This window comes from Akebia trifoliata, chromosome 4 (assembly GCF_017979445.1).
Source record: "Akebia trifoliata isolate Shusen 1 chromosome 4, ASM1797944v1, whole genome shotgun sequence".
NCBI lineage: Eukaryota > Viridiplantae > Streptophyta > Magnoliopsida > Ranunculales > Lardizabalaceae > Akebia > Akebia trifoliata.
Genome location: NC_141378.1, coordinates 18059004 through 18131092, shown reverse-complemented (window position 1 = coordinate 18131092; position 72089 = coordinate 18059004). Strand labels below are relative to the sequence as shown.

General features: G+C 33.0%; 2 protein-coding genes and 1 pseudogene across 2 annotated transcripts; 2 read left to right on the top strand and 1 right to left on the bottom strand.

Annotated features, from left to right (window-relative positions):
• Window positions 1–23860: 23860 nt before the first annotated feature.
• Window positions 23861–26949, bottom strand: LOC147404276 (MATE efflux family protein). The gene is made up of 3 exons (XM_086440144.1): window positions 26596–26949; window positions 25606–26478; window positions 23861–24551 (listed from the first exon to the last, which is right to left on the bottom strand). Exons 1-3 carry the CDS (start codon window positions 26653–26655, stop codon window positions 23988–23990), a joined length of 1497 nt encoding a protein of 498 aa, XP_086296270.1. The 5' UTR covers window positions 26656–26949; the 3' UTR covers window positions 23861–23987.
• A 32314-nt stretch (window positions 26950–59263) lies between these two features.
• On the top strand, window positions 59264–64458 carry LOC147404275 (glyoxylase I 4-like). Its single transcript, XM_086440143.1, has 3 exons — window positions 59264–59506; window positions 62713–63050; window positions 64155–64458. Exons 1-3 carry the CDS (start codon window positions 59310–59312, stop codon window positions 64244–64246), a joined length of 627 nt encoding a protein of 208 aa, XP_086296269.1. The 5' UTR covers window positions 59264–59309; the 3' UTR covers window positions 64247–64458.
• Window positions 64459–68704: 4246 nt separating this feature from the next.
• On the top strand, window positions 68705–71453 carry LOC147404274 (G-type lectin S-receptor-like serine/threonine-protein kinase At1g34300 pseudogene; annotated as a pseudogene).
• Window positions 71454–72089: the final 636 nt, after the last annotated feature.

Below are 72089 nucleotides of genomic sequence, written 5' to 3'. Positions count from 1 at the left end.
CAAACTCGCATTAAACTTGACCCTAAGGCCGTAAAATGTATTTTTTGGGGGTTATTCCTCCACCTAGAAAGGATATCATTGTTATCATCCTCCCCCTCGAAGGCGTTTCATTTCTCAGGATGTCTCTTTCTTTGAGCATACCTCATACTATATTGAGTCAATTGATATTCAATTTGAGTGGTTTCCTCTAGATTACCTTGATGATCACATATCTCCCTTGTTATTTCCTCTTCCCATGCATGTTCCTCATTTTACATCTCCTGTTAGTTCGTTACCTCCTTGATTGCAGGTTTACTCTCGATGGCCACGCAATACTACTATCACTTCTATGCTAGACCAGTTCACTTCCTAGCCTCCAACTTTGCATCCCACTGTCCCTTGTGATAATCATCTTATCGCCACTCACAAGGGTAAGCGCACTTGTACTTATCACATTTCTAATTATATATCTGATTCTGTTCTCTCACCCTCCTATCGGAGTTTTCTTACTTTTATTTTCGTTATTTCTCATCCTAATACTGTTGTAGAGGCTATTGTCTATCCTGAGTGGCGAGCAGCTATGACTGATCAATTGAATGCTCTTAAAAAAACTCAGACTTGGGAGGTAGTTCATCTTCTACCTAAGAAGAAAATAGTGGGATGTTGTTAAGTGATCACTATTAAGCATTGTCCTAATGGTTCTATTGCTCGTTATAAGGCCTGTCTGGTAGGTAAAGGTTATGCTCAGACTTATGGAATTGATTACCAAAAGACATTTGCTCCCGTTGCCAAGATAACTACCATTCGAGTTCTTTTTTTTATTGCTAATAACAGAGGGTGGCCCCTCTTTCAATTAGATGTCAAGAATGCATTTCTTAATGATGATCTTCAGGAATAAGTCTATATGGTCCAACCTCCTGATTTTCTTACAGCTTCTTCCTCTGAACATGTCTATCGTCTTCATCGTTCTCTCTATGGATTGAAACAATCTCCTCACGCATGGTCTAAGTACTTTACTAAAACAGTGCATCAGTTAGTTTCCATCAGAGTTCTATTGATCGTACAATTTTCCTACGTCACTCCCGTGGGCAAAACTGTCACTCTGATTGTTTGTGGATGATCCACTTTTGGGTACTGTACTAAAGTTTGTGGCAACTTGGCGTAGTAAGAAGCAGGATGTGATTTCTCGATCTAGTGCTGAGTCAGAGTACAGAGCTATGGCACTTGGAGTGTGTGAGTTGTGGCTCAAGACCTTACTAGTTGATTTGTGTCTTCCTGTGACAATCTCATTTTCACTATATTGTGATAATAAATCACCTATTAACATAGAAGCAAATCCGGTTCAACATTACAGAACAAGCATATCGAAATTGATTGACATTTTATTAAAAAGAAGATTGTTTCTGGGCATAATTATACTCCATTTGTTCCTACATCTCAACAACTTGCCGATATTCTTACTAAAGGTTTTAGCAAAACCACATTTGAAGGTGTCTTGTCCAAGTTGGGCGTTGCCTATATCCACGCACCAACTTGAGAGGGAGTGTTGAATAACTTTATTTATTAGTGTTTTTATTTTTGTTGTCCTTTTTAGTCTTTTCCACTAATGAGAATATGTAATCACCTTTAAAGCCTAATTAGGACTTAGTAATAAAATTATTATTGAGTTCTCTCAATTCAACTGTTGGCCATTTATTTTCCAACAAAATCCATTCCATGTTGTCTAAAAGAAGCCAAATATTACAATTGAAGCCATACTTCAATAATAAGGTGGAGTTTAGTTGAAAGGATGTTAGGATGGGGCTGAAAAAGATGCATAAACTATCTTTTCTTTAAGCTTTCTGTCTATCATATTTTCAGGTATGGTAAACCAAAATCGATCTTCTGTTTCTCAATAAGAATCCAATATCCTTGATGCCAAACACGATCGAACAGTTAGCTATATTATAGGCTCCCAAAGTAATTTTTTCTAACACACTTTTCCTATACACTCTATTTCATATGATTAAAAGAGATACAATTATCCTTCTCTCACAAGAATATCCAATATCCCTGCATCTAGACACCCTATAATTATGGGTTATAATGGAAGTCTAAAACGCACAAATAAGTCTTTTTCATCAACCAAACAAACCTTCATGATTAAAGGAAACATACTTGTTTTTCTTGGAAATAAGAATCTAATACTCCTACCACCATACACTAAAGAATTATGGGTTGTAAGGCCTGATAGTATAATTACATTGGAGAGAATTGTTGTTATATCCGAACATAGTCTCGAGGTTTAAACCAGACTCGGACCCACCATTTAATGTAACCATCAGTCCATAGAGTACTTCTCTAAAGATAAGAACTTACGGGAATCTATAGGAATGCCACTCTATCTCAGTCTTCCATTTGTTGATTTGCCCCAAACATTGTTTGAACCTGTCATTCTCCAATTATGATATTCACGGAAACAATATACAAGACTATAATAGATGTTTTAGACTCTACATCACATGAATGGCAAAAATTAGAGAATATTCCTAGGGCCTCGAAGAAAATGGATTCTCTGACACATCTACCGATCCCTAAAATATATATATATATATATATATATATATATATATATTAATAACCAGGTATTCCTGTAGACAGTGGATTGGAACCGTATCTGGGCTTTGCCCAATTCATAGACCATGGTCTTGTCCAAGGACTAGTTTTGGGGCACGTGCAATTCCCGCACATCACACGCACCAAGTAAGTGAGGGTGCGCCCTCGTGGGTGGCCCCTGAGGAATTAATGGTCATACTAGGTATCAAACTCACAACCTATAGGCAATAACCACTTATCGGTCCAAAATTGCCATTGAGCCAACCCCTCAGAGATCCCTAGAAAATATTAAATTCTTAGAAAAGTCCATATTTAAGTTGGCAATTTTGGGAAGAACTTTTATAACCTCAAATGAAGATGGGGGCTCTCTATTCAACATATGACTGCAAAGTGAGGGAAATAATAAATTTCCAAACATTAATACTATTTTCCTAGGAATCAGTATAATTTTCCTATAGTTTTATTTTATTCTTGAGAATCCCTAGGGCCATACTCCCATAACAAATTCCTAGAGACTAATACTATTTTCCTAGATTTTTTGTCCTTTAAAAATATGTAATTTGCGTCAAACGTAGTTGTCCGCTTATAATTTATGATTAATCCTTGCAAATAAGGAGTAATGTTGTCATTTAAAAATAAATAACTTTGTGAATGGAGAGTTTCTAAAAATTGAAAAAACAAGGTTTGGAGGAAATTGTTTTGATTTTAGGAAGGTATATGAAAATAGTATTAGGTTTGAGATCTACCCAGTAAAAGACTATTTATGGTTAAGTTTAATCAGCTTTCATTGTTATTGTCCATAACTTTTATTAATATTCCTAAAATTTGTTGGATGTAGTGTTGGATGCCCAATTGAAAGCACCCCAACCGGCCAAATGTTATCAGTTTTGGGATTTAGATTAGGAGTCGCTAACTAGTTTTAAGTCTAGGAACTAAAAAATTGATACCGAATATAAATTCGGATTGGTTTGCGACAAAAATAGTAGGTAAGGGTTTTGTTACGGATTCAGAAGGAGTTAGGCACCGGTCCCACCCAACTTAAAAATCAATATCTACTATGATCCATTGATTAAACTAAGGTTAACTTGGATGGTTCAGAATAAAAATTGCCATGTCTAAGGGTCAAGAATCTAGTCAATTTCTCACAATAGATCATGGAGTTGACTCAACGATCAACAACAATATAAAACTTGACAATTAATGAGTAGACTCGACAACCAATCAAATAACGATGTAATTTTTGTAAACTTTAGGTCAACTCAAATCTGAGTTTTCCCTCACAAAAGTTGGGTTTTTTTACTTAAAATCACACCCACACCTAATTATAACTTGTCGATTCAGAATATTAGCGAAAACAAATTCAGATTAGTAGAATCCACATAGAAAATTCAGATAAAAAATCAATCTCACTGAGATTTGAAATCACATGGTAGCAAATCAATGATTCAACTCATACGAGAAATCAAGGATCAAAATCAGTGATAGAGAAAATTACGTGCTATCAACTCAATGATCCAACTCTGTAAAAAAATTTGTAAAAGGATATACCTGCGACCAGCCTGGTTTTTGCAAAATCGTAAACCTGATTCCTTATGGAGATAAAACGTCGCTTTCCTTAGGATCGTTGACCTTCCTCTGTTTTATAGGTCTCTCTCTCTCTCTCTCTTTTTGTTTATATTTAGGTTTGAGAGTGCGTTCTTTGTATCTCTCTCTATTTGTTTATTCAGGTTTGAGATGTAGACGTGCCACATGGATGTAGACGAAAAAATTCTATCAATTTTTATTTTTCTAAAAAAAAAACTTTAAAATGATTATTTGTTACTGTAAAATTTTAATTTTAAAGTTGGGAATTCGGTGTGAGTCCACAGCTGTCAATTTTCAAAACCTTCAATCAAGCCCAAAAAGCTATTTTTTTTTTTTTAATCTAATTTTCTTTTTTCATAAAATGTAGAGGACAGTAATGTTGGATTGCCAATTTGGCAATCCATCTGATCTAAACTATCCTTAGTAAGGAAAGTGATTCTCTTGGCATATCTAGTTCTAATAGATTTCTTGAGAAAAATTGTGGGTCAAATGTATGCGGTATGTACACGATTGACATGGCAAATACATAGAACTATAAATCTTTTCTTTGGGATACACAAGGACAAAGATCTACTATTATGTGCACTTGTCACATCAATCAAGTACATTTTAGCGCATCAAGTTATCATTAATCTTCGTTTATTTGGTCTTGTTAACCTTTTGTTAAGGGACACAGTAAGGTGCATTAAATATACACTTTGGAAATAAACATTTGAGGGTATTTTGATAATAAAAAAATTTTGAATGCATTTTTGGTAGGAAATCCAAATCCCAAGGCATATTTAATGCACCTTAGGAGCAGACGTTTATGTGCATTAACCTTGAAAATAAGCATTTGAGTGTATTTTGGCAATAAATAAATCATAGAGTGTATTTTTAGTAGGAAATCCAAATCCCAATGTATATTTAATGAATCTTAAAGGCACACATTAAGGTGCATTAAATACACCTTGAAAAAAAGCGTTTGAAGGTATTTTGGTAATAAAAAATCTTTGAGTGCCTTTTTGGTAGGAAATCCAAATCCCATGGTATGTTTAATGCACCTTAAGGGCACACGTTAAAGTCCATTAAATACACCTTGAAAATAAACATTTGAGAGTATTTTGATAATAAATAAAAAAAATCATAGAATGTATTTTTAGTAGGAAATCCAAATCCCAATGTATAATTAATGAATCTTAAAGGCACACGTTAAGGTGCATTAAATACACCTCGGAAATAAGCATTTGAAGATATTTTGATAATAAAAAATCTTTGAGTGCATTTTTGGTAGGAAATCCAAATCCCAAGGCATATTTAATGTACCTTAAGGACACGCGTTAAGGTGCATTAAAATCACCTTGGAAATAAGCATTTGAGGGTATTTTGATAATAAAAAATCTTAGAGTGTATTTTTAGTAGGAAATCCAAATCCCAATGTATATTTAATGAATCTTAAGGGCACACATTAAGCTACATTAAATACACCTTGGAAATAAGCATTTAAGTGTATTTTGGTAATAAAAAATCTTTTGAGTGCATTTTTTTTTTTGTAGGAAATCCAAGTTCAAGGTATATTTAATGCACCTTAAGGGCATATGTTAAGGTGTATTAAATACACCTTAGAAATAAGCATTCGAGGGTATTTTGGTAATAGAAAAAATTCTTAAAGTGTATTTTTGGTAAGAAATCCAAATCCTAGTGTATATTTAATGAACCTTAAGGGCACACATTAAGGTGCATCAAACACACCCTGGAAATAAGCATTTGAGAGTATCTTGGTAATAAAAATTCTTTGAGTGCATTTTTGGTAGGAAATCCAAATCCCAAGGTATATTTAATGCACCATAAGGGCACACATTAACAAATCCCTTATATATTTATGTTTCCAACGGTTCTAAAGTGACTTCTTACTACAGTGACTCAACTATTTCACATGGTAGTGTGGAGATAATAATAGATTTTTTAACTAGAGATACAAGAAAGAAAATCTATGGTTATGTGCACACTGAGACATTGTTGTAGGAAATTATTTTATGATTTTTCGGGTTTTTTTTTAGGTATTTTATTTGAATTTTCAAGATGATATTTAGTGGGGGGCAACTTGGTCTAGTTCAAACCGAGAACCAAATCAAACTGGTAACGTAGGGGTGGTTTGATTCAATTTAGAACAAGTTGCGGTTCGATTATGGGTTACGAAAAAAAGAACAAATCAATTTGGTTTTCGATTCTCGGATCAAGCTTGTACAAAATCAAACCAAACCATTATATATATATATATATAAGGTCCTGTTCGGCACCCTACGCTTTACCCTACGCTTTACCCTACGTTTTACCCTATGTGTTTTGTCTTATATGGGTTAGAAGTTTTGGAATAGGCTGATTTTTGGTGAGGATGGCAAAAAATCAGCTTATTCCTAAACTTCTAACCTCATCAAAAATGACTTACAAAAAATGGATGGTCCACGATTTTTCAACTTGTAAACATGGGACTAGAAATTTCAGAATGGGCTGATTTTTGGTGAGGATGATCTCTACACTGAGGAGATCATCCTCACCAAAAATCAGCCCATTTCAAAACTTCTAACCCATGTAGGACAAAACACTAGGGTAAAGTGTAGGGTAAAGCGTAGGGTGCCGAACATTTCCCATATATATATAAAATAATTATTATGAATTATTTTAGGAGTTAGGACATAGATTAATGATCTTTTAGACATAAACTAATGACTTTTTATGGATAGATTAATGATTTATTATATGTTTGTTTTTTTTATTAGAAAATGTTATAATTTATAGAATATTAGCAACTCATAGAACCAAACCGAATCATACCAACTTTAATTCGGTTTGGGTTGGTTTGGTTCCAATGGAATTTGGTTCGGTTTTAATTCTTATTTAGTAGAACCGACCTATGTCGGTTCGGTTCCAATTCAACCTCAAACCGAACCAAGTTGCACCCCTAATTTTTACGGGTCTTATTTATAAAATTTGATGGGTCCCACTCAAAGATTGGCAAACAAATGTTTGGGATGCCCCCATGATTATGTTTTATTTTTTATTTAATTTATTATTCTTTACTTGTTTATTTCTTTGTGATCTTTATTTAATTTTTTATTTGTTAATAAAATTGCCTAGCTTTGTTATTTGTTTGTCATAATTGTTTATTTACTTATCAAATATGTTAATGTTTTTATCTGTTTAAAGATTTTTTTTTAATTTTTTAAAAAACCCCAACTACATTCCAATCAAACAAAAATATTAATAACCGTAAAAAAATGTTAAAGATAAACAATAATAAAAAATCAAAAAAATCAAAACACTTTTAAAAATAAAAATAAAAATCTTTAGTTGAGCTTGGGTAAGAATAATTCACCCCAACATTAAAATGGATTGAGCTCAGGTTAAGGGTTCAAGATACCCAATTAAACCCAAACCCAAGACTATATACTATTTTTTTTATTAATTATATATTTTTTAATTATTTATTGTTTAAGATATAAAATTTTCTTTTATATCAATTGTATTTCGTATCTAAGATATAATTTTTTTCTTTGCTAATCAAAACAACATTAGATGTGTTCAAAGAGTCAAACCCATGCAAAACTACCTAACTCAAGCTAACCTGAGCACAATCCAAGTTTATAAGCTCAAACCTAAGTTGAGCTTGAGTTAATTAGGAGCTCGGACTCAATGCTCAGTTTGAGTTGAGCTCGAGTCGAGGGCTCTACCACTTGAGTGGAGTCTAGGTCTTCCCTCCAACCTACCCAGGTAGGAGTTGTAATTTAAACAACCTCGTAATGAATTCTTTATACTTTTATTCCTTTTTCCTACCTAATCGAAATCATGTCAAATTGAATCAAAAATTTCAAGAGAATATGGCAAGTATCAATTGCCATAGCTTTTTTTTTTTTTTGATAGACAGGTATCCTTGTAGGCAACGAACCGAGCCCATATCTGGGCTTTGCTTAGTCCATAGACCATGGTTTTGTCCAAGGACTAGTCATAGAGCACGTGCAACACCCACACATCACACGCACTAGGTAAGTGCACGCCTTCACGGGTGGCCCCTGAGGAATTAATGCTCATACTGGGTATCAAAGTCACGACCTATGGGCATGGATTAACTGTTTATCAGTCAAATATTACCATTGTGCCAACCCCTTGGGGTTGTCATAGCTTCTTAAGAACAATTGATCATCCATCCTATGATTGCTTTAAAAATCACCTCCACTCCCAACTTAAATTGAAATCCATATCGAGTTCAAAAAATTTGTGTTGCCAAAATGATATCACTGCACAATTTTGTCGACTAACCAAACCTCATTGACTTTTGAACCACCCTACCAAAGCATAGTTGGTGTAATACATAAATGTAAAAATACAAAACAAAGTTGTGCACACGTCAATGCCAAGTGCATTTTACAGTATGTCTATGTGGCCCAAGGGGTTAGCCTAGTGAAAAGCCGAGCCTTGATAAGCTCCTCACAAAGGGTAGGTGAAGTGCTCAAAACCCCACGAAGCTATAAATTCCTTGGGGTCACCCTCTAGGTTCTGGTTGACTCTCGACTCAACCAATTGCATGTAGGACTTTCTAAGTGGGTGGTGCGTGTGACTGAGGGATTAGTCTTACCTGAAGGGTGGGGATACCTATGGTAAGCAACAACAAAAATATGTGGCCCTTTGATTTTCTTTTCGTCTTAGTTGGATACACCTAACTCAAACAACATCTCATGAATTGGTTAATGGGTGTTATATGTAATCAAATAATTTTTTTTTGGTTAAATTATGTAACTAGATATGGTTGTGGAATATTTATCTTCAAAACTAAATTTTACTTTTAGTATAAAAATTTTTGTGGTAATTTACCATTAGGTGCTTTTGATTTTTCAAAAAACAAAATGTAACTGATATTTTAAAATAAAAAAAGGTATAAGCTAAATTCACTTCAAAAGTTTTTATAGACATGGTAAAATGTATCTTGGTATGTAAATATTTCAAAATAATATCTAATTGTGCAATTTGACAAAAAGAATATTTGTTTTTCTATTTTCACCCAAGTTTGATTGTGAATCTAGGCTTAATATCCAAGTTCAATAATTTATTAGGAAACTACTCAATTTTTAACTTCATTAAAGCATGAAAGAAGAATAAAAAAGAAAAGAGAGTTTGAGAAACCTACACCCTTCACACTTTTATCATCAATGACTCATGGAAAAATGCTTCAAAAAAATACTCTAAAATTCCTCTCTCAAACCAAAAAAATGAGGTTGCTTCGACATCCAAACTTACAATGTACACCTCCTTGTCTTTTTCTACAAATGATATTGCAATATCATTTTTTCCATAATTTGAATTTATTTAATGATAATATGTACAAATTTTCATTGATATAATTTTTTATATGCCCATAACTTTTACAAATATATCTAAAGTGCTCTAAACATATTATAGAAGACCTAGTGTTAGTATAATGCACTTGTGCAGGAAATTAACGTACTCTCATGTAATATCAAAATATTGCTCGGATAAAATTTGACAACTCAGGAAGCGTTAATGCATTCTTATCATATCTTTTTACTTGTCGTATTTTGTGATTATTTCCATATAAGAAATGAAAAAAATTAATGTTAGTCCAAGTACGAAGCTTTTCAATTTCTCGAAAAATAAAATAAAAGGGCAAGCATTGGCCACCATCACAAATACTTTCTCTTACTTGTTTTCTGTCTCCTCATCATTTTGAAATATTTTCATGGAGTTTTCTTATACCAATGAAGAAACTACAGGCAAATCTATAGTGAGAAATGATCCTCACTATAAATGTAAATATTGTGAGAAGGCATTCAAGAGTCATCAAGCTCTTGGGGGACATATAAAAATCCACAAAAAGAACAAGCAAGGTCACCAAACAGTGCGCAGCCATTCGCAACTTGTCCCGAGGAGCATTAGCAATAATATTGGTCCAGCGTTAAACATGTCGTCTTCCTTCTTAGCCCTAGATCCATCCCAACCTCTATCCACAACTCCTTCATTCCTCACAGAATTGAATGAAGGGAGGAGCGTGTTTATGGCACCTCAGACGGACCATAGTCCGTTTTTAGGATCCACAAGTTTTATTGTACCTAGCTTTCACTGCCCCTCTGACAATACTCAAGCAATGCCAAAACAACAAGTAACAAATCTGGAGCTTTCGCGTTTCAAATCTACAACACCAATCATTGGAGATGATGAGCAAGACATTGATCTTTCTCTCCATCTCTAGATCAAGTTTTATGTTTTTAAATAAATGCAACAACACATATTTGTTGATGCATTTTGAAGGATTCATTTGAATTCTTTCATGATTTTATGTCGAATTCTAAAAATTGATAAGTGCGTGCTTATGTCTATTTTCATCCATGTTGACTTGTAAGGAGTCCTTTTACTGTTTTATGTGAAGAATCTAATAAACAATTATTATATGTGGGTGATTGTAATTCATGATATATGACTTGTTTGATTTTACAGTGTTTCTTTTAATATACTTAATTAAAGATTCTGAAAGATAAAAGAGATGATTCATTACTTAAGAGTCAGATTTCTAAACATGTGCATTATTTAGTTGATCAATACATACTTTGCTTATTTAGCTATAAAAAAGAAAGAAAAAAAGAGATGGTTCATTAAGGTTGATTGAGAATTTGAGATTCATAATTGTGTTTTATGTTGTAAAGAATTATTGACCATTTATTTTCCAACAAAAAGCATCCCATACTTTGCTAAATGAAGCCAAATCTTTCCATTTTCTCCGTACTTCAATAATAGGATGGAGTTTGGTGGTGAGGTTGTGTCATGATTTCCTTGAACAAGGGATTAGAAATATTTGATATTAGGATTTGGCCAAAATAGGTGCCGAAAGTATCTTTCCTTTGAATATTTTTGTCTATCATTTTCTAGTGTATGACAAATAAAAATATATCGCCATTCTCTTTTGCAATAAGAATCTAATATCCTTGTAGCCAAACATGATTATCTGATTGGTTGTATTAGACTCCCAAAGCATATTTACGAACACACGTTTTCCATCCACTCTTCATTTTGTATGATTAGAAGATATATGGTTGTTCTTTTGTTTAAATGGTATCAGGGGCGGCAAAGCTAGTAAGGAGCTTGTGGGGGCAATTGCCCCCATAAAACTTTGAGACAGTCCTGTATTTCAAAATAAATGCATGCCTCATTTGCCCCCACTCCCCATCTCCCTCCTTATTTGCCCCCACTCCATCACCTCCCTCCAATTTTTTTCTCGAGCCCCTTACAGTTTTTGAAGAAGACATTGTCTTTTGATTGGGCCTTCTCTCATAGATTAGTTAGAAAATACCTAAGTAACCTTTTCTTCAACTTCCAACAAAAAATCTTTGAATTTCTCCCCAAAACTATTCATATTTAAACTTTTCAACTGTATCATTAATTATAGTTTGCCCCCACTACGATAAAATTCTGGCTCTGCCCCTGACTACGGCCCTCAAAGATTCTTTGAAAAAATCAGATCCATATAAAAATTCAAAGTCTTTTTCTTTTGAACTTGATCCAAGGTTATAAAAATTGACAACTATGGAACTTCCACATAACTCTCAAACTTAAAATTGAAATTCAATGGCGGAAAATAATTTTTTTTTTATTTTTCTTTTTCAAAGTTCATAGAATTTTGTCCTCTACAATCTTGAAACACCATATAACATTTTTTGGATGTGACAAGGTGAGCCCAAAGACCCTTAGTGAGGGTGAAATCCTTACTAACTTAGTAAGACTAGCATGCCACATAATCCTCTACTTCTAGTTGTCGTATCCAATGTTCTCATTTCCTATCAGCGGATACAACCTTGAAGCGGCCAACCTTCTTCAAAATTTTGGAAGAACCCTCTTATAATGACACGTGCCATCCTATATTTCAAGGAATAATTGAAATTCTTCTTATGTTTTCAATTTTCAAATTTGCAACATACCCCTTGACCATGGTCTTCTCTTATAGGCTAATAAAAATGACATTAAAACATTTGATTTTTTTTCCAAAACTAATGATGATATGATTGCGGAGTAGATGTCAATTATATGAAGATGAAGGAGAGATGATAATAATGTTGATGGTGGTGATGATGAAGATGAAGATGAAGGTATTCAGGTCAATTTTTTTCATTAGTCCATAAGAGAAGACCGAGGCCAATTCAAAGACGGACTCACTTTTAGTAGATAAGAAAAAGAAAAGGCCGATTTAGACATAGACCCTCCATTTATTGGTGAATATTTGAGCTACCCCAACTTTTCAAATGACAACCAACTTATATTTCTCATAAGAGCTAGGCAACTTGCACCCACCATTTAGTCTCTTCACTTCCACTTACTCTTTTCACCTATATGAAATCCCTCCAGTTTCAGCATACCCACATTTTTTTACATTTACTTTTTGCGCCCACCACCACAAAATCTAACCTTCTTTCATTTGTTCTTCTTCTTCTTCCCTCTCTCTCACCCACAATTCTTTCTTTTTTTCTTCTTCTTCATATCTAAGAGGGTTTCAATTGGCTTTCACGATACAAAATGCAATATCCTTATAAGTTGCGAAGCAAGTCAGAAATGACCAAGGAAACCTCAAATTCTAGTCTAGGGATTAGGAAATCTCAACAATAAAAAATTCAAATAAAGCTTTATTCGGTAGTTTAGTATTGAAATTACCACAAGAGATTCAGTAGGATCCTATTGAATCTACGTCAAAGGACTCAGTAGGTTCCTGGCAATGTTCTAATCAATAGGTTCCTATTGAATCCCTTAAGATAGATTTGGTAGGATCCTACCTAGTTACAATGAAATTTTTTGGTAATTTCCTACCAAGAAAAAAAATTAGCTTGTGTTTTAGGTGGGTGTTGAAAGTTTTTTGTCATGATCAATTTGGTCATTTCACCTTTTTTTAATTGTAGAATTTAATCTTACCCCGTTATAAAATTAGTGAAATTAATAATACACAACCCCCCCCCCCCATCTGCGAAATGTAAGATGAGGTCTGCCCCCCCCCCCCCCCCCCGACTTTCGTGGACTTGGTCAAACCATTACTGACGTTGTTTAATTGACAATCTAAAGTTTGAATACCAAAATTACCCTTATAGTGTTTAAATTATTAAAATTCCCTTCACTTACTTGACAAATCTTTATATTCAAATATAATCTACACCGTTCGATTGAAGGGTTTTTCTTCATCTTCTTTAAGAAAATGAAGATGAAGTTTGAGTTTTTTCCATTATCGCATCTATTGAAGTTAGAGTTATTGTTGGATTATTGTCGTGATTGTTATTATTTTATTCGTTAGAGTCATGGCTTCGAAAACCTACCATTACAGCTTTGATTTCTATATTGGGTTTGATCGAGCTAAAGAGTTTTTTTTTTTTTTTTTTAAACTATTTTGACATTAAAGCCCTGCTTGGTACAAAGCAAATCATTTGCAAATGCAAATGATTGTTGGAATCTAATTTACAGATGCTTGGTTATATTATAAAAATTTTATGCATTGCCAATTACTTGCATAGACCTCTTAAGCCCTTTACAAATTTCAGTAAATAGTTTGCAATTAAAAAAGTGTTGCAAATCAATATTCATATTTATAAGAAGGGGGGATTTTCTTCATTGTTTCATCTTTTTCTCTCAATTTTTTTTATTTCAGTATTTTTCATGTGAAGATTTTAAGCATTGAAGGTCAAAGAATGCCTTTAGATTGGGATGAAAACGATGAGATTGAGATGAACACGATGAAATTATGTTGAAAAGTATGAAACTTGGTTGATAATGATGAAAGCGAGTTCAAAATGATGAGATTTTGTTTCAAAACAACAATATTTAGGTTTAAATAGACGAGAAATATGATTGAGAATGATTAAGGTTCTCATGACTATCCTGTTTAGAGCGATTACATAAAACACATTTAGGATGTTTAAATTGAAGGACATTTTCATAATTTCAACACATTAAGGATATTTTACCATCTTTGTCAAGAGACTGATGTATTCATAAATGGTTTTGACATGAAGAGGAAGATGAAGATGGATCCCTGTGTCATCTTATCGATCTCCATGAAAATTGTGAGACTTTAAAGAAACTAATTCAAGACCAATGTAGGAAAATAGATAGAGATGCAAGTCCACACACAAAAAAGCACGGAGATTTGCATGATCCCCTCAAGATTGAAGAACATCCACGGCTATGATTGGGCATTTTCCTAGGGATTCTTCAACATGGATCCCTAGAAACTTTTTTTTTTTTTTTTTTCAGCAGTAGGTTTGTTGGAGAGCTAGAAGAGTCCATTTTTAAGTTTATCATTTTAGGAAGGACTTTGCTAACCTTAAACGGAGATGGAGGATTTGTATCCAACATACTGCTATCGATGTGAGGAAAATCATAATTTCATAGTCCTAGGGATTTGTATTGCTTTTTAAATTTCCTTTTTATTTATTTGGAATCCCTTGATGAAAAAAAGAGTTCGATTTCGATCCTCATATGTAGAGTATTTAGAGCTATCAATGGGTCGGGCAGGGCCTTGTTGGCCCAACTTAAAATAAGCTCTAGACATCTTGCCCGCAAGACTCAAACCACTACCAAACGATAATTTTATACATACTAGTAAAATGCACATGCTTTGCACTTGGAGAATATCTCTATTTTAAAAATATATACATAAATTAATGATTTTAAGATAGTAAAGTACCAATAATTTGATTTATATTGGTTTCCTCATATTTCATGCTTTTGTTTATGGTTTATATTAATTTTATGATAAATTGTTTTATTAAATTTATTGTATATTTATTTATGTTCAATTTTAATTTATATTTATGTAAGTCATTCATTTGTCTTGAGTCATAGAGAGTCCTTTTATTGCTTCATTTAAAGTATCTGTTTGCGACTGTAATTCATGATCTTATGGATTTGTTTTATGTTATCTCATTATCTTTTCTAAGAGGTTCATCAAGGTTGATAGAGAATTTGAGATTAGTAGATATGATTTTTTGTGTTTTATATCATAAAAAATTGTTGGTCATTTACTTTTCAACTAAAATCATTTCATGTTTTGCTAAAGAAAACATAATCTTTCTGATTTATTGAATCTCTCTCTCTCTCTTCTTTCCTTATTTTTTCACTCTCCTCTCCCTTTCCTTCTACTCTGATTTCCTATGGAAATCACCAAAACATTCAATATTTCATTTTCTAGTGTTGTTTCGTCTTGGGATGTCGGAAAATCAAAACATTTCTTATGAACATTACGAAATGAAAATATGAACCATGTTTTTAATAAACAAAAATAGGGTGATGTAATCACACCTCCACATTTATTGGTGAATATTTGAGATATCCCATGTCTTCAAATCGACGATATACCTATTAACCTCGACCCACAGTAAAAGATTAATAAAAATGACCTAAATACCCTCCTTTTGACTCTCTAGGTGAAAACAATTGATTTTTCCCTCCAAAATATCTGTCTTCTTCAAGTTGGATAGATTATATTCAACCTACACCTTCATTTTCAATCCATTATTTTCTAACTCTTAAAGAAAGACCTGATTTTTCAAGGGTATTTATGATATTTGCTAATAACCATTTTAAAAACAATTGTTTACCAAAACCAATTTTCACCGACTTTAAAATGAGGGCTATCTTTGGTGCTTTACATAGGAATTGGTGTGGCGCTAGTAAAAAAGTTGATGGGCTATGCTTCAAAAATAGCTTGGAAAGTGACTGCAGTAAATAAAATGTGGACTGACGTCAGCAGAATCCATAAACGTGACAAGACGTAGGCTTGTCCCTCCAACGCCGAACCAAACAAATCTTTATGATGGCGACATCACAGTGTGACCCACACAGCTTTTTGTATGTGGGGTGGGTGGCGGGGAGGCACAATACAAACCCCCTGGCAATGATTCGAAACAAGAATAAGTTTATGTTATGGTGGGCCTGAAAATCCACCATCCCTAATGGGCCCAACCCTTAATATTCCATGCATCATCATTTTCTCGTGATACGAATAATTTTTAAAGTGGATAAGAATTTATTTTCAATAATAGAAAATGTGACTTTGAACAAAAGTGAGACAAAAGAACAAGATTCGTTTAACCAATCCAAATCCTTAGACTAATGATGGAAATCTTAAATATTTTCAATTATTACAAACATTTTTGTATAAATCTTAAATATTTTATTATTTATCGATTGATTTAAATGTTGGAGTGCGTAGTGGGTACCTGTTATGATCCTAGGAAAAAAGGACTTGAATTTTACACTATCGCTCAAGAGCTCCTAATGTGTTCGTATGGTTTGTATCAAAAGGTATGAGAGCCAACACCACGTCTTGGGTTTGAATCCCAAGGAGGACGTTCCACGGAAAAGATGGAAAAAAAAAAGTACCAAAGTGAAAGCCACGATGAAGTGAATCATTATAGACATTAGTTAAAGAAGTGGCCTAAGCATCATATTTCAACAAGTCTAAGAAAAGAAAGAAATAGAAAAAAAAAATATTTTAGAGAAATTTAAAATTAAAAAAAAAAAAAAAGGATACTCTCTAATATGACATAAGAATTGTATATAGTCTTGTATGATATAAGAATAAGTCAAGGATAGTTTAGAAAAAATATGATTAATTCTAATGTTTTCTAAAAAAATCCTTCCAACTATATATAAAGAGGCAATGCTTTAAATGTTAAATCATCACTTTTCAAATCACCTAAACTATAAGAACTTAAGTAAAGAATAATGATTTTCTGGCGCTCCCCTTTGACATACGCCCCTAATCACAGAACCGTAGACCATTTGCCTCGAGATACATAGAATTATAAATTATTTTCTTGTGTATACCGAGGTAAATGGTCTACAGTTCAGTGTTGAGGCGTATGTCTGGGGGGAGGGGGGGAGGGGTTCAGACTATCATAACTCTTAAGTAAAACCTCCATGAGTCAAATACAAGTGCTTATGCATTCTTTTGTGAGTGTGGATACTAAATGAGTAACTCATTGGGATACATTGTGGGTAAGGCTGACTCGAGCTTCATCGTGGTGATTAATTTAAGTGTCACAAGGATGCCACTCGACGAAGGTCTAGATTCGTGACATGAGCACCCCAAAAAGAAATTGTCCTAGATTGAAAACGACCACTCGGTGAATCACCACATATGTCGAATGTTGAATTATTTGGTAATTAGATTCTAAAAGATAAAAGCTTAATAAAAAGTGTCGATTCATAAGTGGTAATACAACAAATATGGTATCAAAACCCGCCTTCACGTGTAATCTTATTGAAATAAAATAAGATAAAAAACTTAACTTTCTGCACAATTATGGCTCGAGGATTTCGATCTAGATATCTTATTTAGTCAAAAAAGGCAAATTAATTCTAAAATATCATAACCATCCAATCAAATGCATTATCTAGAAATCTCAAGGAATTTATTTTCAATAATTGGGTCAAAATTAGAATCTAATTCCAGCTTATGCATTTATTTTCAAATCATTTGCTCACTATCAATACTTTTAGAATCAATCAAAATGAGATTTGATTAGATATTATTATTAAATCCTTGGAACAAACTCTAGCTTAAGATTTGCAAAATCAAACCCTATTTATCTTCTCTTTTACAAGACAAAAGGTACCATATCTATTGATGGATCACAAATTAAAAAAAAGCAAGCATTTTCCTACATATAAAAATGTTCTCTAATTTAACCTTATCCTTAAGATCAACCCATGGAATATTAGATAGCAACGGGCACTACCGAATAAATTCCAACCTTGTGATTCTGTTTTCTGTTAACCACTTCCCCCAAAATGTTACTTTTGGGCCCAGCAATCCATGAAAATTTTGGACTTTAATAATAAAAATCAGCCTATAAATGATTATTAGTCATTTGGATTTGAACATTTTTTTATATATAGATTTGATATGCATCAATGGGCCTATTTTTAAGCCCATGTTGTAAAATAAATCCAATGATTTGTTGTGGGTCCATTGAGGATGGGGAAAACATGTACGGTTAGTTGTCTGGAAAAGTCTGCCACATGGCATGAGTCGAACGGGTGGAAGATTGAACTTTTTGTTCGACAATTAAAGCATTGAATCAATTATCTTTCTTTTTTAATATAATAATATATAATGGTGAATTTTTTTTCTTTTCTATATCGTGGTGCGGTGAGAGCATCTCCAACGCAACACCATCTACCCATAACCATAAATGAGCTTTTTGGGGTATGGTGGATTCCAATTATGGGTATCCATGTGATATGTAGTCCAAGTGTGCTACCCATAATTTCTACCCTAAATTATTTAATGATTTTTTTAATTCAACTCAGATTTTAAAATTTTTGAATATTTTTAACATAACTATCTGAATTTTTCCCCTCCAAAAAAGATGGGTAATCATGTTGGAGTACTATTTTTTGGTATTGAAAATGTCTAGATCTAAAAAATGGTGAAGGATGGGTCTTAGGTTGGAGCCGTGATTTTTTACTCCACTACCCAAAACAACAGTTGGGAGGAGGGATGGGTATTGCGTTGGAGTTACTCTAAGCCGTTTTTCCAGTGAGTTCAATAGCCCATTACATGGAGGGATGTAGTATACCTTAATGCACCCTCCATGTTTTAGTAAATATTTGATATACAACCTTGGGAAAATGATTTTCCCAAATCAACTTAACTCGAACGCTATTGACACGGAGTCCAGTCAAGTCTATAGCTTGCGAGTCAACTTGGATGAGTCAAACTAAAATATATCAAATTTATAATATTTTAAAATTAGTTTTTAATGTTTTAAATAAATAATTTATTTTTTGATCTCAACAAAAATTTATATGATAAAACACAACTTCCATATAGAAAATACCAAAGAGCAACTCCTATAGACTCTTTAAACCAGACATGTTCTTTATTATAAGGAGTCAAACCATAAAAATGGAGTCCAATAGACTCTCTAATTCCAAATGCTAAATTATCGAATACAAAAATCGGGGCCAAAACTCACCACATGTAGGGTTTTTTGATTCTTTGGCTCGTTATTAATAAAAATATAATATAAATCATATAAAAAAAATACTTTTCTTACTAACTTAGAAAGATTTCAAATCTTACTAAGAATTGTTAGGCCCACATGAATTATCATATTGACAATCTAACACAACATCCTTCTAATTTTATGAAAAAACTCATATTCATAAAAAATAAAAAATAAAGATATATTTTTTGAACTTGATCCAAGGTGTTAAAAATAGACGGTTAATAAACTCTCAAAACTTTAAATTAAAATTTAATGTTGAAAAATAATGGGATTTTTTCAATTTTCTTTTTTTTCAAAGTTCTTAGAATGTTGTTCTCTAGAAACTTTTGACATCGGATCATATTTTTAGATTCCAAGATGTGAGGTCATGACTCTTAGTAAGATTTAAGTCAATTTTTATCAAAATACGCTCTTTATTTTAAAGAGCATTTTTGGAGATGCTTTAAGGATAACTTTTTTGCTTTCTATTTATCCCACCTTCCTAGAATACCCATAACTTTATTGTTTTTCCTTTTCTTTTATTTTTTCAAGAATGCCCTTTCAACTTTATATAGTATTATTTATTTTCTCCTATTTATTAATAGTATACTCCTACAACTTTATTGTTTTTCTTCCTTTACCACGTTAACCACAAAAAGGATGCCCCTAGTTAGGGGCAGAGCTAGTAAGGAGTTCGTGGGGGGCAATTGTCCCCACAGAACTTTGAGACACCCCTATATTTTCAACTAATTACATGCCCTAGTTGTCCCCACTTCCTCACCTCTCTCCCTATTTACCCCGACACCCTCACCTCCCTCCAATCTCCCCCCCCCCCTCCTCAATTTTTTATCGTTGACATTGACTCTTGATCGAGATCGGGCCTTCTCATATATTAATTGAAAATGACCTAAATATCATTTTCTTCAACTTCTAACCAAAACCTCTGAATTCCTCCTTAAAACCATTCGTTTTCAAGTTCCTCAACTATACAACTAATCATAGTTTGCCCCCACTACGAGAAAGTCTTGACCCCGCCCCTAACCGTGGTAAGTAGAGCAAACTCTAGTATTATATATATAGTCGAATAACCAGGTCGAGTTTTTAATTTGACTTGATCCTTTTTTGAGTTGACTCAATGAGTTTGTCCATCTAGTTTTGGGTAGAGTCATCTTGAAATCCAATTGAGTTTTGAGTCAAGACGACGAGATTTAAAACTATGCTAAAACCAACTATTTCTTTTTATTTTTTTTCCCAATTGCAATCATATGGTGGAATCATTTACCCATAACCATTTTGCCAAGGAATTCACATTTCCTTGAAAACGAATTCCTTGCAATAATACAAACCCTTAAGGTTGAAGAGGGTAAAAGTTTTAAGCTTTTTAACCTACCTATTTAATCTCATATTTGATCAATGGTCATCAAACTCTTTAAGAAGACCCTTTATTTTTCTACTAAAGAATCATATTTTGTTGGTGAAGTTTGAAGGAAACAGGGAAAAAAAAAGTTTTTACTATATAATTTTTACATGATTGATTATGGAAGCAAAGTCAAGGGTTTTTTATTAGAGGTTGAAGATGAAGACACTTAAGTCATTTTCTATGTCTCTCATAGAGGACGAGATTAATTGGCGTGTCATCATTCGAAAAGACGAGCATGTCAATTATTCACCAAAATATGCGGAGTATGTCTAAACCACCCAATATTTAATGACATAAATCAAGGGAAAAAAGAAAAAAAGAAAAAAGAGAATCGGTTAGATCTTCGGCTTTTCTTTGGCAAAAGTGGGAAGATTAAATCTCATAGAATCATGGCCACATTAATCTTTGGCAAACCTAGAGCAAAATATATGCCGACATCTTCCTTTAGAGTCTCGAGAGGTTTTGAGTATGCCCCTTTGTAGTTGGACACACCATATACTCATGTCCCAGTCACATCGTCACGAAGTTTTGTCCAATAATACTTCTATTATTGGAAAAAATTAGTCTTGTCTCGCTCAAAGTGGCCACCAAGCCACCACCATGTACTTGGATTGAATGTTATTTTTGGGTGGAGCATCAATGATACAAATATCTTTACCCATGAAAAGCTAACTTTGATGTAATAATTAGTGGACTCTTGCCCGCTTTGGGTACGACTTGTATTGCTCTCAAGTGGTGTCGAGCTATAAGTGCCTTGACCACAACACTTGTTCAAGTTAACATACAATCTTTCCATGTTGAAAGGGGGTTAGAGATACATGCAAATGCTTCAGATGTCATCTTCATTGAAACTTTGAAGTAGAAATGTCAACAAAGTATACTGACTAAGTTGCATATATATGAAAAGCCATAACCTGTTTGTTCATTTGGAAACAAAAGTTCTAGTGGGAATTTTGAAAATTCTAGTTTAGAGGAAAATCTTATTTTTCCATAAGTAATTAGTAGGTGAAGACATGTTTTGAAAATTCTATTCTTTTTTACTTTTACTTTTGACTATTGAGATTTGAGTTAGAGATATGCAATCACTATTGAAAACATGCATTATGATGATTTGAATCAAACATTCTTTAGTTCGACCAGATATGACCCCACTAGTCATTACATGTATGGATTAGGGTTGGAGAACAAAACTCAAAGCAATGGAGAACAAAAAAAATCAAGACACAATCACACACACACAAAAGCACAACAATTTACATGATTCCCCTAAGATTGAGATACGTCCATGGATCCACATCAATTGACTAAGTTATGAAGAAAATGATGAACAACTCTATAAAGATTTGGTTTGCATTTGCCACAAAACCCTAAGCAAAAAAATACATATAAGAGCAACTCCAATGATAGTGTTATATTTATCTCTCTCAATTTTATTTTTTTAAATAATAAAGTGAAAAAGTGTTATATTTGACAATACCTCTCTAATGTTTCATTTCAAAAATAAAAAATAAAAAAAATGTCATTGGTATACGTTGAATGGCAATTTGTCAAAAAATAAAATAATTCAAAAGATATTTTTTAAATTTTGAGATAACGATTTTAGCATATTCCACTTTTGAGAGAGCAATTGGCACATGTGTTGAAAAATTTTCTGGGAGTTCATGCCAAATTTTGGAAATTAACGCCCCTTTTTGAGACACTGTTGGAGTTGCTCTAATTAGGAGTAGAACTATGTAAAGACAAGGGTGGGCCATGAGCCCCACAACATTTTAGAAAATAATTTTTTTATATACTTAACCTAGTTACAAACAAGGGCTGAAATTGCTGAACTACATTTGGATGGTGTGTGGCCTGTAATATTTTTATATATAAAATCTTGGAATAAAAAATTATTTCACAGTTGCACATGCTTAACTAATTGGACGGTTGTGGGTCTCCACAAAATATTTAAGAGATTTTATTGCCACACCAACTTTTGCTAATAGAATTAGAACCCTAATTCATCTGTAAATCTTCAAAGAATTAACACATCTTAAGGTTCTATTAGTAAAAGTTGGTGTGACAATAGAAGTTCTTTATTTTTACATAGGAAAACACTTTCCTTACTAGTTTAGTAAGATTTGATCATTGAGCTCAAATAGATTAATAAATTGGCAATACAACACCACAACACCACAACCCTCTAAATTTCATGGAAAACCCAAAGATCTCAAAAAAAGTAATTCAAAAAAATAATTTTTTTGAACTTGATACCAAATTTTGATAATGGACGACTACCAAACTCCAACCGAACTCCAAAATCTAAAATTAAAATTTAATGGTGAAAATAACATTTCATATAATTTTGCCATCTACATCCTTTTGGCATCAAATCATGTTTTTGATATCACAAGATGAGCTCAACCATCTTTATTAAGATTTGAAATCTTACTTAGGGAGGCTAAACTAACTCTTATATATATATAAGAGTAATTTTAAAACAAATCATAATTTTAAAACTCAATGAGTCAAGGCAATTTAAATTTTCGTTTTTTTTTTTTCCCAAAATGAAGGTTGGTACTCAGCTCGTCTTATCCACTTCTTCACTCTTAAGAGTTTGAGTGGTAAAAGAATAATGCTGGAATGAAAAGCTTCTATAATTTTGTACGAACCTCCACATCAACAAAGTGTGAATTGAGGCCACTCGAGCACAATTAGTTGTAAAAAGCAAAAAAAAATACCATCCTTTCTCCTTTCTTTAAAGATTTTTCTTTTAAATTCTCTATAACTTTCTTTACATATAAAAAATCAATTTTATAAAATATTCTTATAACGTAATTTGTTTAATTTCATCCCCATACTAGTTCGGCCACCACAAGTGAAATTCTTTGGGACTGCCCTTGGCTCTAATACCCTATGAATGATTGCCTCGCTAATCCCGGACTCCAGATCAAAGCCTTGACAACCATACCTTCGGAAACGATCCTTCAATTTTATTTAACCTATTGAAAACCAATTCCAACAGATATGCCCAAACCATTTCGATCAACTTCATCTTTATTTAAATTGAAAATGATCATACATTTTTTCAAATTCATTTATTTTTACTTTAAACTTTAATTAATAAACGTGTTGAATAGGTGCAACAAGTAGCCCGTACCCCGTACCCCACCCCACGCAACTTGCTTGCCACCTACTCCATTATTTTTAAAATCCTTTTTCCATATACATATATATAACTGTTAAAAGGCAACAGCACAAAAACGAGAAAGAGGCGACAAACTCCTTAAAAAACAACTAAAAGACAAAATCAAATACAAAAAAAAGTTAGCTCTGGTTGCCCATCATCCACCCTCCCAAAGTAGGTCTCCAAACACAACAAAACAAAAAAACCACCCCTCCAAATTCACAAATTACAAAACAACCCCTAAGTTATCCCCATCATTTACCAAAAACCCCCTTTTTTCTTCTTCTGAGTCTGAGTGACTCTCACAAGCACCCATCTCCAAGCTTGTTAGCTTCTTAGCACGTAAAGCCTCTGCTTCCCAATCTGTTCTCAACAACACTACAAACAGAATAGAGACGACGCATGCGGCTTGGGCTGAAAGTAGCCCATACCAAAGCCCACTGAACCCTATTTTTAGCCCGAAGGACATGCCTACAGCCACTGGTGTGCCAATACAGTAGAAGGACGCCAGATTGATCCTTGCTCCAACAGCCGGTCTCGCTGTGCCACGTAGTACTCCGCACCCAGTTGTTTGTGGGCAGTTTCCCAGCTCACATAGACCCATTATAGGCATCACCGCTGCAACCAAGAGGCCCACCGACTCATCTTTTGTGAAGAATCCAGCCCATCTATATCTAAATATGACCGTCCACGTCACATTGATGATCCCGATGAAGAACGCGCATCCCAATGCCACTAGTGCCGCTAATTTTGCCTTGTACGGCTTCCCTGCTCCAAGCTCGTTGCCTACCTGCAAAGATAAAATGTGCATACATGGGTCCCATCTCATCGACATTTTGAGCAAATATCATCAACACGGTGGGACCCACACCCCAACTACATGATTTTGAAGAGTTTGATTGGTGGATATTCCTAGCGAGTCTCAAGTAGCAAAAGATACACAGATCGAACGGCTAGAAACTTGATACTATGATATTAAATTGGTACTTAATTCGGTGGGCCAGTTAGGTCTGTGGCCAATGTGAAAAACTCTTGTTCAGCTTCATTTAAGTATCAGATCGAAAAAAATCACAAAATACGGCTGAGGTGTACTTTGTGACCAACAAACTAGTGAAGTGTTTTAGTTTTTTGTGCAGAATACAGATATGCTGTACTACAAATGTTAGTTATTGTCAACAAACTTCCATCTCTCTTACATGCCACGTGGCATTTATTTAGACCCACTGGGTCATGACTTTGCTGGTCGTCATATAGATTTGATACTCAGATGCTAAGACACGTGACAATAAAAGGTACATAGAGAAGAGTACACGATCTGCTCTCTTTGACAGTTAAAACATGAGTCAATCAAACACCCCCTCCACATTTTGGTAGATATTTGAGATACCCTTTTGCATTTTCAAACTGTTGACATGCCCTCCTTGACCCTTTTTTTTTTTTTTTTTATATACTCCAACTGCTTGACCTTGGTCTTCCCTTATAGTATAATTACCTAAATGCCTTTACCTCAACCTTACAATAGAAAAAGAAAAAGAAATATTAAATTTTCTAAATTTAAAAAAAAAAAAAAAAAAAAAAAAACCCTTGGATAAAAGCTCTATTTTATCTTTTATAAACCTCAAAAACAATAAATGAATTTTGGAGAACTAAGAAAACAATTAAATCTGTGTAAAAATAATAAATCAAGGGTTTTTCTAAAATGGATTGAAGATGAAGTCAAATAGATTAGCTTGAAGAAGACAGATGGTTGGTTTAGGTCATTTTTTTATCCGTTAATCAATAAGACTAAGGTCAAGGGAGGTATCTCAAATGACCTAAACCAACAACCATTTTTACAAACTTACCCTTGTAGAAACACAGGCAGCCAAAGCCATGGGTACAGTGTACATCAGACTAGTGGTCTGTATGAGAATCGCAGTGGCGGCAACAGTATGTCTGGGAAACGCCAAATACCCAGCAAGAACGGTCATGATCTCATACCACCACCATTCCAAACAAATCCCGAGGCAACTTGGTACCGCTAATCTCAACAACGGGCCCACACCGCCACAAACCGAACCAACCCCAACCGTCCATCTAATCTCACACACACCCGACACGTACACGTACACACACATCAAAACCAACATATTCAGGTTCGTCAAAACCGAAGCTATCGCCACACCTGAAACTCCCAACTTCATCACCATCACCAACCCATAATTCAACGGTACGTGAAAAAGCACAGCAACCAAAGAACAATACATCATGGGCTTAGTCACACCTTGAGATCTCATAAAAACTCTTAAAGGTTGCAAGAAAGAGTTAGTTATAAGGTCTGGTAGAGAATAGATACAGTAAGTCGCAGCCATTGATGTTATCTCCGCGTCTTGACCCATAAACACCATGATTTCCTCGAGATTTATCCATAAAAGACTAATGGGTAAGCTTGCAATTAGAAGGATTAGTATTGTTCGTTGAAGTGAGAGTGAGATTAAGTCCCAGTTTTTGTTACCGAAAGCTTGGCTACAAACTGGTTCGAGACCTGAAGCTAAACCGACTAAAACAGAGTATCCTGTGATGTTGGTGAAACCGATTGATAAAGCTCCTCCTGCGAGTTCTAAGCTTCCAAGGCGGCCTAAGAAGAGAACTGAGACCATGAATCGAATGTAGACAACACAGTTCATGGCAGTTATTGGTAACGCCATGGCCCATAGTTCGTTAAGTTCTTCTAGAATCTGTTTTTTTTTTTTTTTTTTTTTGAAGTGTAAAAAATGAAAAACAGAGCATAAATTAATCGAGGAAAAACAGAGTATTTAGTTTTTAAAAAAGAAAATTTTGTGGGTTTGTTTTACCTGAGATGGAGAAGGGGGTTTCTTGAGTGAGTGGTAATCTGGTTCTTTATCAGACATCATTGTTGATGTTTTAAATCCAAAAATCCTCAAAATGGCATCTGGGTTTTGTAATTTTTTGAAGAAAAGAAGCTAAGATTTTGAAGAAAGTGATATTGGGTTTTCTGTTCTGGTTTGTGTTCTTGAAAGAGATTTGAGAGAGAGTGATAGGGAGAGTTTATTAAGAGGTGCGACTGCAAAGTGCTTATTACTGCGGCGGTGCAGAAAAGTTCATAGAGAAGACAGCAGAAAGGAAAGCTGGAATACAGAGAGCGATGATTGAAAACTGTAAAGAGGAAGTGTAAGTGTTCTAGCTTTTTAAAGAAAAGAAAGGGTTTATGAGAGAACGAGAGAGGTGAAAAGTTAACCAAGGGTTACGTTAGGGGTGAATATTGAGATACCCTTTCGTTTTTCAGAATGGAGAGATGTTCTTTTGACCTAGGTCTTCTCTTGGAAACTACTACTCAAAATGGCCTAAATACCCTCTTTAACTTTGTAAAAAACAAAAAACAAAAAACAAAAAACCTTTTGGGAGTTTTGGACATGGTTTTCAATCTTGATTTTTGATCTAGACTCATCTCACTTACAAATGATAATAAGAAGTCTTAATGAGACATCTCAATTTTCTTAGGCAAGATGAGAGTGAAAACCTTGTCTGAGAGCAAAAACAATGAAGAAGAAAAAGGATAGATAAGAGGATCTTAGTGGTCTCGTTTGGTTTGTTTTCAAATGAGTTTTTGAAACAATGATTTTGGATGAATTAGACCCTAGCCTTTTGTGTGTTTGGTGAATATTTAAGATATTATGTTTTAGAATTGATCATACTTGATTTTTTCTTATAAACTACTAATTAAATGATCTAAATGCCCTCATCTTCATCCCTTGTAAAAATAAAAATAAAAATAAAAAATCATCATGTTTAAGCTCTTTTATCTATTCAATCCATCATTTTTTGTAAAATAATTTATTTGATTCTTTTATCAAAAAAAATACTACCATCTTTCACTTCCCAAAAATCTTATCTATCCTTAAGGTGAGAAGGTTGAAGTGGGCAGAACTTTATAATTAAAAATTGTTGGTTCTGAGGGGAAATTAAATTAATGATTTTTAGTCATGAGTTGAAGATAAGGGTATTCAGGTCATTTACTATTATTATATAATATAAGACTGAGGTCAGAGACATATTATCAATTTAAACATATGGTATTATCCCAAACAAATATTCACCAAAAAGTGCAAGGGAGGAGGAAGAGTATATCTAAAAAGACTAAAACACCCTTAGTTTTTTAACCCAACAAATTCTACGGGTTAACTTTTTGAGTCCCCTAACCTCACTAAGGTAGTGAGGATTTCACCCTTACTAAGGTCGTTGGGCTCATCAGTCACTTCCTGTCACATCTTGAAATCCAAAAATATGATCAACGCTTCAGGATTGTAGATTTATAATCCATTTAACGAAAAGAAAAAAAAAACCTGAGTAAGACTCAATATCTTATCTTCCTATGATAGTGAGGAAAAGGTGAAACTTTTTAACTAGGAGGAGAGGGGCTATATTTATAGGGTGCATCCCTACTTTTACACGTGTAAGAAGGGGGCACTAAGTCGGATGTCGCTAGTATGTAGCCGCTTAATACGGGGGCGCCTTGTCAGGAAGACGTACAGCCTGGTTTCGGAAGGCGTTTAGCGTCCACTCTAAGGAAATAGGGAAGTATCGGTATCCTTAGTTTTATCATGTTGGATTTTCCTCGAGATCTTTAATGAGATTCTTCAAGATATTATTGGCTTTCACTATCTTAATCCATACGCTTTTGGAGTTTTCCTCGCTCTTGTTGCGTTCTTTAACTAAAATATATATTTATTTCTAATTAGGATTGTAATCAACTTTTTTAAGATGTGTCCAAACTCCACACTAGCTTTGGCTAAGATATTTGATTTAAATAAATCAAATTCTCAAAAAAAAAATAATAATAATATTAAAATGAATTATAAATCTCTTTTCAAAAGGAATGTATGATTTGAAATAATAAACGAAAGAAATTCATTATTTCTGAAATCTAAGTCCATAGCATAATTTAATAGATCTAGATACACAGATCAAAGTTCTTGACATTTACATTTATTCATAGAAGAAGGTCCATTCATTTATGTTTTATAAATTTTATATAAATAAATTTGACTGAAAGAGATGAATTTGATGTTAAAAAATATTTTGAGACATGTATACAATAAATACATGTTTAACATACTTTAGAGTAATAGTTATGTTGTAATTAAATAAAATACATTGAGATGCACATAATCATACAATTAAGGTTGTTTTGCAAATTGGGGATGCCCTCAATACACACAGGCTCATGTGATTGATCAATCTCGGATCCTTTGAGATCTGTGAGGAAAAAGTCTGTGAGCCAACAATATTTTTTCTTGATCACTTATCCTTTAGCATTGTTAAGCATAGCTAGTCTTACTTTCATCATAAAAAGTTTTATTTTAATTTGATTGGTAGGGGTCAATTACATAGCACTCTAGACGCACACTTTCACTTTAAATAATCATTTGTAATCTTATAGATAACATAATCCTCAATCTGTCCATCATTATGTATTTTGACATGACGTAGTGAAAATAGATGCTTGATGTTCCTTCTATTGGGAGTTAGCACTATATTTACACTCTACATATTCGATCTTGACTATGTTTATTTTAGAGACCGTTAAATCCAACACTATCTCTATGATTTTAGTTTTACTTTGACTAATTTTTCTGGTCTCGTCAACTATTATTAAGTCATCTGCAAATAACTTATACCGATACCATGCTCTTAAAAATGAGCAAGCACTTCATTTATAATTAGGGCAAACAAATATGTTACTCAAAAAGTTGTTATTAAAAAATTATAAGATTCCGAGTTGAATTTGACTTAAGGGTTTGAAAAATGTTTTTTTTATATACTAAAATTAGTAAAATTCAAATTCAAACAAAAATCTAACCTCAAGGCCGATATCTTTTCATGATTCATTCTAAGAATAATGAACTCCCATCAATTAGCACATTCAACAATATATTATAACAATGATTTTAATCACTCGAAAATTAAAGAATGTGAACGCAAGTTCTTTCAATGTAAGAATAACTTGTAATTATGCCAAAATTTTAACATTTAAAAGTTTTAAGGGATCCATCATTGGTCTTGGATTTATTTATTTTTATATAGAAGATGGGTCATGTTAATCTACAACAGTGGCAACAAAGCTTTAGCTTAAAGATTTGGGATTGGTTTAACAAATCTTATTCCTCCATTCCACTATCTAAAGTCAAATATTTTGTTATTATGAATAAGTTCACTTCTACTTTCATTATCTCCATTTACCTTTTTTCGTGTTTAAGCAGGACCTTCAACTTAAATATTTTTTTTAATTGTAATTATAATTTACCTTCATTGATCGAGTTAATCTAGAGGATGAAAGAATTATTCTATGAAAATTATTTTGATAATAGATGAGGGTTTGAGAATAACATGTGTTCCTTATTTACAAATAAAAATATTCTTTTAAAAAGATTCCAATAAGAACAACAAAGCCATTTTCTTTGGAGGACTTGATGCATATCTCCGTATAAAAAATGAGATGAAATATCTTCTAGATTATTAATTTAATATATCATTTTTTTTTTCTAATGGCCTTTTAGACAAACTAATTCTTCTTCTTTTTTATTTAAAAAAAAAAAAAAAAAAGTATTGATGTGTACGATTCACGAATCGAAATGAACTTGCTAAATATCATTAGGATAGAAATGTTACATGCCACACATTTCTTCCAAAATTTTTAATTTTAATATGTACGATGATTCACGAATCCAAATGAACTGGCTAATATCAAGTGATAAAAATGCTGCATGCCACACATTTCTTCCAAAAGAAATCTTATTTTATAGAGGTACAATTATCAGGTAATTGAAGCGTCACGTTAAATTGTACGGAAAGGAGTGTTGTGCTGTCTTCCCTTCTTTTATTAGGATTACTTAACGGACCCTCTGACTGAGGGATTTCTTTCTAATTACGTAATTGTCACAGCCATGGCATTGGTCGTAGTGGTGGTGCAATAGTAAGGGTGTTGGCATGCTAGTGGTCGTGGTCGTGGTCGTGGTCGTGTTGTGTTTGAGGTGGAGTGGAGTGGAATGGGGTCATAAAAATAGAAAAGGGGGTGGAAAATAATAATACAATTTTCTTGGAAAATCACCATATAATTTTAAACATTGTTTTTTTTTTTCATTAGTAACTTGATCATATAGGGCATTTTACAAAAAGGCTGAGTATTTTTGTAAAAATTACTGAGCCAGCCACATTTTTTATTTTTTCCAAAATAGTTATATAACTGATTTTGCAATTATTATTTCTCACAAGATGGTAACATATATTGTATGGTCACATTTTCTATTTACTTATTTACTCTTCTTTGTGAACCTACATTGTACACAAGGGCGTAAAGGTAAATTCATCAAATTTTGAAATTGAAATCCAGTAACGTGATCATTTTTGTAAATATTAAAAAAAAAAAAGTTGATTCAATAATTTTGTCAAAATACATAACTATTGTAATAATTCCCTTTCTCATATATGAAAATTAAGCACTCTAAAGCATGATTTCCATAAGGGGCCGACAAGTTGCACACCACAGAACTTGAAAAAAAAAAGAGTTTTTTTTTTAGTTTGTGTTTTTATTGTTGTTGTTTTTGTGTTTTTTTTTTTTTTGAGGGGGGGGGGGGTAACCTTAGGATTTAAGACTTAATCACCTTCTGATGGTTTCGCCTTTTTTGTTCATGTTAATTTTAGATATGCTTGTTTTATAACCAAGTATTATTAAAAAAATTATTGAAGCTTCATTTGAAAAAAAAAATCCACTACCAAGATTCTCTAACAACAACTAAATTAGGTGTTGAGGTTTTCACGATCACTACTACCATATTTTGCAAGCTCTTAGGGTATTGTTTTTTATATTACTTAACCCTAATTGAAACTTATGTAAGTTTAAAGAAGAAGAATGAGAAAGAGGGAGATGCAAATGAGAGAGAAGAAGAAGAAAAAGAAGGGGGACGAAGAGGAGATTGAATCTAGAGTTTTAGTTAGTGGATCGAAACATATCAAATTCCATGTGTAATTTGATTCATTGATAAGCCTATACATTTCCAAGATTTGGGGTCCATTAAGAAAATCTTATTCCTCAATTCAAATCTATCCCAAGTCATATTACTAATAACATGTTTATATCCACTTTCAATATCTAAATTCTAATTATTTTGGACCTTGCTTTAGCTCTTTTAGAACCTCACATTGGAACTTGGTTATATGGGAAAATTAGAGGTGCAACTTGGTTCGATTCAAATTGAGAACGTAGCCAAACCGATAACTCTGGGATGGTTTGATTTGGTTTGCAACAAGTTGCGGTTTGGTTTCGAGTTACGAAAATGGAGAACCGAGATCAATTGGATTCGGTTCTTGGATCAAGCTTGTTTAAAACCGAACCCCTATGCAATGAATAAATATATATGTATATAATAATTATTATGAATTATTTTAAGAGTTAGGACATAAATTAGTGGTCTTTTATGGATAAACTAATGACTTCTTATAGATAGATTTGTAATTTATTGTAAGAAATTTTATGTTTACTTTTTCATTAAAAATTATTACTTACAATTTATAGAATATTAACAATTTGTAGAACTGAACCGAACTTTAATTTGTTTTGGGTTGGTTTGGTTCCAATGGAATTTGGTTCGATTTCAATTTGACCTCAAATTGAACCAAACTGAACCAAGTTGCACCACTTGGCAAAATCATGAAAATTTTTAGACACAAAAGGTATGCCTAGGGCTGCTCAACTAGTCAAATTCCCAGCCCAACCCTAAATATAAATTGGGTGCTAAGGCTAAAATAGTCAATTAAATACCGCAAGTGTAAGGTTGTAGCGAAGTAATAAAAATCTATGAAGTCTGAGGTCAATCCATGATGAATGTGTAAGAAGTCACTAAGCATGTGTGAGGTGAAAAGAAGATTGACCTCAATTATGAAAGCCAATGATTTTCCCACATTTTCTTATGGGCCAAAAAAATAAATAAATAAAAGGATTTAAAACAAAAATTAAAAAGCGCTAAGACATCGATGATCCACTAAAAAATCATAGTTTTATTTTTGATTAATTTTTTTTTCTCGGTTAGTTTTGAATAAAGATTCTCCCTAATCGGACGATAAAACAATTAAATAAAAAAATTATTTCATAAAATATTTTGAAAATTCTTAAGTTTCTATATGTAAAATATTCACATATCACAAAAAATTTCTAAGCAATCAATGTAACATTTATCTACAATGAATCAAGAAAAATATTTAAGTATTCAATGTGATAATCATAAACAAAGACTTAAAAATAATTTATAAATATGGAATTAAACAATAATAATTAACTCATTTTATATCAATTCAAAAAATATAAAAATTAATTCACCATAGTTAAACAAAATAAAATTATTAGCCTTAATTAGAATTTTACCAAATAATCTCTAAAGACGAATCTATTAAAATCATTAAATAAAAAACCTAGAAAAATAATTAAAAGAAATTAAAGAGAAAAAAAAGATATGAGAGGAATATTAGAAAAAAAGAAGAATGAGCGATCTAAAGAAATAAATAATGATAAGAGAAAAGCTAACACAAAAATAAATAAAAATAGAAGATGAGAAATATGGAATGAAAAAGAAATTTGCATGTGGAGAAAAGAGATGAGTGAATATAAATAAAAAGATATGAGAGAAATGTATGAATTTTTTTTATAATAAGACAAAATAAAAGTAGATAGGCTTTGCTTTGCTTTTTTTCCTTTTCTTCTAAAGCCCCCTTCCTTTAATTTGTCTCATAATTGCTCTTCCATCCTTTTGCAAGTCTTCTTCATCAAAACTCCATATTTAGCTTATTTCTCTCATTTTGAACCTTTAACAGCAGTAAGAATGAAAAGTCTACTAATTAAGCTCAATTAATCATAGTAACATTAATTAATCATCATAAATTTAAGGTAAAAATCATCAATTTGTACAATTATCATCTGCAAAGTAACACTTTCCAAACCAGATCAACCCATTTGCAGCCCTAGTATATTAAATATAAATAACAAGCATAGGGGCAGGTCAAAAGTAATTTGATTTAACTATTGTAGAAATGAAGGTCTTAATAATAACAATTATTGAGATGGGAACATCTTTCCACAACTATTTTATGTTGAAAGGGTCAGAAAAAGTAAAAAATTTATAAATTTGAACATCAATGAAAGTTAGTCATGAAGATGGAACTTATACTAAACAAACCATATGTGAGAAAAAAAAAAAGAGTTAAAGGTAGATTTAGAAGAGAAAAAAAGAATGGCATCAAAAGAAGCCACCTATGAGACAAACTTTATCCTTAAGTGTCGATACCTTTACAGTATCGAATGTGATGATAAAGATATATAAATACTCAATCCCACAAAAGAGAAACATAAAGAATCATGAGATCCCCATCTATTTCGTTGGGAAAGAACATTTTTATTTGCTCCACTTCCATGTCACTTTCATAAAGCAAACAATTTTTTTTGGGTCATGGTCATGGATGTCTGTATGGACAATCCATTGTTTATAAGTGGCAATAACCATGTGGATGGAATTCTTATGTCGGATTCGCAACCAAAATGATTTAGATAGTTTTGGTACGTAGACGTCCGAATCAATTATGGTGAGGAACACAAATGTGTTTATGGTTATAATTAGTTTACATAATAAGGGATCGACTTTAGATCAATATTTACATCCTAATTATATAAAAAAATAACTTCGGGCTTATGTGGTTGTGTGGAAAAATCAACAAAAAATGATTTTTTTTTGAAAATGTGATTTATAGGTGTAACATTGCGCATTTGGTAGGAAAATATTTTCTAATCCAAAGTCCAAACAGAAAGAAAATTTGAAAATTTTCAAGAAGCAATCAAAAGTTGGCAAAAAAATCTTGATTGTAGGGTTTTGGGTTTACCTATTATACAAAGAGGAAGAGTTGAAATGGACTTACGTCATATCGTGAATTCTACTTCTTAGATCACTAAGGTACAAGATAAAAATCCATCTTTTCTTAGATCACTAGGATCAAGAATCTTGTTTTCATGCGGTTCTCACTCAGATGTGGGGCAGACATGGATGCCCAATAAAACTAACGGTAAGGAAATCCATCTCCTTATAACCATTTTTCCAAAAAATTATTGTCTCAAGAATTTTTTTTTCTACAATAATACATACCCTTAATGTTTTTTACATGGAGACCGCATAATCATATTTGATTAGAATAGAGAGTGAGTCAACCTAAAATTAGGACTCTCTAGAGTTGCTTTGGAGTCGAAAGACTTAAGAGTACGTAGGATTGTCATAGAGTATATGGAGTGTAGTCTATAAAAAGGAATCGTTGTTAAAAATTGATAAACATCAAATACCCCAAAGCAAACATTTGTTTCCCCTTTTTTTCTTAATTTATAATTCCTAAATCATAATGATGGGGCGATAGCATGGTTTTTAAACTCGTCCGAGACCGAGACGTATCGCCCGAGTTAACTCGATATCAAGAGTTGAACGAGACCAACTCACAAAGTCATTTTTTTGACCGAGTTTTATGTCTCACGTACAAATTTTCGAGTTATCTCACAAGACGTCTCAAACATATCAGAAAACTGATCTGAGACGACTCGGTATCGGAGCTGAACGAGACGAGACGCGATACCGAGTTTACAAACCATGGGCGATAGAGTAATTAAAGGATGATTTTGAAGATTATCTATATATATATATATATATATATATATTATATATATATATATACTTGTAATAATTTGAAAACTAAACAAGGTGATTATTGGGACGTGCGATTGCAATTTCGTATTTATTTATTATTATCAAAATAACCCTAATTATATTAAGTTTAAATGTTAAGGTGGGGGCATTTTTGGAATCTGAATTTTGGTGTCGAAAACTTTTCTATTCCGTCTTCTCTCATTATAATAGTAAAGATAATTATATCGTACAATATATTAGAGAAACTACCAACACTTGAATCAACAATGTGGATTGCAAGTACCACAATTCTCGAAGACCATCAAAACAATGTGGACATATAGGGATCATGAAATTTTCATCACCTAGCCCATACTTAGGCCGAAGTCATTGACCCATAGTTACCTGAAAAGCCCAATGGACTTTTAAGTGAAGTTATGAATACGAAAGCCCATGTGACAAATTAATACTACCGTCAACAAATACCACTTTCATGATGAGGATAATAAAATTGAAACCATTGGGTATACTTTGATTAGGTATAAACAGAGTGAGTTCCATGGAATGTGTCTTTTTGGGCCTAAATTATCAAATAGAAAAGCCCAACCCATGTATATTCTGCAAACTTTTTCCTAATACATGGTACATATCCTTGTGGACCTCTGCTGTACTCATGGCTAAATAGATGTATTTTGTGGAACATTTGGGAGGGATTAGTTTCAAACTATACATATATTATACATAGATTTATTTTTAGTAATTTTAGAGGGAAAAAAAAAGTATGACAGATTTCCATTTCAAATCTTCGAAAAAGTTTACAAAATTATAGACCCAAAATCGAAAATATATCACAAATTTTTACTAATTCTATATAATTACTTAAAAAAAATACATTTAATAACATAAAATTACTATGAACATAAAAAAATATTTGTTATATGAAACTAGAAGGTGGCATGTGCAAAGGTACATGCATCTAAAGGGCTTATTTGTGATTTAAAATATTGATTAACATTACAAAGTGTAAATTATAATCCTAGGTTGCAATTTTTTTATTTTTTATATATACCAAAATGACCCTGATTACATTAAATTTAAATATAAAGGTGGTGTGTGTGTGTGTGTGTGTGTGTGGCATTTATGGCCACTCAAATTTTTGTGTGGAACCACTTATACTCTGCCTTCTCTCATTATAATAGTAAAGATAAAGCGTGCAATCACAAATGACAAAAGGGCCTATTTGTAACTTAAAACATTGATTAAAAGGTTTTTTTGAATATTACATAAAAAAAAAAAAGAGAAATGTCTTTGTAATTTTGAAAACATGAACATAATTTTAGGACTGTGGGCTGTAATTTTCTTAATTTTTGATCAAAATAACCCTGATTATATTATGTTTAAACGTAAAGGTGAGGGCATTTGTGAGATCCAAAATTTGGTGTCAAATCAACTTCTACTCCATCTTCTCTCTCATTACAATAAGGTTCGGGGATAATCAAAGGACAAACATGGGCCCAACCCATTGATACCATGATGCTGCCATTAAGAAGTTTGTGGGCCTATTTCCAAAGGTTGTAGGTTGGGCCAAAGTAGACAAATAATAAAAGATAAGCCCATTTCTGTCATGCTAAATAGGACCAAAAACAACAAATTAATGCTAAATGGAATCTAGGTGCGAAATTTATTACCATCAACAGTCTATTGGGGGATCTTCAATTGGAGAAATACTGGGTGGAAGCCTTTTTGGTTTTTAGTTGTTTTACCAAAACAGTCAATTTGGCCAAAATTACTGGCCATTAACATTTTCGAAATATTTATCAAAAGGACCACATACACATACCCATTTTGGTAAAAAAAATTTACCAGTGTGTCTATTGTACTAGAGATCTCAATATGGTTCAATCTGGTTAGGATCCGATTTCATAACATACAAGATCAGATAAAATATGGAAAAGTATCTAAATATATTTTGTTTAAGTATATGAATTTTATTTTAGGCTTTTATAACAAATTGTAAATGATCCAATCCCAACCCCGTCCAATTGTAATTGGATTAGATTTGGATCTCATTATTGAGATCGAATAAAAATCCGAGCCGAATAGGGTACCATCTGATATTTATTGGATCAGTTCCGGGTCCAATCCAATCTGTCTGATCCTTGTTAGACTGTCCCAGAAGGATTCCCGATTCGCTTTGGACACCCAATCCATTAACTGAAGTTACCTTTGCACCTTTTTTTTTTTTTTCCAAATTCATTAAAATAAAGTGTTTTTTACCAAAATTAAACCCATTAAGCTGAATTAATGAATATAATATTATACCCTTATTTTCAATCTGAAATAACACTAAATATAGCCTAAATTTTCATAATTTGTTAAAGGAAAAAAAAAAAAATCTTTTATTTGAGGTTCATAGGAAAGCTGAAAAATAAAAAGTGTAAATGTGAGCACACAGCTGGTACTGGTTTGGTTTTTTAAAAAAAAAAAAAAACCCAAACAGGTAAATAGCTCTTTAGATAAATTTTTTTTTTTAAATATTGCAAAACCAGTTGTTTTGGCCTCATACAAGACCATTTTGGTAACTCATTATAGGTACAAAATAATGAGTTGGAGGTCACAGGCTCCGAATTGGACATCTAGGAAAATTTATAAATTATAAGAATTGGAACCTTAATTTAATGTGAATTTCTGACTTAAGTCTCACAATATTTTCTCAGGTACCCCTCAAATGTTTCGTCTGGGATGACAAGAAATCGGATTCTGGATCAAAGTTGTCCAAGCAGTCGGGGATGATTCTGACTAGAGGTCGGACAACAGATATCCGTCCACGGGCAGGTTGGGCTGGCACTCCAGCCCAGCTTAAACCTACTGGCTTGTGGAAGGTCTGGTTGACAGGTCTGCCCAAGTCACATGGCTTAATAGTTTGGTCAATCATAAAAAAGCCTGGTCCAATGGGCCAAATATGAGGGACACTGTTAATGTTTCATGGCCCAAATAACAAAAAGGCCATTTTCTACAAAGTTTGGGCCCACCAATGAGTATTTAGCCCACTCCTGGTGGACCTATACATCAAAAACCGAATCAGTAATGAGCATGAAAAAGAACATGGAAACTTGACAATTTGTAAATTATGATACATGAAAACTATGTTACCTGATTCATCAGTTTGGTCGGATCGAACTCGAGCTCACAGTTCATCACTCTAGAATGAACCCAATTTGTAGGATAAGCAAGTTATAATGATCAAATTGTAACTTGCTCTCGGACATGAGTTTGGACTTGAACTCCGGTTTGGGTTATTGATTCATAGACCCACATATAAACTTTGTATATTTTATCAATAAAAAAAGGTCGAGATTATTATTTACTCACAACCCCCACCCCTCATAAAAATAAAAATAAAAAATTCAAAATCAAAATAAATAAAATCATTAAAATGCGTAAATTAAAGCCAATCTTGATCATGAATATTGGACAACCTAATAAAAATTTCATGTGAAGATAAGCATCATCAATAATTGGGACGTATGACTCTTTTCGTAAATGTTTGTAAAAAATAGTTGGCTCAATAATTTTATAAAGTACATAATTTTTTTATAATTTACTCTTTTTACTATCAAATTTTTTATTATATAAAAAATATTTAGAAATGGGGTTTGGAAAAAGCCACGTAGCACAATATTTTGATCATTTAAATGTTATTAATGTTCACCTACTTTTTCTCATGATGTATACATAAAAAATAAAAAATAGATAGATAGGCAACTAGGGTTATAAATAAGTATGGATGGAGGTACCACGTTTAAATGGTGATTTAGATATGTCCCACCATATTTTTGCCAATATTAGAGATACCCCTCTGTTTTTATGAATAATTATTTTTAGATAGAGTCTTGTTGAAGTGACCTCAAGCAAGAACCTCATATCCCACTTCTTGACGTGAAGTGGATAGGAACCATAGATGCTTTTCATTGAGATTTTTCACTTGTATCTCGTTGAAAAGCATTTATGATTCCCATACGCTATCACATCAAGAAGTGCCATATGATATGAGGTTCTGGACTAAGGTCATTTCAACATTATTCTTTTATATATATCTCATCTTGATCCAGGTGTTCTCAAAGGGACTAGTATAAATGACTTTAATACCCACATCTTTAACATCTAGTCAAAGAACTCTTTGATTTTCTCCCCAAAATTAGTCTTACTCAACCTTAGGACAAACTTTTCTTACTCTTGATTTTGACATTTATATTTTATCTTTTTCAACCTTTAAATTTCAAGAACAAGATAGAATTTTTGGAGAAAAATGCTGATGGATTTTTCATAGAAAAATCAAAAGTTTCCACAAAGCATTAAAGATGAAATTGAATTTAGGGTATGTTTGATTGCACATGGAAAATAAGATGGAAAATCAATTTCCATGGAAAATGACATTTTTCAAATGTTTGATTGCACATGGAAATGGAAATTCATTTTCCACCCCATTCAAAAAGTCCACTAAATCATGGATTTCACTGTCCCACCCATATAGGTGGAAAAATGAAATCTACCCATATTTTTCATCCTCGATTCTTCCTTACCACCACCACCACTACATTAACCTCGCCGTCGACTCCGTCTTCGATCACCTTCTCTCTCTCTCTCTCTTCTTCTTCTTTTTCTCCTTCTTCTCCATCCCTCACCTCCTCTGCCACCACCACCATGTTTTCCCCCCATCTTCCTCACTTACCTCAGTCGCCGCCGTCGCCACCTTCGCCGCCGCGGCCATCGCCGCCACATCCTCCCCCTTTCCTTTTTCTCGTCATCTTCTTCTTCTTCTCCCCCTCCTCTCATCTTCTTCCTCCTTCTCTTCTTTTTCTTTTTTCTCATATTTTTTTCCATGATTTTATCCAAGTGAAATCAAACAATGAAATTTGATTTTCCAACCCTACCTATTTTTCACTACTAATTTTCCATGGATTTCAAATTCCATGGAAAGTGACTTTCCATGCAATCAAACATACTAAGTTAAAAATCAATTTTCCTAAGGTTAAGAGCTCTAATTTTTGCAGGAAAAAAAAAGGATTTTTTGGGAAAATAAGAAATAATGGAATTTTAGGAAAAACAAAATTAAGGTTTAAAACTAAGGTGAAAATGAAAATAAAACTGAATAATATGCCATAGACACTACTGGTATGGGGAAGAAAAATAAAAGATTTCTACTATGAGTTACGGATGAAGACTAGTGGATCATTTTCATTAGTCGACATATAAAGATATAATAGTAATTTCATTTAAAAAGGTATTCGATGTTTCAAGACTAAATAGTGATAAAAATAATGATACAATAATATTTTTTTAATTTTATGTAAATTAAGTATATATTGTATATAGGACCAGGCTCGAGAGACAATTATTTGACACAATATTTTTTATAATTACATCCAAATAGAGACCATTTTTTTTAAAATGTTTTTTTATAGGACAGCAACATGGGTAGGCCAAATCCGAACCTGATGGGTTCAACCCAATCTTGGTTCAGGTTTGGGCATAGTTAACTAGAGTTCGGGCCTGGGTTTGGACACTTTTTTAATTTTTCTTTTGACCGAACCAAATCTGATGGGGTTTGGGCGTAGACATCGTGTTGCCTGATTTGTTCAAATCAGAACTTAGTGTGCTTAAAATTTGAAGATATTTTTAAATATCTTTGTGTCTTTCTCATTCGCAAGTCACATTTCAAATTACTTAATCATCATCGTCTTTTTCTTAAGATTTGCTTAAAATTTCAAGTATGAGAACTTTGAAATATTTTTTTAAGATAAATAATTGTAAATTTTATATTTTTTTTACATACCACTTATTTTTATATAAGTCATTATCATATTATTAGATCTCTAAATCGATCCAACCTGCCCGAGTTGCGGTCCTAGTCTTTTTAAAAAATTATAGATTTGTTCAGAATTCTCTCAATTATTAATTTATTTTATAAAATATTGAGACCATGAATTTTTTATGCATGAGATACATGCTCACTCGTAATGAAAGGAAGGTTAAGGTTGTGATTGAGAATAAAATATTTAACAATATCTATTAAAATATTATACATTAGGAATTATAAGAAGCCCTTCCTCTTTCCTTTATTATTATTTTTCCATTTAATTTGAGCCAACCAAAATTCCAAATTCGAAAGGTCACATGTGGGCTGCACCACGTGTGTTTACATAGTAACTTACCAATCAATTTTATCCAAAGAGTCGTGCTGGGGTGACATAGGATTTACTGTGATTCTCACAATTCTGAGAAAACACATCTATGGTTATGTGCACATCAAACGTCAGATTTGTGAGAATCGCAGTAAATATTTTGTGTCATTTCAGCATTTTCCTTATTCAAAACAAGAAACAAAAGGAAAAAAAACACTAATTATCAAAAAGTAATATTGATATTGTTATTTATTACTTTAAAATATAAAAAATTGGCCAGCATCACTTTTCCATCTCTTTTGATGGAAAATAAAATTCATGGAAAAATGATCGGAAAAAATGGGTATTGAGGAAGTTTTATTTTATTTTAATTTTTTTGTTTGTGTATGATTACCTCTAAAATTAAGTATACGAGAAAATAGAAGGGAAAGATGAAGATGAGGAGAGGGACACCATGTGAAAATTGGAAAATTCGACATAAAATTTGAAAATAGAAACTGAATTTTGACAGTCTAGGACTATTGAAATTCTTGATGTTCCCAAATTTTATGATTTAAAGTTGTTGGATTTTTCTCATCTTCCATTAATTTGACAGTTTCAACTCGTCAAAAAAAAAAATAACAATGAAAAATTCAACGCCAATTTGACCTCTTGATTTGTCGAATTTTATGAAATTTGATGGCCTAAGACCCTCAAATTTGGATTTTTTTTACATTATGAGAAATAGAGAGACATAAGGAGTGGGAGGAGGAGAAAAAAGATATTAATGTAGAAGCCCATGGGCCTAACTCATCCTCACAAAACTGGCTTATAAGATAAGGATTGTCCCAAGTTTATACATAGTTAAAGGTGCCTAAGCGATGTAGGACTATTGCTCACACTCCACCTCACGGGTAACGTGTCTCTTGCATCCATGTGGTTACCTGCTCTAATAGCTGTAGAAGCCCATGGGCCTAACTCATCCTCACAAACCGACTTGTAAGGTGAAGATTGCCCCAGGTTTATATTATAGCCGAAGGTTTTGATACTTAGGTGATGTGGGAGTTAAAAGAGAAAAGATAATAAAATTATAGGAATATTATTGAAAAAAGGGTTAAAAGAAGAAAGATAGTAAAATTGGACCCACTCCACTGTAACTGGAGAGAGAGAAAGAGAGAGAGAGAGGGGTGATCGAAGGTTACGACAATGATGGTGGTGGTGGTGGTGGTGGTTGAGGGGAAGGAGAAGAAAAAACAAAAACAAGGGTAATTGTTTTCTTGTGACTTGTGGGCCTCATTCATCAAATTAGTATTAATACCGCAAATAAGAAAATGCAAGAGTGTGTAGGATATTGCGTGAGACATTGAATTGACATGGAGCTGTATACGAAATTGTATATGTTTTCCTTGAGATATGAGTAAAAAACATCTACTGTTCTATGAACACCTCCGCTTCTGCTCAGTGTCTACCGCAGTCATGCACAATCACTTTAAGACAATTCCCTTTGGTAATCTTTTTTTGTAAAAATTAAATAAATAAATAATTTTGAAATGGGGTGTATAATTATTTTAGTAAATATTAAAAAAAAATTGTTGGTTTAGTAATTTCAACAAAATATATAATTATTTTATAAACTTCTCTCTATTTTTTACCCTCCTATTTTTTTTATTTTATCAAAATATTGAAAATGAGGTTTCGAAAATGCCACGATAGCACAATATTTTGATCCTTTAAATGTTATTAATGTTCACCTACTTCTCATGAAGATGAATATTTCAAAAATGAATAGATAGGCAACTTTATGTGGATGATGGCAACCTAAATGATTCTTCGACTACTAGGGCTATAATATATGAAAATGCTGAAATGACATAAACCACTTACTACGATTCTCACAAGTCTGACGTGGGATGTGCACATAACCATAGATGTGTTTCCTCGTGATACGAGTAAAAATCATCTATGGTTATGTATGCATGTCCACGTCAGAATTGTGAGAATCACAATAAATACCTTGTGTCACCCTACGACGACTCAAATAGGTAAGATAAGGATGAGGGTACCATTTAAATGGTTATTTAGAATTGCTCCTCCATATTTTTGTCAATATTAGATATACCCTGTATTTTCATATTGAGGATGTGTCCCCGTTGATCCCCCCCCCCCCACACACACACAAAAAAAAAAATAATAATAATAATAAAATAAAAAATAAAAAATAAAAATAGACATCTTCACTGCTAGGAAAAAAATAATTTACTCTCATTTTTTTACATTAAAACTTTATTTTCTTCAACCTTCAAATCTAAAGAACAAGATAGGATTTTTGAAAAATAACGAGGATGATTTTTTAATAGAAGAATTAAAATTTTATACAAAACATTGAAGACGATGAATGGATTGAAGATTAAATTCAATAGGTTAAAAATTGTTTTCCTAATATTAAGAGGTTGAAGATGATTGATTTGGGGGGCCAAAAAATCAAAAGATTTGTTGGGAAGTACAAACAATGAACTTAAGGCAAAAAAAAAAAAAAAAAAAAAATCTAAGATTTTTTATGACCGATTGGTGTTAGGTTGAAAAAGATATATGAAGATGAGATTGAATAATATGCCATAGAGGTTGAATATCTTAAAGACAAATAGTTTGGTGAAAAAAAGAAAAGGACTTTTGATATGGATTGAAAATGAAGACAATTGGGACATTTTATTAATTTAACAAAGAATATAATAGAATTTCATTTAAAATGGACTTAATATTTTTAGAATAAATAATTTTTAAAATAGTGATAAAGTAGTAATTTTGAATTTTATATATAATCAATAAGAACAATGTATACAGGACAACCACCAGATGGGTGGCCGAGTGGTAGCACTTCGGGGTCAAGGGGTGTGCTGCCCCGTGGTCTCAAGTTTGACTCCCACTGATTGCTAATATTAGTGGCCACAGATAGTAAGGTTAAAAATCTTGTTTAACAAGCCTTATTCGGGAAGGAGGGAATGGTTGGTGCAAGTGAACTGGCCAGATATTTTTCTTTATAAGAAAAAAAAAAAACAATATATACAGGATATGATCCGAAGACAAATCAACCCAATGTTATTTATTTTTTCAATGTTTTTTTTATGCCGTCACATCTTGTAAAATTTGTAAAATCCTAGACAACATTTTAGACAAAGCATTTTGTCTATAATGAGAAAATCATCCTCACAAAAAATCATCAAATTATGAAATTTCTAACCCTAATTTATAAAATGAAGAATCGTAAGTTGTCTATTTTTACAGGTAGTTTATAGTCACTTTTCATGGGGTTAGAAGTTTCAGAATTGACTAATTTTTTGTGAGGATGATCTTCTGACTATAGAGATCTTCCTCACAAAAAATCATCAAATTATGAAATTTCTAACCCTAATTTATAAAATGAAGAATCGTAAGTTGTCTATTTTTACAGGTAGTTTATAGTCACTTTTCATGGGGTTAGAAGTTTCAGAATTGACTAATTTTTTGTGAGGATGATCTTCTGACTATAGAGATCTTCCTCACAAAAAATCATTCCATTCCAAAAACTTTTAGCTATATAAGACAAAACTTTGTTTAGAATATTGGCTAGGATTTTGTCAAAAGAATATTATATATATATATATAATGGGTGGCGTTCAAGGGCCAACTTTTTAGCAAACTTTTTGGCAAAACATAGGTTAGAGGTTTTGGAATGGGCTGATTTTTGGTGAGGATGATCTCTACGGTGAGGAGATCATCCTCATCAAAAATCAGTCCATTCCAAAACTTCTAACCCATGTTTACAAGTTGAAAAATCGTGGACCGTCAATTTTTTATAAACTGTTTTTGATGGGGTTAGAAGTTTTGGAATGAGCTGATTTTTGGTGATGATGATCTCCTCACCGTAGAGATCATCCTCACCAAAAATCAGCCCATTCCAAAACCTCTAACCTATGTTTTGAAAAATGTTTTGCCAAAAAGTTTGCTAAAAAGTTGGCCCTTGAACACCCCCCATATATAATATAATGTTGTTAGTAATTTTTAAAAATTTGTAATTGAAACTGAAAATTTCAAAATTTATATATCTATTGAAGTAATTCTCTCAATTAATTAAAAAAACAGTACTGGGACCAAGAATTTTTGAAGGAGTGGCTATCATATAAAAGGAGCCTTGTGTTTCCAAGTGTGATAAGAAGCACCACCTCTCTCATTCATTTAATTTTGGCCAACCTACCATCCACAGTCCAAACTGCAGATGTGGGCCTCTCATCACGTGTATTGACATGGCCGACAGCTAATAACTTGATTTGATATCGAATGCATCTCAACATATTTGACAAGGGATATCATACAATGGTCGGTCAATTATCACACACCAAAATCAATCAACAAACTAAATTGATTTTTGAAAAAAAATAAAAAGTAAATTATCATTTTGTCCTTTCATTAATACTTATTGTACATACCTCATCTACGGAACAAAAATTCAAAACCCACCTTCTTCTTCTTCATTCATTCTCTCTTTCCTTCTCCTCCTCCTCTTCTTTTTATTTATTTTCTTCTAAGTTTTGTGAGAGGTTAAATAAATAGAGATTAGATTTTAGGCTTTTTTTTTAAGTCTTCTGATTTTTTTGAATTTCTTTTTGACTTTTTTATATTTAACTATTAAAAAAGATGAAAAAATTACTATTAAAACTTCAAAATAAAGATTTTGAATCAAATAACTCGAAGATTTTTTGATAGATTTTGTTTCATAGATTCAGATCGAACTTGTTTTAACAATTTCGGTAGGTACCAACTGAATATTACCAAACAGATTTGGTAAGTACCTATCGAACAAATTTTTTTATTGAACATTACATAACCGATTCAATAAATACCCTATCAAACAAAACTTTTTACTAAACATTACAAAATCGATTGGATTATACCTTTCAAATAGAACTTTTCTCATGTGAATGAATTTGACTCGATTGAAAGTATTAGGGGTAAGAAAAATAAGTAAAAACAAAGCCTAAAACCCTCATTGAAATCTTTCTAGATGTAAAAAAGAAGAAGAAGAAGAATCGTTTAGTACCTTTAGGTAGGTGAAATAAGTAATTTAGGTTAAAGTACATTTATTTGGTGTGTGCAATAAGGTATTTTAAAGTTAAGGTGGGTACCAGTCGCAATTGGGTACATATGGCCAATTTGGTGCGTGCAAATAGATCGACTCATCATACAACTCATTTCTATCAAACAAAGAATAGAAATTATAAAAATAATATTGATAATGTTATGCGAAAAAAAATACACGATCCCAATCATTTATACACAAAATCCAACGGTTGAGATATATCCTTGGAATAAGTACCTCCCAGATATGAGTTTTTAAGATATGCATAAATTTCAACTATTAGAGTTTGTCTATAAATGATTGGGATAATGTGTTTTTTCATGAGTCAACCAATCCCAACCCCCCTCCCCCCACCCACCCACCCTTTTTTTCAAAAAAAAAAATTATCAAAAGGTATTTTGAAATATGGCACGTTATTGACACCCACTTAAAAAAAGCTTAATTTTTGTTTGGTAGGAAGCTATTGAAAATTTACATTGCGACTTGGTAGGAACTTGATGATTGGCAAATTTAGTATTGACTTATCGAATGAAGTTTCGTTTGAATTCTTTTCATTAGAGAGATTTTCTAACCAACTACTAGAGTGGGAGTTCCAACTACTAGAGTAGGAGTTGAGGTTTTTACAATCATTACTAACCTATTATGCAAGTTTTAATGGTATTGCTTCTTGTATCACAAAACCCTAGTTAAAACTTATGTAGGTTCAAAGAAGATGGAGAAGAATAATAATGAGAGAGAGAGAGAGAGAGAGAGAAAAGAAGAAGAAGAAAAAGAAGAAGAAAGAGAAGGATGAGGAGTTTGAGGGTGAAATTGAATCAAATTCTATGGGTGGTGGTGGGTGAAAGCAATAAAATGGGTAAGATGAGCAAAAAAGTGGGTGTCAATAGCACACCACTTTTGAAATTGTACAGGGAAGTAACACGTTACATATATTATTAGAGTGTTTGAACCTTTTTATAAAATTAGTGGATTATACACTAATGGTTTAAAATTCAACTAATGATTGGAACAAAAGCTTGTCAAATTATTTGACAAATTATATATATATATATACACGTTCAAGGCCTCATAAAAATATTAACATTCTCCATAACATTCACTTTCCAATAATACCCTTATAAGTGTCTATCGGCACAAACTTACTCTTTTAGGATAAAGGAATTGAAGATGAAAGACAATAAACTTTGAGAAGTATTATTGGAAAATGAGGAGAAGTGGAAAAGTAATTTAAGGGATATTTTTGAAAAACGGTAGAAGAGTTGGAGGGATATTTTTGAAAGAGAAATTCTATTGGCACCCCAATTATTTACTTATTACACTCCAATTACTTAAATTTTTTCACTTCCCTAAAAATCAACAATTACCATTTAAAATAAGAATTAACATTTCTCCATAAAAAATTTAAAAGATAAAAAAAGTCAGAAATTGCCACTATCGATAATAACCCATCCAAAAGATAAGTCAACATCAATGATGATTGTCTACACCGACCTCTTGATGATGAACTTGTGGTCTCCACTCTTTCATAAATCTCCATCAAATACAAGGAAATATCTAGATCTAACATTCTCTTCTAAAGTGAGAAAATCACATTCTCATCCTATTAACAAAATATTTCATTTAATTTTGGTGTAATAAGTAAGAGTTGTGATGCCAATATACGTTCCCTTCTTGAAAAGAGAGAAGAGAAAATGTAATAAAATTGAAAGTTGTAATCAAAATTCATGATCGGATTAAATTCAAATCCCTCTTTATGGAGATGATAATAATTGAAGGGGGGTGGGGGGCAAAACCATCCTAGTTTATTATATAGTTATATTTAAAAAACTTAAAAATATGTATATTTTTTTCCCCTTCTAAATTATCTTCATTTATATTAATAATATAAAAGGATAATTTTCATAAAATTCGACGGTTCACTAACCAAACCAATTTTATTACATAATTTTTTTGAACCATTAGTTCGGCATGATTATCAAAATACTGATTTAAATAGATCGAGACACCTGCTAAATTGCAAAACCTCAAATCCCAATTCGAGCATTGATTTTTATCAAAAAGCTTGAAGCTAGTATTAAATTTTCTGATTTGAAATATAATTTTTGTGTATAATGTTTAACACACCAATCTTTTGCCAACTCTAATAATATTAAGGAGCAAAAAAACAATAGAACAAATCACTAAAAATGTAGAAATAAGTAACAAGTGGTAGAGCTAGGGAATGATTCTATTAGTTTTAGAGGCTCATTAGCAAAACCTATTCGCATATAATGCACCAAAAAATAAAAAATATTGGCGAAATTACTTGAGACAATGCTTAGTTGGTTCAATAAAATCAATAAACTTGATTCTATTGTGTCAGTTAAATCTAGGAGACAAGGAAATAATGGATGTTCCCCACATAGCTAGGTACAAAACATCATTGATATCTAACATAAACTTTAGAACATGGCCTTAGATTGGGTCCCCCCAAGTTTCACACCTTGTACAATTGCACGGTCTCGTGAAACATTAGAGATATAAATTTGAGATCGTGAAATCTTGCTACAACGATTACAAAGTTACTTTGCAATTTGTCAAACCAACTGAGCAATGGGTCAAGCCCATATCTTTATACTATTCGAACGTAAGAGTTTAAAACATTGAACAGTCCCATGATTTATTTAAAGGTTTGTTCAGAGTATTTGAAAAAATATGCAAAGTAAAATGTCGGAAAGTCTAATGGTTTCATAAAACTTTAGATAATCCAAAATTTGAAATTGCTTTTGATAATTTTTGAAAACATTACATACTTTTCAGGGTAATAAAAAATGAAATCAACCCTCCAAATATACGTGCTAATTTCTTGTTGATGTCATATGAATTGGAGTGCCATAGAAAAAATTGTTGTGGCAACAAAATCTCTCTTTTTAATTTTTATTGATCACAATGTGAAAAGAGTCTCTATTTGATGGCCCAAGGTCGTCGAATTTTTCATTGTTATTTTTTTCGACCAATCGAAACCGTCAAATTAATGGAGGATGAGAAAATTTTGATGGCTCTAAGCTGTCGAATTGAGGATCGTAAAAAATTTCAATAGTCATGAACTGTTGAAATTCGATTTCTAAAATTTGTGAGCTATATGACCCATCGAATTTTCTTGACAGAATTTTCAATTTTCACATAGTGGATCCAATTCATGATGAAATTCTGTTAGGAAAGAAATTAGATGATCATGAAAGAAATATGATTGAAAAGTAGGAGAGTTCACCTATACAAAGAAAGGTAAATTGATTTATTTGAAACTAATTGATTCCAGTTCAATTTTAATTGTGAATCTGACTTTGATATCGGAATTTCTTTGGCAAGATACACATTGATACTCATAAAGTTTTTGTAAATTTGATCTACTAGAGCTATAAATCTTGAGGTGGAGGTGTGGATTTTTTTACCACAAATAAAATTAGAAATAACAAACATAAATTAAGTTTTTTTTTTATTATCTGTTTTTAAGAACAAACATTAAAAAGATAAAGGAGAGAGAGATGGTGCTTTAAAACAAGAGTCAAGAGTGTTTGATACATTTCACATGTTCCATTTAAAGATAATAAAAGTAAAACATCTTGACTTTTGGTCAAGAGATAGCTCTCACATTTTGTGGGGGTATTCCTTTTATCAATCATTTAGAAAGTGGTGGCAAAACTAAAATTTCAAATTTAAAAGGACTTTGAATGGGCCTCGTTTTACACACATGGGATGAGATGATAAGGAGTGCTACCTCTCTCTCTCTCTCTCTCTCTCTCTCTTCTCTCTTCTGCTTTTAATTTTGGATCAGAATAAGCTTCCAACTGCGAAGGCTTACTCAGGTGTGGGCCTCCACCACGTGTATTGCTATTTATTAAAAACTCACATCATGATATTTGATTTCGTTTGTGTGAAGTATGAAAATAACCGACTACCTCTTCTCTTTTTTATTTTTTTATTTTTAATCTAAGATATATCATAAAAATTTGATTTTTCTTTTTAAATTATATAAAGAGATGTCCGGATTTTAGACTTGCCCGACTTATAAGACGAACAATTGGCCTCTTATAAGATCATATCTCTACCTAAATCACCCTACTAACATACAATAAATACCTCACAAATCACATATACTATATTGGCCATGATATATCCTTGTGAGTGGTCAACAAGGTAAGGAGGGGAAGGAGGGAGGGGATCTGATCGTGTGTTATTAATCAATCATATTTTTTGAATCAATTGGGAGAGGGGAGGGGGGGTTGATTTGATCGTGTGTTATCTATCATCAATCATATTTTTGAGTCAATGAAACTTGATGTTTTACATGAAATGTAAAAAAGTAAGATTCCCATCTAATATTTTATTGAATTGAGTTTTGGATTAATCATGCAATGAAATTTGGATAGTAAGAACTAGATTGAATTTTGATATTTATATTAAAAATTATTGTTTATTTTTTTTAATATATCTTAAGAAATTTATATATATTTTTTTTAATGTAAAGAAATATAAGGGCTTTAAAGTTAATATTGAACCTTTTAATTCCATGAAAATGTGGGAACCTAAAAAGACATGATCACCATCACTTTTAGCTTCTAAGGATATTTAATAGGCGTAATTTATTAATTCGACTTTAGAATAAAATGATTTTCAGTTCTAGATCAAATGTTCAATCTCGGTAGAGTGAACAAATTTCCATTTCTAAAATGTAGAGAGGGTATTATTGCCATCTTAGAAAAAGTTCCTACAATAGCTGTTAGTAGAAATGAAACTTGACTAACAAAAAATAAATAAATTTACGAAACTATTGATTTTAGGAAAATTCACAAAAATTTCATTAGAATTTTGAATAAATTTTATGTTAATTTTCGATAAGGCAATAATAATCAAACAAACATATTTCGTAAAGATTCGAAAATGATTTTGCTTACGGAGTGTAAACAAGCAAGGCCTTTGATGGGTCATGTTCCCATGGTCCAATCACACAAACGCACGCCGACCTAATACTCACACACTTCACCCCACCACCAACCCACGTGAAACCACACTGACCTGTCCCATCTGGAACAACAAACACGTGATTGGATCACAGCGTGGCATTCTTATCTATATAACACGTCAGACAACGCTGTAAATATGACTGCTGAGACGAGTTTCTATATTGACTCAACTCGGTTGTTGAACAAATCAAACCAATCATAATATAATTAAATTAAGAGTCCTGATATTCGAATTAAAAAGTCTTCCTCGATTGACGTGGCATGTACATAAAACCATAGTCCGTTTCTTTAGGATACACAGAAAATACCCTTATTAAGATGTGCACTTTTGTATCCCGAGGAAACAGATCTATAATTAAATATCCGTACCACGTCATCCGAGTACTTATCGACTGAAGACTTTCTTATTTGAAATCATTATTCTTAAGTCAATAATAAAATAATGCTGAAGTGACACCATGACGAGAAATTACATGAAAAGCAACGCTTCCTCCGCACTTTCACGTCAGGATGTGCGATATGACGTCACTTGAGCACGATTCTTAAATCTTAGTAATAACGTCTGATTCTGAAAAAATGGATAAATGATATTTACTACTCACCTGGGACATCGAGTATCCAATGACATCACACCAAAATGTTCCACGTGGTACATTCTATTTTTTTTTTTTTTTTGACAAACATAAGCGTATAGTATAGTCAAAGGCTGAAAGCCAGGGCTATATTTTTATAAAATTATTAGATGGACGATTGCCATCACAAATTTATAACCAACAAGGAAACACTATATCCAACTTGTAGGGCACTTCATGTATATAAAGACTAATGATTTTATCTTAACCCTTGGATGAAGATTGACAAATAAAAAATAACTTCTTTATTTTTCAAGTACTTATAAAAGAATTAGAGAGTTGCTATTGCAACACCGATTTTTACAAATAATACACCAACTATGTAAAATTCTTTGATAATTTATATAAGAATTGGTGAGGCATTAGTAAAAGTTGGTGTGGCAATAGTCATTCTCAAGAATTATTTAATAATGTTTTGGTTGAATATTTTAGTATTATTAATAATAATAATTGAATATGATGGGAGTAATGCAATGGTTTGCAAATTATTTCTTGGTGATTTGGGGGGGGGGGGATAGTTTCTCTTGACATATGGATGATTATATAAGAATTTTTTTAATTATTAATTATTTAGAAGAATTTTGACTATTATTTAATCATAAATTAAATTAGACAGGGCATTATCTCCCAAAAATTACACAACCATTAGAATGGTTCTACCAGATTACTTGCAACATCAAAGAAAGGAAGCAAACAAAAATAGGAAACGAATCGAACTATTTCTTACTTTTTACTTCTTCCTTCAAATGTTTTCGCCAAATACTAATTTGTTTTGAAAGTTTTTTGAGCACTGAAAGAATGAAAATGAACTTTTTGAACCTTTTCTCAAAGGGGTATTTCGTCCAACTCCGTGATGTATAACATTTGGTTTTTCTTAATTGTGCATATAGATTAAAAAGTTAACCAAGGCATATAATTTATAAAGTATGCTTTGTCTAAGCTGATGCGAAGAAGGAAGAGAGATAATTTTTCTTGTGGCACCTATGTTGGATGCCATGGTATTGATGGTGTGTCACTTAAAACTCTTGATTAGTGTCTTGTTTCATTTTATAGGAACGTTGTCTATTGTGATAATATTTGGTTGGTGTTTAAAACACATTGAACTTCTAAAAAAACTGTGCACATGACCTTATGTATTTTAAATCCAAGCAAAATGTGCCATATAGACACCGTCTGTTGCCATAAAAACGGACCCTGCTTTGGATTGGGACTTGGGAGAGGAGGCGAAGCCCAAGTCCAAGTGCGTTGGAGTTGCACTTAGATACCTCAAGATGAAAGATGATAAGTGATGTTAAAATAAATGTTAATAAATGTTGATTAATATTATTTAGAATTGATTCAAATAAAATTAATTTAATTTATTTTAAAATGATATTTGAAAGTTACTTTGTGATTCATGTAGTTTTTTGTTAAAGTAAAAGTAAGTATTTTTTATTTAGAACATTTCTATTGGTTGATATCTTTTCACATATATTGAAGATTGTAAAAGTACTTTTTGACACCTTTTTCAAATATTTTGTAAATCCCACATTGCTTTCTAATTTTTTTTTGAGGGGTTTTTAAACTTATAAATAAGAACCTATTCTCAACTCTTTCTTCATTCTAAAGACTCTCTATTTGAGAGCTCCCATTGGCTTTTAGCTATATGAAAATTTTAATAATTCTTTTTTTATTTATATATATAATAAGAAAAAAAAAAAGAGAAAGAGCGAGAGAGAAAAAATGAATTAAGGAAGGCCGTCCAAATTTAGATAGGCATCAAGATCGACCCAAAAAGTGTCGAGGGCCCACAGGATGCTTAATGGATTCTTTGATCCGAATAGATGCCTAGTGGTTTGAATGAGTTTCTTAACCCATTTACATTAGTGTGACTTTTGAAATTGTTCTTTATTTATAGAGATCAATTATATATATATAAATTCTAACTTTCTACAAAAAAAAAAAAAAAAAAATCATGTATTTGAGATTCTATGTGACAGATTTTTTTAAAATATTGCAAATTTTGAGGAAATATATAGTTGTGATAAAACTGGACTCTGTTGTATCTTGAAGACAAGTTCGACAACAACTCATTTGCATCTTCGTATTCAATTGGAACGGGGTGTCTGTTGACTATAAGACAACGTAGATTACTATGTGCCTCAGAGTAATTTTCTTATTTATTTTCAAGTTCTATTTTCCTAACAAGTGCTTGTCGTGAACCTATTATAGAATTTGAGATAACTACTAAAATAAGTTGCAAAAGAATACGTTTGACAATCAAAGCGACAAATCAATTAAAAAGGCATAAAGAAATACAAAGGCAAGTTTTGAACCCAAGCTTGTAAAACATGATAGATTTTTTCTCGAGATACAAAGAAAAAAAATCTATCGGGTTATATACATTGCCACATTAGTGTAGTATCGTAGGAAGTCAAATAAACATTTTTATTATATCAAACGACAAATACGGTTTTCTAAGGGTTTAGGAAATACTTGGCATAACTATTAAACCTATTTCTTTAAATAATCGATAACTCAACTCTAATTGTGTTTTTTTTTTTTTTTTGTGTGATAGCACCTCTTAAACTAAGAACATTATTTAATAGACCTCATTTTGGTATTTTTTTTTCTCTCTCTCTATATGCTATCTAAAATTTTCTCTTTGATTTTATTATTATTTATTCTTGCTAAAATTGGCACCCCAACTTTACTTATTACATCTGTAGACACCCGAATTTGAGCGGGCCCTCGACGCAAGATGCCCCCAAAAATCGAAAATTGAAATGGGCCCTGAAATCCAAACCTACACAAAACCCATTGCATTTTCCATTAATAAATATTCGAGGCCATTTACGTAGCCCATGGACCCGCACACCTCACCACTCTCATATATCCTTAAAATCAACCCAAACTATTTTTCTACATCCAATTCAACGTAAACCCAACTCAACACTATTCTATCCAAGCCTACAACCTTACCCAATCCATTATCTAAGCCCACAACCCTACCCAATCCATTATCTAAGTCCACAACCCTACCCAATCCATTACTAAAGCCCAAAGCCCAATCCACTACCCAAACCCAACCCAACCTATCAATCTCATCAAACCAATCACCAAGAGATGACACATGTCATCATCCCCTTCCACCTCCCTCATCTAATCAACTCAACCCATAACCCTACCCTAACCTAACCTATTCCCCATCCTCTCATCATCAACAACCCATAACTCAACCCATAACCCTACCCTAACCTAACCTATTCCCCATCCTCTCATCATCAACAACCCATAACTCAACCCATAACCCTACCCTAACCTAACCTATTCCCCATCCTCTCATCATCAACAACCCACAACTCAACCCATACCCTATACACCCTAACCTATCCCTCATTCTTTAACCACCCACATCACAACCCATACCTATCCATCACTTTCCCTTAAAACACTCCCATAAAATCACCTCAACCCATACCTCCCATACTCTTCTCTCTAATCATCTAACCACCATCACCAATCAACTAATCTCTCTATCCCTCCATTTGCCACATGTCATCATCCCTTCAATCCTCTCAAAATCAAACCAATCACCACTCATCTCTCCAAATCAAACACCATACTTCTTCAACCATCTCAACACTCCTTCTCCAAACAACTCCCTTACACCACCACTTCTCCCATCAACCATCACTCATCTCACCCCACCAAACACTCTACCTAAATGGATTTGGGTAAGATCCAAACCATTTGGGTTAAAACACAACCCATTTCCATCATTACAAAAATACCCTCATTTTCATCTCAAATTTCATACCCTTTTCCTCTCAAACCCATGCCATTAACCACTACTCTCATCCTTCACCCCATTATACCCTTAAAAAACCTCTCAACCTCTATAAAAACCCCTCCATTCTCCCCATACAACACCTAATGAAAATTTGACAAAAAACCTCTAAAAAAAATCACAACTCACCTCAACTCTCTACTCCTACTCTACTCTCAACACCCAACTCTCAACTCCCAACTCTCAACCTTCTCTCAAACAAATCAAGTAAAAAAGAAGAAGTCAAGGAAAGCCAAAGGAAGGCAAGGAAGGTCAAGGTGGGTTTGGACAAAAGGAATACCCCCCTCAACTCCCCTCCTCTACTCACCCCTTTCCTACACATTTGCACACACCACTATGGTCTAAATCACCAAAGGGCCCCTTCTTCATAAGGGTGCCCTCAACGATTTAAACCAACATCGAAGCCCCTCACACTTGATGGAACACATCGAATTGTTTTTCGATTTCATTTTCTTTTTTTTATTTAAAATACCGAATCCGAGGTTACCACATTATGTGGATGGAGTAGGGTGCCTAACACCTTCCCTACTCCATAAATGGACCCCCTTACCTTGAATCAAGGTTAGACCATATACCCTATCCTACGAGAGTCAACAAAAAATGTCAAAATGACATGTTTTTCAAAAATACAAATTCGGATGACCATTCACACCCATTTCCGAAAATGAATGGTGGCGACTCCAAAACACCCCAAAGTGGAGGGATGTTTGAAGAATATTCGAAATCCCGTGCCCACAACATCCAAATTTCTTAAATTATTAATCATACCATAATTAAAGATTAAAACACACCGTTCAATCATTATAAAATTTTGATTTAAGTTATTACCTCAGCATTAGAAAGAATTATAACATGTTCAAAGTCAAAATAAGTTTAGCAATTGTTTATAATTATGATTAAGCTGATATAAAATCCTAAATCTAACAAATAAAAATCTTAAAATTAAAACCTTTACTGTTTTTCAACTAAGAATTTAAAAAAATAATAATAATTTGAATGTAATAAGTAAAAGTTGGGGTGCCAATAGCAGTTCTCTAAAATTTTGTGACTAATTTATTTAGGAAACAACAATGCTGACTAAGTGAGTGTTTGTTTACCGCTGATTTCAGCACTTAATGCTGAATGCAATTCAGCTTCAGCAATCAGCACGTTTGTTTACTCCACATTTTCAGCACTTATTGCTGAAAAATAAGTGAAAAGCATTAAGTGAAGTTGGATCACTTAATTTTTTTGCTGAAGCAATAAGCACCGGTCTTTTTCAACACGGACAAGTATACCCTTATACATGAAATGATATTACCTCTTATGTCCTATGGATAATGTTATAAGCACCCCACAAATTAATAAGGCAACCCACACCAATATTATCTCTCTTATTTTCTCTCTCATCTACGTATTTAAATATATTAATTCAAATTAAATAATAATATTAATTCAAATAAAAATAATAATATTAATTCAAATAAAAAAATAATATTAATTCAAATTAATAATAATATTAATTCAAATAAAAATAATAATATTAATTCAAATTAAATAATAATATTAATTCAAATAAAAATAATAATATTAATTCAAATTAAATAAAATTAATTTAAATTAAATAATAATATTAATTCAAATAAAAATAATAATATTAATGCAAATAAAAATAATAATTTAATTCAAATAAAAATAATAATATTAATTCAAATTAAATAATATTAATTTAAATTAAATAATAATATTAATTCAAATAACATAATAATATTATTCAAATAAAAATAATAATATTAATTCAAATAAAAAAAAAATAATAATATTAATTCAAATTAAATAATATTAATTTAAATTAAAAATAATATTAATTCAAATTAAATAATATTAATTTAAATTAAAAATAATAATATTAATTCAAATTAAAGAGAGAAAATTTTGACCCTTAAAGGGTCGAAATTTTCTCTCTCCTCCACACATTTAAATAATATTAAATATTAAATATTAAATATTTTGAAAAAATAAAAGAGGAGAGAGAAATTTTCTCTTTCCTTTTTATTTTTTTGGAATATTTAATATTTAACGAAATATTTATATTTAATATTCTCTCTCTTTAATTTGAATTAATATTATTTTTTAATTTGAATTAAAAAAAATTTAAATTTACTTTTTAAATGATGTGGAGGAGAGAGAATTTGTTCGGCTAGATTCCCAAAATGAATTTCATTAAATTTAGTATTTTTTTAATAAATAATTTTTATTTTTGAATTTTATTAATAATTTCTCCTTAAACATACAATTGTTGAAAAGGGTAATATAGTCAATTTACTAGTTTTCAGCATTAAGTAACAAACAAATTTATGTGATTACAGCGCTTAATTTAAATCAGTTCAGCACAATTCAGATCGATAAACAAACAACAATTTCAGCACTTAAATTCAGCGCTTATACAATTTCAGCAATTATAAGCATTCAGCACTTATTTGTTCAGTTTAACAAACAGCACCTAAGTTCTTTTCCAACTCACCCACTCTCTTATCTTATTCCCAACCACCCCTTTATATATACTAAACCAATAATGATGAATGCACGGAGTTTTGGTAGACGGTTGGGTGTGTGGCTGACGTGTCAAGGGTACAGAGTCGCTCATCTATTACTGTCTATCAAGATGAAAACGTGTATATGGAGAACTCTTCTCTCCTATGTCTAAGCAGAGAATCAACACATTTTCTACGGGTAGGAAAAAGTTTAGGTGTCGAGAGGAAATTCAAGTGAACAACGAAGTTGGACACTCAGTGCCCAACGAGCGGCTAAGACGGTGACAAGATATTCCCAAATGGCTAAACAACATCTGATCTCTAGGAATCATTACTGAACCTTAGGACATCAGTGGTTTTCTTCACATCAACCGTTCATTGGACCGTACAAAAGTACAACACAATGTAAAATCAAACCAAGGAAAATATAAAAAAAAAAGCATCGAAAAATAAGAGTCACGTGTCTTTAAAGTTTGGGCTGTGGTACGAAACGTCTGGGCCCACTAGTAACCGTGGTTGATTATATAAGATCACTTGGTTCATGTTATCTTGACAGTCCTGAGTAGCACAAGAGAAAGAGAGAGAGATGGGGAGAGAGGAAATAGTCGAAGGAGAGAGTTTGAAGAATTGGTCATCTTCATCAACGGCTAGGATGCCTTTGTTATCGTTGAATCACGTGTCGTTCGTTTGCAAATCAGTGGGCAGATCTGTGAGGTTCTACGAAGAGGTTTTAGGGTTTGTGCTCGTCAAACGTCCTGCTTCGTTCAAATTCGATGGAGCTTGGTACGTCTCTCTCTCTCTCTCTCTCTCTCTCTCACACACACACACACACACACACACACGTACACAAAACGTTTTCTCCCGTCGTATGTGCGGTATCACTCGTGAACGAAATTCCGTCATTTTCTGAGTAGGAATTTCTGTGCAAAGTTGATGAACCAATGGCTTGCCTTTTGTTTCTGCCTCATGCCATTGGTTCATCAGCATAGCAGAAAAATTCATTATTAACAGAAAATTCCAAGTTCCCTTTTCTCCCTCTTATTCTTCTAATCCTTCCTAGACCTCTTTGCCCTTCTTCTCTTTTTTTCGGTAATTTAGAAATACTTATGCACATTTTAATTAATATTTGCGACAACCCCCTATGTTTTCAAACTGATGACTTCCCCTTGACCTCGCCCTCATCTTTGACCTCTAGCCAAAAGCTCTAGATTTTTTCTACCAAAATTTTCATCCTCTTTCTAATTCTCCAAAATACTCTATTTTTCTTGACTTTTTAAGGTTGAAATGAAGGTTAAAAAAACAAAAACCAACACGTTAAAGATGACTGGTATTGTAGAGAAAAATCCAGAGTTCGGTTACTGGTTGAAGACAAGGGCATTTAAGTAATTTTTTCATTAGTTTGTTAGAGTAACTGAGGTCAAGGTGTATCTCAAATATTCATTGAAACATGGAGGGGTATGTGTAAATTACCCTTCCTCTTTTTCCCTAATCTGGTCTTCCTGAGGAGTACACCTTCGCGGGGTCCAGATCGTTAGATATTCCTCAAAAAGCGTATCTTGATGAGCATCGATGATTGCGTAAATCGCCATGACACCGTTCGTGTTAAGTTACTTCTATATTTAATGGATTGGGTCATTTTGACAAAATCCTACACAACATTCTAGATAAAGTTTTATCTACTAATTTTTTTTTGGAATTAGATGATTTTTTTTGAGAGAATGATCTCTATAGTGAGTACATCATTGCATAAAATGTCAATCAATTCTGAAACTTCTAACCTACTGAAAAGTGATTACAGACAAATGATAAAAAATGGACGATTTAAGATTCTTCAACTTATAAATTAGGGTTAGAAATTTTATAATTGACTGATTTTTAGAAAAAATGATTTACTCATCATAAAGATCGCCCTCATAAAATCAGTCTATTCCAAAACTTTTAAGTTAACATAAGACAAAATGATTTGCCTAAAACGTTGTATAGAATTTTGTGAATTGAAGGCTAACCATATTTAATATTTCTGTGGAGTGTGTCAGTTTCTATGACAATCACACTTTTGGGTGGGTCACATGTGAATGGTGTCGGTCAGCCCAGATTATGTAGCCGATTTATTTTGAGTCTACCCACACATGGATTTAAAAATGGATAATGCTGAAGTAACATTAAAATGTACATCGATAGAATATTCTGATATGGTGGTGCACACATAATTATAATTGCTTTTCATTGATATATGAGTGAAAAGCATCTATGGTCATGTGTGCACCACTACGTCAGAACATCAAAATCGATATACATTTCAATGTTACTCCAACTCGACTCTTTAAAAATATTCCGAGTGAGATATCATAATCAAGACATGCTTTCTTATTCTTCTACTTTATTTATGAGTGAAAATAAAATATAAATAAATAAATAAATAAATAAATAAATAAATAAATAAATGAAGGAGATATTATCTCCATACGAACGAGACAATGTAAAAGCGAGATTTAAAATCATGCCTAACTTTTAGAAAAGATAGTAACATATATTCTTTTCAAATAGGGACTGAAAGGGATTGGCGTAAGGGTTGTCCCTTTCCGATGGTGTGGAGATCCTTAACATTGATCTATGAACATAACTCGAAAAATGACACAAAATTAACGGGTTTGGGTTCAATATAATCAAAGGGGTTGTAATTACATCGATTTATCTAATTCAATTATTGAACTAGTCGTACTGACCCCTGTACAATCAGGCTTTTATATAATCCATTTAAATCATGGAACCTACGAGATATCTCAACATCAACTACAATTTAATAGATTTTGAAAAATTACTTCTTTTAAGAGTTTTGTCACTTTAATCAATGATAAGTTCACAAGTTATATGTATCAACTTCAACCCAACCCAACTCATCTTGTTTATTAAACGGGTAGGATGGGTTTTGCCGTGTTACCTGATTAGTAAAAGGGTCAGGTTTAGGTCTAAGGTTTTGACATGATTATTAAATGGGTCGGGTTAGGATTTGATAAATGCTTAAGAGATATTGTTCAAGTTATTTTAATTTTTAATGATATTTGTGAATGAGACTAAGATGTAAAAGCAAGATTTAAAACCATGCGTGCCCGTCGGGGCTAGATCCACCAAAAAATTTTCATTGTGGTCCCAAAGCAATTGAAACTTGCTGTATGGTGTCTCTTTCGAGCTCTGTTGATCTGCTCCATTTATTCCATAATCTTTTAGTATGCAATTTAACCTTAAATGATTCGTAATACCTTGTAGAATATTTTTTCGTGAACTTCACGAATTAATTACTGAATTTGACATAATTTAACAGTAGTATATTTTATAATTTTTAATATTATATTTATTTGATATATCAATTATATGTTTATATATTTCTTAATTAATAATATATTTCATTTTTTTTATTCCAAATTATTTCTCTTGCCGTAAGGAATTTAATAAGGGTGAGCCCACTGATTCGAGTTGACTCAATGAATTGCTAGTCAACTGGGAGAGTCATTTAGAAACTGATTTTAGAATCTACTGGTTCAAGTCATCCTGGTCTTGATTCATCCGGTATTACTTGCCCAAAAATATTGACTGAGTAAATGAAAACTCGCCCGAGTCTATTGGATTTAATGTTTTGTGATATAAAATGTTTCCTTTTTAATAATTTAAATGTTTGATATACACATAGTTTTAAATCTTGTCCGAGACCGAGACAATTGCACTAACAAGACAGGTTGACAAATCATCTCAAACCTGACATGTTTCTCAAAAGTCAGTCTATTATGTCATTGTTGAACAAGTCGACTCGAATAAATCGAATGACTTTGTCTCGTTCATGAATGAGATGAGGCATCAAAACAAGTTTTACAACCATGGTTATACATACAAACTTAAGATTTTGTGATTGAGACTACTAATTCACCTCATAATAAGAAATTTTTTATATTTTGATTGATTGGTAATGGATGTGGTATCTTATATGATTTCAGGTTGTTCAACTATGGAGTTGGAATACATTTGCTTGAATGCAACTCACCAAAAGATATTGCGGCCAAAAAGAGTGTCATTAATCCGAAAGACAACCACATTTCATTCCAATGTTCGGATATGAAGTTAGTGATGCGGAAACTAGAAAAGATGAACATTGATTATGTAACCGCAGTGGTTGAAGAAGGTGGTGTAAAGGTGGATCAGCTCTTCTTCCACGACCCCGACGGTTACATGGTTGAGATATGCAACTGCGATAACCTCCCCATTCTTCCACTTTCTTCGTGCCCTATTAAGAATCTTCCTTATTCCATCGAGGAGCACGCGTCACCTCTTTCTGGTGAGTTTTCCAAATCTTTGGGATAAAGCTTTGTTATTGTTATTATCATTCCATCTTCCGTATACTATTTTGTTACATTGTTTTGAACATATTCGAGTTTTATGGACTCTTGTTTCGTGAAACACATGTAATACTTGATCTAGAAACTTCAAGTCAAATCAAAACTAGAACTAATAAATTAAAAACCACGAACATAAATCACAGATCTGATTGGGGGGTCTGAAATGTTGGATATTGAACTTGATATACTGCAAAAACTTGAACGCAAGGGGATGTCTTCTATCACTTGTCCTTGGCTCAATCAGTTGAGCTTAAAATGTAGAAAGAATGGAGATTTTTTGGGGTTTCAAACTGCAAGCTCAGATTTTTATTTATTTATTATCTAGGCCCTGTTTGGATAGATAGTACTTAGAAGGAAAGTAATATTGGAAGAAAGTTTTAAAAAGTAGAAAGTAGTTAAGAAGTGCTACTTAGCTTAGTTGTAAAACTTGTGGAGGTTGTTCCTAGGTCCTACATTCAAACCCTTAGAACACATACCTTTTATACTAATTATTAACAATTAATAATATTTCTATACTAACCAAGCATTTACCTTTTAAAAAAAATAAAATAAAATAAAAAAGTGTAAAAAGTAGTTTCATTTTTTGCTTTTTAAAAGGTTTGGATTTTTTTTATTTTTTAAAAGTATTTTTCTAAAATGAATCCAAACTTACCTTTTAACTTTTAAAAGTAAAAAAAAAAAATAGTAATAATTTGAGATGTATCAAGACATGTTCATAATGATATGTGTGATGAAAAACAATATAAAAATATTAAGTAAAGAAAATATGTTTTGGCTAAGCTTACGTCCACAATAAGAGATGAGAGTTTCACTAGTATTATATGTGCTCTATGTTTTCCAATCTGAAGCCAAGTCTCCCAAAATCTAAAATGCTGCACCCAAGGTGGGAAGTTTTTCACATAAGTGGTTTCTTTTCAGCTATTCTTGGAGCTTAGAGAAGTGAGTTCTTGTAAAGTTTTCTCAGTAACACACACTTGTAAGTTGTAACTTGATTCTAGTCTTTCCTAAACTGAAACTCAAATATCTTCAATGTATATGTGCAGGAAAGGAAATATCGAGGTTGCGGTGCTCTGGAGAGTTTGAGGATCGGATGATGGAGAAGTTGGTTGCAGATATGATGGACATCTCCTTATGAAAAATTTGTTGAATGGTGTGATTTGCATGATGTTATGTATAGTTTATAAAGAATGGGTGAGAGCTTTGTAATTTGGAATTTGAGGTTGTGTCGGGTTATTCTTGTTATTCATGTTCTTGTAACATAGAAGCTGGGGAGTGGCTTAACCACCAAGTTTCATGTATAATAATAAAGGGTGGTCCGTTGGAATATATAGTTTTGTTTTGGATTTCTATCTAAGGTTTCTTTCAGATTCTTAGTGACAATAGGCAATAATAGTATTCTACTTGAATAAGAGAACACCAAGAACAAATACTTCTCAATTCTAATGCAAAATATATTCAATACAACATAATGATTTTGTTACTTTTATGTGCATTACTCAATTACGTGTCTACTTTGGTGTCCTACGGGAAGTGAAATAGGATACAATCTTTTGATAAAAAGAATGTGAATTGAGACAATAAAAGTGGAGGAACAAAAGATGTGGTTTTAGATGAAATTTATTGGAGGAATTTGATTCGTTTAGCTGATGATCCTACATATTTGGGATAAGGGTACAATAATGATGATGAATTTCTGAAAGTCATCCACAAAGTGAGAGTTGTAATGAATCAAGAGAAATAAATAAGGGAAAATTACTTAAAGGATCTTGGCGGACGGATTTCTTTCTAATTAGTTCCTAAATTTTAGGGTTTCTCTTAATAGTCCATTCTGTAAAAATTTTCTTTCTTGAACCCATTTTCCATTGTGAATATGTAATTTATTCAATTTTGAATATATCAACCACATTTTTTTTTTGTGTGAGTGAGGGAGGGGGTTGGAGTCACCACCATTCATATTTGAAATGTGTGTGAATGGTCACTCGGATTGTATTTCTTGAAAAATCATGTTTTTTGACGTTTGATGACTCTCGTATGGATATGGTTCATTTGAAACAACTTTTTATTCAAGGTAAGATAGTCCATTTTATGGAGTAGGGAAGGTATTAGGCACCCTACTCCATCCACTGTTGGTAGTAACCTCGAACTCGGTCCATTTAAAATAAAAAAAAAAGAGTTGGAAAAATCTGACATGTACCCTCGAAGATGAGGGACTTGGATATTGGTTCAAATTGTTGAGGCACCCTTATTGAAAAAGGGACCCCTTTTATTATTCAAACCATTTGTGGTGTGTATGTGTAAGTGTAGAGAGGGGGAGAAGTAGAAGATGGAAGTGGAAAGGAGAGAAGGGGGTGATCCTTGTCTAAAACCCACCTTGTTCTTCTTGACCTTATTTGACTTTTCTTGATTTGCTTGAAAGAGTTGAGAGTTGAGAGTTGAGAGAAAATTGAGAGTTGAGTATTGAGGGTTGACAGTTGAAGTAAGTTAAGAGTCGAGAGTAATGAGGTGAGTTGAGAGAAGAGAATTTTTTAAATGTAACTTTTTTCAAATTTTCATTAGGTAATGAGAGTTGAGAATGAGGGGGGTTTTATAGAGTTTGAAAATTATTTTAGGGGTAAGATGAGATAAAATATTGGGAGAATAGAGAATGACATGAGTTTTAAAGGTGGGGGGTATGAAATTTAGAGTTAGGATTATGGTAGTTATGTAATAAAGGTAAATGAGTGATTTTTGAACCAAATGATTTGGATCCTACTCAATTCATTTTGGCGGAGTGTTTGGTGAGGTGAGGTGAGGTGATGGGTGTTTAAAAGGGTGATTGTGATTGAGTGGTGTTTGATTTAAGAGAATAGAGGATGTAAGAGGGTGGTTGGGAGGGTGAGGGATATGATGACATGTAACAAGATATGTGGAAGTTAGGAATTTAGATTTAATTGATCGAAGAGAATGGGTATGTGATTTAAGAGGAAGGGTGTAGATTTAGGTTGTAAAGAGGGTATATTAAGGGAAGGTGATGGTTGGTTAGTAGGGAGTGATGATAGTAGGTTAGAGGGAAGTGTGGGTTGATGTGATTTTTTAGAGAAAATAATGGGGTATGTAATTTTTTTAGAGAAAAATGATGGTAGTTGGTAGTTTGATGAGAGAGGTGAGATGGGATGATGACACGTGTCATTTTTGATGAAAAAAAATGTGATTAGTTGATATGGATAGTGATTTATGGGTTGTATATAAATTGGATATGGATTTTGGCTTAAGGGTATTGGGCTTGGGTTTTAAGAAGGTTGTAAGTATTTTGAAATTAGATATGATTGAGTATGTTGGAGATATTTTAGGATTTAGGTTATGTGGAGTTAGGTTTAGGTTAATGGGTAAGGTAAGGATTGATTTTAGAGAGTTGAAGGTTGGTGGGCTGTAGATGGGCTTGGGGTATTTTTGGTTTCGGAGATTGAGCGGTGAGGGTAGAGGAAATGATAGGTGTCCCAAGTATCATTTTCTTTTTTTAGTCATTTTTTTGTGATTTTTGAAAATATTGGATTAATCAAAATGCTACGTGTTGGCAAGTTTGACTTTTTAGGCCCGTTGACGAGTTTTATTGAAAATCGAGTATTTTTGGGTTTGGGAATGGAGCGGTGAAGGTGAGGGTGCGCAAATTCTTTTTGGTAAGCCCACTAGACTACTAGGAGGTCTCAAGGGCCTCGGTTCGATCAACATGCCATATTTGAGTGATTCGGGCTTTTGAGGCCCGTTGACCTATTTTATTGAAAGATTGTTGTTTTTGGGCCCTTTAAATTGGGGTGTTTATACTCGTGATTTGTCAAATCTGTTCTAACCGTTCAAATTCACCATTTTCAAAAGACTTTTTTTTTTTTTTTTTTTTTTAAGATTTAGATTTTATATGAACTTAATCGTAATTGTAAAAAAATATTGAAATTGTTTTAACGAGTGTTATAATGTTGAGACTATAACTTGAGCCAAACCTTTGTAAGAGTGTGTTTTAATCTTTAAAATTGAAGGCTGTTAAATAATTGAAGAATTTGGGAGTGCCAATAGCAGCTCTCTTTATCTATCATGATTCGGTAAGATTACACTTAAATTATAACTGAACAAATTGGCAATCGATCGGACACGTGGTAAATATAGAGACTGAGAGCCCGGTTTTAATCCAACATCCTGAAGTACAGGATACATATTATATATATGTATATATGGGTCCCGTTCGGCGCCTCACTCTTTACCAGATCGGACGGCTGAGATTATATATATATATATATATATATACATTTTTGAAAAGTCAAGTTCGTCGCCTATGAAGTGTATCGTCGGTCTGGTGTATCCACCTGACCAAGGAAAAATGCAATTGAACAGTTTCAAGATTTACATCTTACGAATCTAGAGAATAATCCTATGGTGTTCAAGATGAGACGACGTATTCTTGAGTTGACCGTTTAATTTCTAACAAAGAAAAATCTCAGTCCATTAAACCGTGAAAGGACCTCGACACCAAACATTAACGTCAAAGTCTTCGTCCAGTCTTTTACTCTCATGTCATTTATAGATCATCCTCCAGCTTTTAGGGAATATTAGATATAACCCTCTATATTTTTGAACTAATGAAATACCCCCTTAATTATTGTCTTCTGTAAGAGATTTCTGTAAAATTATTTAAGTACCCTTATTTTCAACATTTAGCTAAAAATTCTTGGGCCATTCTCTCCAAAACTCTAATAGCTCAAACCACAATTTAATTTTATTGTTGTCTTCTTTAACCTATAGATCATATCTCCTTAAACATAGGTTTTTGGGGGAGGTTGGAGTATCCTTGTATGGTTGTCAATGGTGGTTCAGGTGAGGCTTGGTCAAGTCCTAACTTAACCCTATAAAGGCGTGTTGTATCTTAAACCAGTTTTATACCCTTATTTGACCAAAATTGGTTAAACCTAAATAAGATGGGGTTGTATTTATTTTAGAGCTTTATAAATAAAAAAACTTCAAATGCTTATTGACATCCTTTTTTCTATTGCTTTTCATAGCAATAGGCATGCAATCTTGTAGTTGAAAAAGGTCCTAATATTAGTTTTTTTGAGTTGAATTGACATTCTTATAGCTTGACTCAGGATCCAATATGATGTCATGTTCCTATAAAATAGGAATGGATCTATGTGACATCTTTTAGTTGGAGTTTAAAACATCTCGGATTCCTAATCAAGTCATTCACACAGCCCAAAGTGTTTATTGTCCAATTGAAAAGTGCTAGTAAACACCTAACATTATTATAGGAACGAGATACTGTTCTGGTTCTAGATCACAACTCTATAATTTTGTTAAGTAAATCAAAGGTTTCAGTATTCAGACTATGAACTGAAAACGAGGTTGAATATTTTAATAAATAAATCATATAGGTTAAAGGGTTGGAATTAGAAAATGGTTTTCAAGAACAATAAAGTCAAGGATATTTTCTTTTACTAGAAATAAACAATGAGGGTATCTAAGTCATTTTCTCATTAGTCTTATGAAGGAGATCAGGGTTAAAGATTAAAACACAGGAGGCATTTTAAATATTTACAAAAAATCGGAGAGGTATCTCCAAAGTCCAAATTACTTCTCTCTCTCTTCTTTTAATCCTCTATCACAATTCACACTCACACAGAAAACTCAGACGGAGAGAGAGAGAGAGGAGAGATGGCGATTCTCTGCATCTCTTTGTTAATCTTCCTTCTATACCCACTTCTCTACACCATTACTTGTGCTCAAATCCCATTAGGTTCAACCCTTCAACCCTTAAACAACAACAACAACAACAACAGCTGGACTTCTCCCAACAAAACTTTCTCTCTTAGTTTCATCCCTATAACCTCTTCTTCTTTCTCCCTCTCCATCTCATTCTCCAATATCTCAGTCTGGAAAGCTGGTGGCGACTCCGTAACCGTCGACTCCAACGCCCAATTCCAACTCCTCCGTGATGGAAATCTCCGCCTAATCGACGGCCTTGGTACCATCATCTGGCAATCCAACACCATCAATCAAGGCGTTAGCTCCGCAACCCTCGACGATTTAGGTAATTTCTCACTAAAAAATGGGTCCATCACAATTTGGTCTACTTTCGATAACCCAACCGATACCATCTTACCATCTCAGAATTTCACTACTAAAAACAAACTTCGATCAGGGAATTACTCTTTTGTTCTTCTCGATCAGGGCAATCTTACTCTTACATGGAACGATAGTACAGTTTATTGGAACAAAGGGCTTAATTCTTCCTTCATCCAAAACAACACCGTAACTTCCCCTAGCTTGGGCATTCAACCGATTGGAATTTTACAGCTTTCTGCCTATACATTTTCTACTCCTGTTGTTGTAGCTTATAGCAGTGATTATGGAGAAGCTAGTGATCTTAGGTTTGTGAAGCTTGATTCAGATGGTAATTTAAGGATTTATAGCTATGTTAGGGGTGGTAGTGGGGCTCCTCCAGAAAGATGGGCAGCTGTTTTAGATCAATGTGAGGTTTACGGGTATTGTGGTAACATGGGTATTTGTAGTTATAATGATTCGAATCCTATTTGTGGTTGCCCGTCAAGGAATTTTGAGTTTTTGGATCCAAATGATAAGAGAAAGGGGTGTAAGAGGAAGACAGAGATTAGAGATTGCCCGAATAATGTATCAATGTTGCAATTGGAACATACTTTGTTCCTTACTTATCCACCCCAGCTCCCGAACCAAGTCTTCTTTGTGGGGATATCGGGGTGTAAGTTGAATTGCCTTTCAAATACGGGGTCATGTGTTGCTTCGAGCTCTCTAGCTGATGGGACGGGACTTTGTTATCTTAAAGTACCAGATTTCGTTAGTGGGTACCAATCCCCTGCTATCCCTAGTACATCTTTCGTCAAGATTTGTGGACCGGAGCTCCTAAACTCGCCCCCAACGGCTTTGAACTCGACCCAGAAAAAGACGATCAAGTTGCGTGCGTGGTTGGTTGCTGTCGTTGTTTTGTGTACAATTGCGGGGTTGGTCCTGTTGGAGGGTGGGTTGTGGTTGTTGTGTTGTAGGAATAGTCCTAAATTTGGGCCATTGTCGTCACAATATGCCCTTCTTGAGTACGCATCTGGTGCTCCCGTTCAATTCTCTTACAAGGAGCTCCAACGTTCCACTAAAGGGTTTAAGGAGAAGCTTGGAGTCGGAGGTTTTGGGGCTGTCTATAGAGGCATTCTTGCCAATAGAACGGTTGTTGCTGTGAAACAACTTGAAGGGATTGAACAAGGCGAAAGGCAATTTCGAATGGAGGTTGCAACGATAAGTAGCACACATCATTTGAATTTGGTGAGATTAATCGGGTTTTGCTCCGAAAGTCGCCACAGATTACTGGTTTACGAGTTCATGAAAAATGGGTCCTTAGATAATTTCCTTTTCATGTTGGAAGAGACATCGGGGAGACTGTTGAATTGGGAGACTCGATTCAACGTGGCACTTGGGACTGCAAGGGGGATCACCTACTTGCATGAGGAGTGTCGAGATTGCATTGTTCATTGTGACATAAAGCCAGAGAATATACTTTTGGATGAGAATTATATTGCCAAAGTCTCGGATTTCGGTCTTGCAAAGCTTATCAATCCAAAGGATCATCGATACCGAACTTTAACAAGCGTTAGAGGGACTAGGGGATACTTGGCTCCAGAGTGGCTGGCAAACCTTCCGATCACATCCAAGTCTGATGTTTATAGCTATGGAATGGTGTTGTTGGAGATAGTAAGTGGGCGAAGAAACTTTGAAGTGTCGGAGGAGACTAGTCGGAAGAAGTTTTCTATGTGGGCTTACGAAGAATTCACAAAGGGAAATGTGGGGAGCATTGTTGATAAAAGGCTTACAGAACATGAAGTCGACATGGAGCAAGTGATGAGGGCAATTCAAGTGAGCTTTTGGTGCATTCAAGAGCAGCCATCACAGAGACCGACAATGGGGAAAGTGGTTCAGATGTTGGAAGGGATTATGACTATCGAGAATCCGCCAATTCCAAAGGCGACGACAGAGGGGTCTGTCAGTAGCACAAGTGGGAATGTTAGTAGTAGTGTGAGTACTTTTTCAATGTTTGCAACTTCAGGCCCAACACTGTCCTCCTCATCCCCGTCTCTTCAAACCTTACCCACTTTATCATCCGTTTCGGGGGATGAAATCAAGACATCATCATCCCTTATGAGATCAAATTGAATTGAAGCTTAGTTTACTTTGTAATTTATGTACAATTACTGGTTTTGGACACAAATTATCTGAAGCCTTTGATAGATGGCAAAATCAGGATGCATGTGTGTTTTTGTTGCTGTAAATCAATAAATGACTATTATTATCTGTTGTAATTTTTACGCTTTTTGTAAATTGCAAAGGTGTTAACAAGAGGGGGAGGCGTAGGCGAAGGCATTCCCATAATCAGATATATTGTTTTATTAGCTCAGTTTAATGAAGGCAATTGATACACGAGGAATAAGTAATTTAGTTTAATTATTTCCATCAAGATTGGGTTGGTGTTCAGTGTATCGTATCATATAAAAAATTATGTGTTGCTTCACACGAAATTCCATGTCTAGAGATTAGAATCAGTGTCCCTAAAATATTTAATGATATTTTTGGCCGTGTCTGTCTGTCCAGAGAGTATATCCAACTTATCGTGTAAGATACATTATCCGTAAAAATTGTGTTTGTTTCACACACAGAGAAATTAAAAAAGGATTAGTGTAATCGGTTGGGTGATTAACTAGTCTATAACATAGGGAAACAGGAATCTCATCAAAACATCGGGATTTCTCTTTCTCAGTTTTAGCAAATTTTCATTTTAATATAAAAAAATTATTATTTCTATTTTCTTATATTTGTTCAAACTCTTTCACCTAACCCATCTTTCTTCTAATCTTTCACCATTCCAGCTTAACAAAAACCTCAACACGCTTCCACTTGATGAAATAGAATATGAGTCAGACTATCTTGACTAACTTAGT

Coding starts and splice junctions, on each gene's coding strand:
- LOC147404276 (XM_086440144.1), bottom strand. CDS start 26,655: ATGATGTCTGATAAAGAACCAGATTACCACTCACTCAAGAAACCCCCT. Junction 26,479..26,595: donor AACCCCCTTCTCCATCTCAG/GTAAAACAAACC, acceptor AAAAAAAAACAG/ATTCTAGAAGAACTTAACGA. Junction 24,552..25,605: donor CTGCCTGTGTTTCTACAAGG/GTAAGTTTGTAA, acceptor TTATCTTTGCAG/GTAGGCAACGAGCTTGGAGC.
- LOC147404275 (XM_086440143.1), top strand. CDS start 59,310: ATGGGGAGAGAGGAAATAGTCGAAGGAGAGAGTTTGAAGAATTGGTCA. Junction 59,507..62,712: donor TTCAAATTCGATGGAGCTTG/GTACGTCTCTCT, acceptor ATATGATTTCAG/GTTGTTCAACTATGGAGTTG. Junction 63,051..64,154: donor GCACGCGTCACCTCTTTCTG/GTGAGTTTTCCA, acceptor GTATATGTGCAG/GAAAGGAAATATCGAGGTTG.